General features: G+C 45.8%; 4 protein-coding genes across 5 annotated transcripts in view; 2 read left to right on the forward strand and 2 right to left on the reverse strand.

Annotated features, from left to right (window-relative positions):
- Positions 1-500: 500 nt before the first annotated feature.
- Positions 501-3,007, reverse strand: HCAR2 (hydroxycarboxylic acid receptor 2). Its single transcript, XM_079762232.1, has 2 exons — positions 2,694-3,007; positions 501-2,394 (listed from the first exon to the last, which is right to left on the reverse strand). Exon 2 carries the CDS (start codon positions 2,231-2,233, stop codon positions 1,127-1,129), a length of 1,107 nt encoding a protein of 368 aa, XP_079618358.1. The 5' UTR covers positions 2,234-2,394; positions 2,694-3,007; the 3' UTR covers positions 501-1,126.
- Positions 3,008-11,614: 8,607 nt separating this feature from the next.
- HCAR1 (hydroxycarboxylic acid receptor 1) lies at positions 11,615-13,039 on the reverse strand. The gene has a single exon (XM_079762326.1). The coding sequence runs from the start codon at positions 12,877-12,879 to the stop codon at positions 11,863-11,865; it is 1,017 nt and encodes a 338-aa protein (XP_079618452.1). The 5' UTR covers positions 12,880-13,039; the 3' UTR covers positions 11,615-11,862.
- Positions 13,040-26,921: 13,882 nt separating this feature from the next.
- On the forward strand, positions 26,922-36,332 carry DENR (density regulated re-initiation and release factor). Its single transcript, XM_079763122.1, has 8 exons — positions 26,922-27,050; positions 27,789-27,903; positions 30,056-30,075; positions 30,770-30,854; positions 31,718-31,801; positions 34,505-34,621; positions 35,782-35,921; positions 36,026-36,332. The coding sequence occupies exons 2-8, from the start codon at positions 27,798-27,800 to the stop codon at positions 36,068-36,070; spliced, it is 597 nt and encodes a 198-aa protein (XP_079619248.1). The 5' UTR covers positions 26,922-27,050; positions 27,789-27,797; the 3' UTR covers positions 36,071-36,332.
- A 2,930-nt stretch (positions 36,333-39,262) lies between these two features.
- Positions 39,263-57,676, forward strand: part of CCDC62 (coiled-coil domain containing 62) — a gene marked incomplete at both ends in the record, with an annotated part of 23,005 nt that continues 4,591 nt past the window's right edge. For both annotated transcript variants that reach the window (XM_079763169.1, XM_079763170.1), the window contains 10 exons: positions 39,263-39,298; positions 42,744-42,936; positions 43,520-43,686; positions 46,714-46,815; positions 48,865-49,036; positions 51,231-51,332; positions 52,999-53,087; positions 53,397-53,512; positions 54,076-54,798; positions 57,174-57,321. In XM_079763169.1, coding sequence (XP_079619295.1) covers positions 39,263-39,298; positions 42,744-42,936; positions 43,520-43,686; positions 46,714-46,815; positions 48,865-49,036; positions 51,231-51,332; positions 52,999-53,087; positions 53,397-53,512; positions 54,076-54,798; positions 57,174-57,321 — 1,848 coding nt within the window. The remainder of the gene's footprint in view (positions 39,299-42,743; positions 42,937-43,519; positions 43,687-46,713; positions 46,816-48,864; positions 49,037-51,230; positions 51,333-52,998; positions 53,088-53,396; positions 53,513-54,075; positions 54,799-57,173; positions 57,322-57,676) is intronic.

The following is a 57,676-nucleotide window of genomic DNA, read 5'->3' on the forward strand; positions in this document are numbered from 1 at the left end:
TACTAAGAGCCATATTCACCAAAATCTAAACGCAAGGGCAAACTGCTCTGGCACTCCTGTCTGTAACCATCCGCCCGAATGGAGTGTTTTTCACTTGCGCCCTGGCCTGCCCGTCCTGGCCCCAATGCACATGGAATTTTGACTTCGCTGTCTCAGCGTCCTCGGCCTTCTCACATGACAGGAGACAGTATTTTTCTACCAGGACACAGTTCACAGCCCATAAAGGTCCCCGCTTGAGCAAGCAGTCGGTCCCATTTCTGTGAACTGTCACCCAGACACATGCGAGCCCAGACTGTGTCCCATTTCCAAGTTTATTGACGAGGTGGCTTTCTCACAAGTACAGAGACACAAGCAAATGGGCCGGAGGCGCCTTCCCCTGCCTCGCCGGCCAGCATCTCCCTTCTAATGACAAAAGCAAACAGAGGAGGGAAGCAGCTCTTCCCCGGACGCCTTTTTAATGAGTGCAAACAAGAGGGGAAAGGATTAATTGCAGGCGGCAACACAAATGCCATTTCCTTTCGCTCAGTCACACTGTATCTCTCGGGGCCGACCCCCTTCTTACCACCGTGGGGAACGCGGATGTTGACCAAAGTTCATGAGTCTCTCTGTCCAGTCCGGTTCTGCTAAAGCTTGGCTGAGAGATGACTCGGTCCCCAGGAACCCCAGGCGACCGAGGCCTCGGGAAACGATGCCCGGGCTCCCTGCAGGAGCGGCAACTCCTCTCCAATCACCTCGTTCTCCTTTTCTCAGCCGGAGCCGGGAACAGGCCAGGCACGGCCCCAGGAGCTGAGAACCATCCAAGTGTCCGGCAGGCGAAGGGCAGGCGCCCGGGAATCACAGGTGCCGACGGGCGGGCGTCTCTGTGGCTCCCACTTGGCTCGGCAGGAAACCCGGACGGTTTTGCCGTCTTCGGTTCCGCAGGTGTCCAGGACGGAGCGGAAGTTTCACTCTCCGTTCCTCCGAGATCGCTGCCGTCCCCGCAGCCAAGCGGCCCACTCCACCCACACGGCTCCTCTCAGTCAGGTTCTCCGGGCCGGGCCGGGCCTCAGGGTGTTCCTCTGGGCACCGGCCACACGGTTCCTCCAGAGATCTGGGTTCTTGGTGACAAGTCTCCCTCCTTGGCTATTTAGCGAGAGGCTGCAGTCAGATCAGAGGGGCTCCAGGGCTCCCCAGATTCGGCCATCAGAGCGCCTGGGACACTCCTGGACGCACTCAGGTCCCCCGTGAGCTCGATGCTTGTGCTCCGGTTATTATCCGGCCCCTCCGGCTTCTTCTCGCGGAGGCAGCGGTGGATCAAGGCGGAGAAGAAGTTGGGGAAGGACGGACTGGAGAAGTAGTACACCAGAGGGTCCAGCATGCTGTTCATGTAGGTGAAGCTGAGGGTGATGAAGAAGGCCAGGTCCACCGATTGGTAGATGTCACAGTCCTCGGTCCCCTTCGTGTACAGGAGCCAGAAGATGCGGATGCGCACGGCCACGCTGGGCAGGAAGCAGATGACGAAGACGATGGCCACCACCATGATGAAGGTGATGGCCCTCTTGATCTTGGTGTGCCGGTCCATCTGCCGCTGCCGCAGGCTCCAGATGATGCGGATGGAGCAGAACAGGATGATGCCCAGGGGCAGGAAGAACTCCAGGAGGAACATGGCGTCGTGCCACCGGAAGGTGTAGCAGATGCTGAAGCTGCTGCACAGGTGGGCGTTGCCGTTCTTGATCATCATCTTCTTGTAGAGGAGGTGCACCGTCAGGCCGATGGTGAGGGCCCACAGGAAGCAGGAGACGACGGCCGCCGTCCGGTTGGAGATCTTGTTGAGGGCGTGGTGGGGGTGGACCACCCGGAAGTACCTGTCCACGGCCACCACGGTGAGGAAGATGATGCTCCCCTGGCGGTTCATGGCCAGCATGAAGAGCATCAGCCGGCAGGGGACGTCCCCGAACTTCCAGTCCCACTTCCTCATGTAGTTGTCCATCAGGAAGGGCAGGCAGATGATCAGGAGGAAGTCGGCCACGGCCAGGTTGAACAGGAAGATCCGGCTGGACTTCCAGGACTTGAGGTGGAAGCAGAAGATCCACAGGGCCAGGCCATTGCCCAGGAGCCCAAACACAAACTCCAGCCCCAACACGGGCGGCAGGACGTTGGCGATGAAGTCATCCCGGAACACGCAGCAGTTCTTGCCGTGGATCTGCAGAAAGTGAGCCTGCGGGTGGTGGTGGTGGTGGTGGTGCGGCTGCATGCGGGGCGGCGGCCGGCGGCGCGGGGAGCGCCTCACCTAGGCTGTGCTCGAGGACGGAGGTGTGTGTCTGTGTGGAGGACGTGCGCTTCGCCGCCCGCCTTTATGTCACGTCGGGGTGTTGAAATAGATGACAGAATGGTTACCAGGAAACTACGAAATCGCTAAAAAAAAAAAAAAAAAAAAAAAAAAAAAAAAAAAAAAGCCGGCAAGGCTCTTAGGCAACCTGCTGTTTGCATAAATAAATAAGCAATAAAAATCCCCTGGGCAGACAGGAACCCGCAAAATGTTCTAAATGTAAAGGATAGGTTTGGGCAAGCCACCTGTCGTGGGGAGTGACGGGGCCGCGCAGGGCATCCCTTTGCAAGCCCGGCAGCCGCCTGCTGCGTGTGGGAGAGTGAGTCACGCCGCCGTGGGGTTGGCTCACAGCGCCCGCGCCACGACCCCGGCGATCATGACTTACGGTGCTCAGCAGCCTGGTTTTCCAGAAACAGTCGGCACGGGGAGGAAACCCTCGCAGGCACGGGAGTCAGGGAGCAGCCGGTGTGTGATGTCCTTTGGAGACGCCGAGAAGCCCGGCATCGTCTGTGTCCTGGGGACACGGGTCGTGGGTGTGAGGTCCCCACGCCATCTTCTCGGTCCCGACGTGGGCTGGCTTCTCCAGAACGCTGCGGTGAATTTCTACTTTTGCAAAAGAAAAAAAAAAAGAAGAAGCAACTTGAGAGCAGCATAGAGTTTCCTAAGACGGCGGGAGCCGCGCCAGGCGTGTGTTACAACCAGGCGAGGTTTTTGTTCGTGTCAGATTTTGATACGCTTTCCTGCTCAAGTGATTTATGTCTGAGGACGTGATTTTTTAAAAAACATGCGTGAGCTTTGTTGGTGAGAGCAGTTTGAGCTTCTCAGCCAAATCGAGCAGAAAGTGCAGAGAGTTCCTGTGTCTCCCCCCCCCATGGCCTCCCCCGCTTAGCGCGTGATATTTTAAAAGCCCCCCCCCTTTTTTTTTTGATAATTGAACTCAGAGTGACAGGACCTAAGAGGACTTTGAACTCTTGGTTCGAAGCCGGTCACCGTTTCACGCACCATTTCTTTGCTTTTCGGTATAATTGGGCGTAAGGCCACGGAACACTGCTACCCCGTGACATTTGGGTCTGTCCACGTCTTGCTTGGCTACAAGTTTCTAAATTGCTTCTACTTGGAGTTAGAAATAGGAAAGTTGCCCAGCCGGCGGTGGCTCAGGGGTTAAGCATTGACCTATGAACCAGGAGGGTCACGGTTCGATTTCCAATCAGAACACATGCCCGGGTTGCAGGCTCGATCCCCAGTGTGGGGCGTGCAGGAGGCGGCCGACCAATGATTCTCTCTCATCATTGCTGTTTCTTTCTCTCTCTGAAATAAAAATATATATATTTTTAAAAAAGAAATAGGAAAGTTGTTTCTTCAGTTGCACGCCCAGGTTCAGCAGTAGAGGTTGGTAGACTCTCGGTGGTAGATTAGTCAGGATGATCTAATACTAGACACTCAGGAACCAGACACACTTGATGATGAAGACGGTGATAAAGGTGATATTTGCACCAACGTTACTGGGAGCTTCCAGTGTGTCAGACCCCACGCTCGGTGCCTTAGATACACTCTCTTGTCTTACCTCGCCTGCGGGCCGTAAGGTAGGGACTGTTACTGATTCAGGTTTCAAAATGAGGAAGCAAGGCTCAGAGAGGTGGGTCATATATTCAAGGCTACCCAGCCAATAAGAGCAGAGCGCGGGCCCTGGCTGGTTTGGCTCAGTGGATACAGTGTCGGACTGAGGGGTCCTGAGTTTGATTCCAGTCAAGGGCACATGCTCAGGTTGTGGGCTTGATCCCCAGTGGGGGGCGTGCATGAGGCAGCCGATCAATGATTCTCTCTCATCATGGATGTTTCTATCTCTCTCTCCCTCTCCCTTCCCCTCTGAAATCAATAAAAATACATATTAAAAAAAAAAAAAAAAAGAGCAGAGCCTGGGTGTGGCTCGGCCCTGGCATCGAAGCCCGTGTCGCTGACCATAGCACACGCTGCCTCGTCTGCAAGGCTGCGCTGGATTGAGGTCACGTTCGCTGTGTGGGCGTCTTCGGCTCCCCTGAAATGCGTGGTATTTGTGTCCCGGCCTTGCTGCCTGTGGCCATCCCGGTTCTTCTCGGACAGATGTGGGCTGGTCAGTGACGCTCGGACAGTCATCCTCAGGGTCCTGATTAACCACAAGTCAGAAAAACCGACCAGGGAGTTACCCTCCCTTTCTAAATTTTACAATTTTATAATATTTGTGTAGGTTTTTGCTTTTTATTGATTGATTTGAGAGACGGAGAGAGAGGAAGGGAGAGAGAGAGGGGAAAAACATCAATTCGTTGTCATGGACAAAATTAGACAAGAATAACAAATATTGTTAGGCTTGGAAAAAAGAGAAAGCTGGAGAGGCCGGTTGCTCTGGCTTCATCCTGAGCTGGCTCTGAGCCCCTCAGCTTCCTCACGTGTAAATGGCGGGATCAGCCTCAAGCTTCCTCCCAAGCTCTCACGTCCTACAGGGATTTGTCAACTGGGCGGGCGAGCCACAGGCTGTCAAAGGCGCAGTACCTGCCTCTGCAGTCAGGGGCGCTGACCTCTTCCCTTAGGCCCGTGGTCGGCAAACTCATTAGTAACAGAGCCAAATATCAACAGTACAACGATTGAAATTTCTTTTGAGAGCCGAATTTTTTAAACTTAAACTTCTTCTAACGCCACTTCTTCAAAATAGACTCGCCCAGGCCGTGGTATTTTGTGGAAGAGCCACACTCAAGGGGCCAAAGAGCCGCATGTGGCTCGCGAGCCGCAGTTTGCCGACCACGGCCTTAGGTTGTCAGATTAAACATGGCAACAGCCAACACAACAACAGCTGTCCGGTGTGAACAAAACAAAATGATACCTTTTTTAAAAAAATTTTTGTCAGATCAGCAAAAAACACCCTTTCTGGTTGCCGCAGAGTTTCGGTCATTAGTTGATGTGTGCGCGAGAGGAAAAAGGTTGGAAATCGCTGTTCGAAACCAAAGCCCACGGTACGTGGGCAGGATGTCAACTCGCCCCCCGGATGCGGATTGGGGGCCTGCTGCGGCATTGCTGTCTCCCCTCGCCGCGGGCAGGTTTTGTCTTGCGAGCGTCCTCCGCTTGTGTGTTTATCCTTTTCCTTACCAGCACATGAGCTGTACAGAAACTGGTTCTAATGAATCATGTCGACAGCCGCGGCAGTGACTCCGCCGGGATTTGAGGCAAGTTCGCTTATCACCCGTGACTTGCGCGATGAACTTGAGTCTCCATGCCTAGTGATCGTATTACAGCTTGAATGTGTGCCAACGAACTGGGTGGAACTAATTTTTTTTTAAGTTAAAAATAATAGGGCCCTGGCCGGTGTGCTCAATGATTAGAGCGTCAGCCCGAGGGTTTGATTCCTGGTCAAGGGCACATACCTGGGTTTCTCTCTATCTCTTTCGAATGAATGAATGAATGAATGAATGATGCTGGGACCATCGGATAGCCACATGCAAAAGAATGAAGTGGGGCCCCTTCCCTGCACTGTACCCCGAAATTAACACAAAATGCACCAAGGCCCTTTGGACTGCAGGCCGACACTCTATTAACCAAGCCGCACCGGCCAGGGTGAGACTTTCACTTCTTACTTTATATATTTGTGTCTTTGAACAAAAAACATATATATGCCTTCTGTAATCAAATACATTGAATTATTATTATTATTATTAAAAGAATGAAATCTGGCCCGACTATTGTGGCTCAGTAGTCGAGCATCGACCTATCAACCAGGAGATCGGAATTCGATTCCCAGACAGGGCACATGCCCAGGTGTGAGCTCGATCCCCAGTAGGGGGCGTGCAGGAGGCAGCCGATGAATGATTCTCTCTCATCATTGATGTTTCTCTCTCTCCCTCCCTCTCCCTTCCTCTCTGAAATCAGTAAAAAGATATATTTTTTTAAAAGAATGAAATCTAAAAGACTATTCACGAATCTCCTGTCCCTTCTCTCCTCCATGGCTCTCACGTTGCTGCACCCAGCCTGGGCTTTCTGCTCCTGGCCCACGCTCTGCTTCCCACCTCCCTGCGCTCTAACTGCCTTACCTTTCCCCACGGAGTCATCTGCTGGCCTCCCTCCTCCAGGCCATCCCTCAGGCCTCAGTTCATGAGTCACTTCCTCTGAGAAGCCTACCCCCACCTAAGCCACCCACATTCATCACAGTTACCCTGAAAGGAAATCTTACTTTCCCCCCTTGGTTTCTACAGCAGAACCCATGGGGTCCGGAGCGATGTTTTCCATTGTGTTTCTACTGTGCCTGGTGCTGAGCTGGTGCCTAAAGTGTTCCCTGAAAGAGGGAATGAATGAATGAATGAATGAATGAATGAATGAATCTTCACAAGAAATAAAGCATTGACACCTTCCCACTCCTACTGTCTCTTCACTGGATGCTCAATATGTATTAGGCCCATATGTGAGGCCATCTGTTTATTCCACCTCAACATCTATCTATCTATCTATCTATCTATCTATCTATCTATCTATCTATCATCTATCTATCTATCTATCTCTATCTATCTACCTACCTACCTACCTACCTATCTATCATCTATCTATCTATCTTCTATCTTTCTATCCACCTATCCACCCATCTGAAATTTAGGGTCCCAGTTTCATGGATGAGCTCAGAAGGGTCCTTTGTTTAGTTTAATGCTCTGCTGTCACCACCTTGAAATTCTTAATATTGTTTTGAACAAGGGGCCTTGCATTTTCATTTTTCATGGGGGCCCGCCCGGCACATCATGGAGCTGGTCCCGCAGCCATTGCTGCACTCACTGCCAGGATGGGGTCCTGACTCATTGGAAACCTCCGTGGAATAGAAGGCCTGAAAGGCAAGCAGGCTGAGACCATGCGTGGCCACGTGCCCACCTTGTTCTAGAACCTTTAACAGTTGGCTTTGACCCCTCGTTCTAATCCGCTCTCGTGACTTCAGACCTCATTAATCATTTAAAAATACATTTTTATTTTAAAATTACAGTTGACATACAATATTATATTAGTACAACCTTGTGATTAGACATTTATATAACTTATGAAGTAATCACCCGATAAATGTAGTACCCGTTCTTATATTACTGACTATATTCCTATGCTGTACTTCACATCCCCATGACTATTCTGTAACCACCAATTTGTACTTTTTTTTTTTTTTAATCTGCACCTGAAGCCATTTTCCATTGATTTTTAGAAAGAGTGGAAGGGAGGGAGGAAGGTGAGAGAGAGAGAGAGACATGGATGTGAGAGAGACACATTGATTGGTTGCCTCCTGCATGCACCCTGACCCGGGCCAGGGATCGAGCCTGCAACCGAAGTACGTGCCCTTAACTGGAAATCAAACCGAGACCCTTCAGTCCTCGGGCCGATGCTCTAACTGAGCCACCAGCTAGGGCTCCAATTTGTACTTCTTAATCCCTTCACCTTTTTTTTTTTTTTAATTTCTTTTTTGATTAAGGTGTCACATATTTGTCCTCATCCTCCCATTCCCATCCCACACCCCTCCCCACGGATGCCCCCACCCCCCTGTTGTCCTTAACCATTGGTTAGGCTCGTATGCATGCACACAAGTCCTTTGGTTGATCTCTCCCTTTACCCCCACCCTTCCCTACCCTCCCTCTGAGGCCCGATAGTCCGATCGATGCCTCCTTGTTTCTGGGTCTGTTCTTGTTCATCAGTCTATGTTGTTCATCATTTCCCCTAGATGAGTAAGATCATGTGTTACTAGAGATATACTTATAAGAACCGAATGTGAGACGAGCAATAATAGTTACGCTGACAGGCAAATGAATCAGTCTGTAGTGAGTCTTTCTGGACCAACAGTTCTTTTGAGACCCAATTTCAATGTCCACCAGTTCCTTATGTGTACATGTCGGCACTGACTTTTCAGCTCTGGTGGTGGACAAATGGTGATAATGCAGGTCCGACTCCCTCTGGTTTGGTCTCGCCCGGACCCAGGGGCGCGGCCTCACCCGGACCCAGGTGCCTTCACGTTTTTGACCCATCCCTCCAAACCCCCCTCCCACTTGGCAACCATTAAAATGTTCTCTGTGTCTACGATTCTGTTTCTGTTCTGCGGGTTTGTTTGTTTGGGTTTTTAGACTCCACACGTACGTGAGCTCATCGGGCATTTGTCTTTGTCTGACTTAGTTCACTGAGCACAATGGCCTCCAGGTCCATCCATGTGGTTGCAGATGGCGGGATTTCATTCTTTGTTATGGCTGAGTCATATTCCATTGTATATGTGCCCCACTTCTCTATCCATCCATTCATCTATTGATGGATACTTAGGTTGCTTCCCTATCTTGGCTATTGTCAATAACGCTGGGATGCATATGTCTTTTCAATTTGGTGTTTTAGGTTTCTTTGGATAAAAACCCAGAACGTGGAATTGCTGTGTCCTTTGTCTCTTGTGACAGCCTTTGTTTTAAAGTCTATTTTTTAATCCTTTCGCTTTTACTAAAGGGTAAGGAAGGCCATTCTGAGAATAGACCAGAACTGGAATTTTTTTTACACTATCAGCACCCGTAAAAGGTACCTTTTATTTTTTTTTCATACAATTTCCATAGAATATATGATCTAATATTCATTCTAGCGTTTATGTGACTTCCTGAAAGACTCTAAGAAAGAGGAACAAAGTTTCTTCTAAGTCGATTACATTTCCCTATTCCAGGTAGCTTCAACCATCTGTCAACAAAGTTTCCTCCTCTTCCTTTCAATTTCTGAAGACCTTTTTTATTTTTTAAGGGAGAGAGAGAGAGAGAGAGAGAGAGAGAGAGAGAGAGAGAGAGAGAGAGAAGAAAGGAGAAGAGATTGATAGACTTGTTTTTCCACTTACCCCTGCATTCATTGGTTGATTCATGTATGTGCCCTGACCTGGGATCGAACCCACAACCCTGGGGAATCGGGACAACACTCTAACCAGCTGAGCTCCCCGGCCAGGGCCTGAACAACGTCTCTTGATGAGATTTGGTTTTCGTCACATTCTCTGGACTTTAAAAGGGAAGAAAAATTGGAGTCGAGTCTGCCTTTGGGTTTTGGTTTGATTTTTCTTTTATTTGCTCTTGCTGTTGTGCAGTGAGAACCTCTGCCCACGGTGAGCTTTTGAATTGTTTAGACTTTATTTCCTGTGGAGGGTAAAATCTTATGAGTCACTGAACATAGTGTCAGGCACACGGGACACGAGCTTGCTTTAGGAACCTATTTTTATTGACATGAAGCAATCATGGAGCAGCCCGGGAGAGGATGAGAACTAAGAATAGAATTAAAAGCAGAAGTGTGGGTTTTCACAAATTCCTATCAGGCGGGTATATGGTTCTTTGATGCTGATGAGACTCCTGGCCTTCACTCCTCCCCAGCTGGCTGGGGAGCGGGAGAATTCTGGTGGTGGATTTGCAGCAGCTACTTAGGGGGCCTCTGAACCCTGAAGGAAATGACTTATGTGCCTCCATTTCTTTATGTGTAAAGTATCTATATATATAAAAGCCTAAGCTACCGGCCGACCTTTCAACCGTTTGACCGGTAGCTATGATGCGCAATGATCACCAGGGGGCAGATGCTCAACGCACAGGCATGGAAACATGGAACAGACTGATGAATCTCAGAGGGAATGGGGGAGAGGGGAGGGCAGGAAGAGATTAACCAAAGATCTTATATGCATACTAGAGGCCTGGTGCACAACACCACCACCCCCTTCCACCTGTGGGGTCCCTCGGCCTGGCCTGTGGGGATCAGGCTGAAACCGGCTCTCCAATATCCCCCAAGGGGTCCCGGATTGTGAGAGGGCTCAGGCCAGGCCAAGGGCCTCTAGTGTTAACATAAAAAGCCATAATATTGAATCCTGACGGCCACACACTGTGCTTAATGTTTTCCATGCACTTATTCATTCAGATATTTACTGAACAACTACTATGTGCGGCCACTCATAGTGGCCCTTTGCACTGGGACTCTAACCGTGAGCAAAGGCCCCAGGCCTCAGGGTCTTACATTTGTTGAATCTGCCCAACCACCTTTTGAAGCCAATATCATACCATCGTTACCCCCTCAGGGGAGTGGTGGGTGAGAAAATGAAAGCTGAAAGTGGTTAAGAAAAATCTGCCCCCACATCACACCTCTCGTAAGTGGTTGAGTTGGGATTCATGCTTTGATTCATTCTGACTTCCTGCAGCTCACTAGCCGGGCACGGGCCACAGCTCTGAAAATGCCTGGAAGGGTGTTTGGAGGCCTGAGAGCAAAAAGCTGGTGAGGAAGGTCCCTAAGTGCAGAGAGAACCCTGGGAGTTTGAGAAAGTGGCGATGAAGATGCTGGAGAGCGACTCGCACTGCCGTGCGGCTTGAGAATGGAGCGGAGGTTGGTTTGGGGTCAGTCCAGGGCGGAGCAGCCCGTCACGTCGTAGAATCACCTGGATTTGGGGGCCTCCGCGTGTATAAGGGACACTTAGCCCCGCCCCGCCTTGGTGTTTGTACAGAACCCTCCGTGAGAGGAAGGCACTGCTGTTTACAGGAACCGGCCTACAAACTGTACTGGAAGGCTGAGGGTCATTAACCGCTCTGCCTCCCCCCTGCCCCCCCACAAAAACCTTGCTGTCCTATTGGAGTTGGCTAACGACCTTCCAGGTAAAAGGGACATAGCTCGGCGCCAGGCACAGAATATGAATTCAGTAAATACTGGAGAACAAACGAGTAATTTCAACTCGTACTGACACAACACGCAGGCAGGGGCAGTTACACGGCACTGGGCACCCCCCCCCCCCCCCCCCCCGCCAAAGCCAATGAGCTTTTCTTCAAGCACTCAGCTCCCCCGGAAAAACCAGGGCAGGTACACATACCCCACAGCATGTCCTTTGAAATGCAAAGGCTGCAGAAAACATGGGGGGCTCCCAGAAGGTCAGAGCGTTCTTCTTGGGCTACTGAGAAGTCCAGAAATGAACAGAGGGTCCCTCCCCCCTCCCTCCTCCCTTCCCCCTCCCCCCTCTCCCCTTCCCTCTCCCCTCCCGCTCCTTGCTCCCCCCTCCCGTGAAGATGAACATCATCCGAACCAAGACATTCCAATCTGCAGAGCCTCACTCAGCCCGACAGAAAGGCACTGACTTAGTCCAGTTTCTCTTTTCCAAGACAAGTGAGGATTTTAGGGCAAAGGATAGGAAATACTGATAAGTCATCCAGTTCACTAACTCCCCGCGGGGGAGAGAGAGAACAGGACAGGTTCAAACACTTGTGCCTATTTCCTCGGCCGATTAAAATTACACAGGAGCCAAGCTCTTCCTAACCCCCCCCACACACACACACACACTCACACCCTCCACCTAGCACACACAGGCCCCCTGACAGACACACAATGTCCTGTCACTGGCATCACATGACATGAACACAACCCACTCACTGCTCAGCCAGGACCCTCCAAACACACACGGCAGCCTGCACTGCGTTTCCAGCAGAGCGAGGGGGATACGGCCCTTCCAAAGCCCCCTACCCTTTAGCAGGAATTCGTCCTTTTTTGTCCGTCCGTCTGTCTGTCTGTCTGTCCGTCTGTCCGTCCGTCTGAGTGCCGGCTCAGGGCACGCAGGGCTGGCTCTGCACGTTGTTGGCCACGCCGCCGGTGCAGCTCTTGCGACAGAGATCTGAAATGGGCATCTCCTCCCCCCTCGGCGTCCCCGGGCGCCCCGCACGCTTGGGCCTCAGGCTGCGCACCTTGAGCTTGGAGTAGAACTTGGGGAACGAGGGGCTCGAGAAGTAATACACCAGGGGGTCCAGCATGCTGTTCATGTAGGTGAGGCTGAGGGTCACGTGCAGGGCCAGGTGGACGGAGGGGTCGCAGACGCTGGCGGGCACGGTGCAGAGGAAGTAGAGCCTGGCCGACACGCTGGGCAGGTAGCAGGTGATGAACACGGCGGCCACCACGGCGATGAACCGGGTGGCCTTCCGCATGCGCGCCTGCCTGGCCAGCTGCCGCCGCCGCCGCAGGCTCCAGACGACCCTGAAGGAGCAGAACAGGATGACGCCCAGGGGCAGGAAGAACTCCAGCTGGAACATGATGTCGTGCCAGCCGTTGGCCGACTCCATGATGAAGCTCTCGCAGGACACGGTCCCGCCCTGCGTGCACAGGTGGTTCTCCGTCAGCAGGTACAGCGTCCCCAGGATGACCAGGGCCCAGAGCGCGCAGGCCAGGCCGGCCGCCGTGCGGTTGGAGATGGCGTTGGCCACGTGGTGCGGGTGCACCACCTTGAAGTAGCGGTCCACGGCCACCACGGTGAGGAAGACGATGCTCCCGGCGCGGTTCATGGCCAGCATGAAGAGCACCAGCCGGCAGGGCGCGTCCCCGAAGGCCCAGTGCCGGTCTCGGCGGTAGTAGTCGGTCCGAAAGGGCAGGCAGACCATCAGGAGGAAGTCGGCCACGGCCAGGTTGAACAGGTAGATGGTGCTGGGCTTCCAGGTCTTCATGTAGAAGCAGAAGCCGCACAGGGCCATGCCGTTGCCCAGGGCGCCCAGCACGAAGAACAGGATCAGCAGCGGCGGCATCACCTGCGCCATGGAGTCCCCATGGAGGAGGCAGCACGACCCGTTGTCCATGGCGGACCTCCGGAGGCCCCCGGGGCTCCCGCAGAGACGCAGAGGCCGATCTGAACGCCGCCGCTCCCCCGCGGCTCTTTTTCTAACTTCCTGGCCCCCGGATGCGGGTGCCCACCGACCGCACAGGTGGCGGGTGCAGCCACTGCACGCCCGGACGGAGAACGGCAACTTCAGAGCCTCGGGGATGTGCTGGCTCCGGAGCCCGGGTCACGAGCTGCCCGTGCCCCCCAGAACCCGAGCGTGTGGCCCCGCGAGGCTTGGAGACGTGGCCATTGGTGGGGAGCGGCCGGCAGGTCCAGCTCGGCTCATGCTGCAGAGGAATCGGGGGACGGGTTTTCCCTCCAGCCGCGCTCTGCTCTTGCTCGGCCGGCGCTGTGCTGGAGAGCGCAAAGCTCGCTCGCTGGCCGGGAGTCACCGAAAGAGCTTGTTTGTCCTCCCTCCCTCCCTCCGGAGGAGGAATACAAACATTTCCCGGAGGGAGCCCTCCCGGCCGGCCGGGGCCTCCGCTGTGCTTCCCTCCCTAACCTTTGCCTGACTGCCCCGTCCGCTCCCTCATCCCAGGGGGCCCTCCTCCGGGGCGCTGCCCCAGGCCAGGGAGGCCCAGAGCCATTTCCTGTGCCCACACCCAAAAACGCAGCCCTCAAAACCCAGAAGGGTCTGCGGAGGGAGGAAGCTGTCAAAGCCGCACTTGTGGGCTGTCGAACAGTTTTTCTTTGAAGTGCGGGGGGCCTTTCCTCCCCCCCCCCCCATTCGCCACCTCCTACCCTTGGCCTCCCTCCCTGGACACAAGTGACCCGTTACACAACCAGCAAGGCCGACCGTGACACGAGCCGGAGCCACTTCTCATAGGTCTGTCTCCATGGCGCAGCCTGTGCGGGAGCCCGGGCCCCCCTCTGCTGTTTGCAAAAGAGGATTTGGCTCCGAGCTTCCCGCTGGCTGCTCCACAGAACCGAACTCTGCGATATATATATGTTTTTACTTTATTTTAATTACGTGCTGAGCCCATTGGCGGGGGCGAATGAGGCCTGGGGCAGTTGGTCAAGAGAGGCCTATCTCTAAAATAATCGTGGGTAAAATTAGATTGCGCTGGAGTCGGAGTCTTTGCTGAAATTTCCTTCCCTTTGGTTTTTGAGATAATCTCTCTGCCCTGTGCCTTGGGCTGCCAGCGTAGGGAAGGGGTGAGGAGAGGGAGCCAGCGGGGGAGGGAATGCCTGTGGGGTGCCAGAGGCAGATAGAATTCTTCCCCCTGAATCCCAGACGCCCCAGCAGCACGGCAGCCTTCTCCACACCCGCCCGCCTCCCCTCGCCTGGACCCCTGCCGCCGCCCAGCTGTTGAAAGGGTTGCATTTCCCAACTGGTTTCCTCTCCTCTAGTCCGGTCCCTGTGATTCCTCTCCCACGCGGCAATGGGATTTTTCTAAAGTACAGATGTTACCATATCCCCCCACCACCACCACCGCCGCCACCGCCACCTAAAAGCCAGCATGAGCTCCCTTCCATCTGCTTAGGTGACAGCTACATGGCCTTGTGAGCCACAGCTGGTTCCAAAACCAGTTTGATGTGGCCCACGTGTTTTAAAAACCTGGGCTGTCCCATTAGAACCCGTATTTCCAGCCTCTGTTGGGAAACGGTGAGATCTGGCTACAGTGGGCCAACAATCCCACAGTCACAAGGAGCTGCAGCGGCGAGAGCTGCCCCCTTTCAACAGGCCCTTTGGCCCTGGCCGGTTTGGCTCAGTGGATAGAGCATCGGCCTGCGGACTGAAAGGTCCCAGGTTCGATTCCGGTCAAGGGCATGTGCCTTGGTTGCGGGCACATCCCCAGTAGGGGGTGTGCAGGAGGCAGCTGATCGATGTTTCTCTCTCATCGATGTTTCTAACTCTCTATTCCTCTCTGTAAAAAATCAATAATATATATATTTTTTAAAAAAATAAACAGGCCCTTTTGCCACAATCCCCACCACTCCCTATGACCTGGTCAACTTCATTCATTCTCAGACCTGGTCTCTGTGGGATTTTGCCCTTGGTTAAAGGTCACACCAGGCCCTTCACCGATGGTACCTTTGCAATATCATTCTCCTGCCCCCTTCCTGCTCGCTCTGGTAGTCTTGTCACGTCTAATAAATCAGTGCGTCCATCAAACATGTACAGTTAGCTCCCCAGCTCATCCAAGCGGTGTTGGCGATAAAGCCCATGAGCTTGGCAGGAAGGGCATAGGCTAAGGATCTGGGTGCCTACGCCCTGCTTTTCCTGGGAGCTCCCAGCAGCCACTGTCACTCTGGGGCTTGGTGATTCTGGGAGAAGGTGTTGACTAAGGGGGCGACTGTTACAGGCTGTAACACCCCCAGAGGAGGCCAGGTGGGTAACTCGGAAAGCCTTCATAGGGTCAGCAAATGGAAACTCCTCTTGGTTCTCTGATAGCAAAAGCTGTCAAGATTCTCGGAAACACCCGAGCTTCCCCTTTGCTGTGTAACGCCCCCCTTTCTTTCCCTCCTCCTTTCCTGCTGGCTCGGTCACCTTCCCTTTCTCTTTGCCGGTAGAATTAGCTGGAAGGCAGAGGGTTAAGGAAGAAAAGGTTGGTTTCTGTTTCTCTGAAAGTCCAGAGAAATCTTTTTTTGCTGGGAGCCTGAAACTGCTCTTTAAAAAATAGTCTTAAAAAATTTATACCATGCCCTAGTCGGTTTGGCTCAGTGGATAGAGCGTCGGCCTGCAGACTGAAGGGTCCCAGGTTCGATTCCTGCCAAGGGCACATGCCCAGGGAATCAAGACCACAATCTGTGCATGACCCCTGACCAGGAATCGAACCGGTGGCCTCTTGGATCCTGGGTAGATGCTCAACCACTGAGCTACACCGGCTGGGCAACTCTGAGGTGTTTTTGCTAGGTGCTTCAGGATCCCCCAAACGAGGAGGCTTTTATCTGCTGTCTGGAACTGAGTGTTTAGCAGGGGAAATAAGACAAACACATAAATAACAAAGAAAAGCAAATAAAGCCTGGCCGGCGTGGCTCAGTGGTTGAGCGTTGACCTATGAACCAAGAGGTCACAGTTCCATTCCCTGTCAGGGCACATGCCCGGGTTGTGGGCTCGATCCCCAGTGGGAGGTGTGCAGGAGGCAGCCAATCAATGATTCTCTCTCATCATTGATATTTCTATCTCTCTGTCCCTCTCCCTTCCTCTCTGAAATTTATATATATATAAAAGAATACAAATGGCCGAAACTGGTTTGGCTCAGTCAATAGACAGTTGGCCTTCGGACTCAAGGGTCCCAGGTTCGATTTCGGTCAAGGGCATGTACCTTGGTTGCGGGCACATCCCCAGTAGGGGGTGTGCAAGAGGCAGCTGATCGATGTTTCTCTCTCATCGATGTTTCTAACTCTCTGTCCCTCTCCTTTCCTCTCTGTAAAAAATCAATAAAATATATTAAAAAAAATACAAATGGTCCATTGCTCTACCACTGAGCAACACCAGCCAGGGCTCTTTCATATTTATTTTATTTATTTATTTTTAAATATATTTTTATTGATTTCAGAGAGGAAAGGAAAGGGACAAAGAGATAGAAACATCCATGATGAGAGAGAGGGAGGTAGAGACGTGGCGTGCCCCTGGGAGGGAGAGCCTGCCCCAACAGAACTGCCGGCCATGGTGGGAATGTTCTGGAATATACGTGGAGCTTTTGAGCACTTGCAATGGGGCTGGTGGGAACTGAACTGTCAACATGATTTCATTTTAGTTCATTTAAAATTTAAAAGCCACACATGGTTTGTGGCCAGCGTAAAGGAAGCCCCTGACGCCACCTCCCCTACCCCAAGCTTTCTGGAACCTCCCTCTCCGGTCTGGGTTCGACCCTCCTCTCTGCGCATCCCTGCCACCCAGGGTTGTAATGGCTTCCTCCCGCGTCCTCCTCCAGTCCCCCGCCCCACCCCGTCTCTGGGAAGACCAGCATGGGGTCTGATTTAGCTTTGTGTGCCCAGAGCACAGCCCAGCGCCTGGCATGGAGGGGACGCTGGGTGAGTATGAGTTGCGTAAGTGGATGAACCAGTGAGCAGATGGTTCCAGACCTCAGCAGCTGACTTCTCCTCCTGGCCGAGTGGAGACACGAGCGAACAGGATGGGCGTTTCCAAAAAGCGTGAGCCACACCCGCCAGGCTGATCTGGCCTGATGTTGGGCCCTGCCGTGCCACCTGCTGCGATGCCTTGTGAGATAATATCACTTTCCATGTGCCGGGGGCAGGAAGCGGACATTCCTGCGGGGGCGCCCAGCAGGTGCAGGAGGAGGAGCGGCTGTGTGTGGCGGCGCGTTGGAAAGGCACACCCCTCCCGTGGGTTTCTCCTTCCTTCTCACGCTGCTGCCCCACGCAGAACTCTTCCGATGCCAGATGTGGGGGGTGTTTCCCCCACGCCGAGCGATTCCCTGCGACACCATGCGGGTGTCCTCCAGTTCAATTCCGGCACGAACTGGAGTTAGCCCAGGCCCCGCAGGTGAAGGGCTCAGTCCCACGACACTGCCCCCCACTTCCGATGCCAATCGCGAATCAGTCCCCAGGTCACCCGCAGCTTCTGTCCCACTTGGCTACCCTTCGAGGTCCCCGTGACCTCCCTCCACAGATTCCACCATAAATTAGAACAGCTCACGATCTCGGGGAAACCCTCCCTCATGCTTATCAGTTTATTCTGTAATGAGGGGTGTGATAAAGCATACAGATGAAAGAGGGATGAAGACATGAGTTCTGGAAGGGTCCCAAGCGCAGGACTTCTGTCCCCATGGATTTGGGGGGTGTCACCCTCCCAGCACCTCCATATGTTCACCAACCCAGAACCTCTCTGAACCCCCTACTTTGGGGACTTTTACGGAGGCCTCATCGCATAGGCACGACCCACCACTACCTCCATTTCCAGGCCTTCTCCCCTCTCTGGAGAATGGGGGTTGGGGCTGAAAATCCCAAGCTTCTGATCGTGGCTTGGTCTTTCTGGTGACCAGCCCTCATCCAGGAGCCCACCAAGAATGACCTCATTAGGACAAAAGATGCTCCAGGAGATTCCAAGGGACTTAAGAGCTCTGTATCTGCCCTGGCTGGGGTGGCTCAGTGGGTTGAGAATTGTCCCCTGCACTGAGAGGTCGCTGGTTCAATTCCCGGTCAGGGCACATGCCTGGGTTGTAGGCTCAACTCCCAGTAGGGAGTGTGCAGAAGGCGGCTTCTCATTGGTGTTCCTCATTGATGTTTCTCTCTCTCCCTTCCTTTCTCTCCCTCTCTCTCACACACCCATTAATAAAAACGTCTTTTTTAAAAAAGATCTCTCTAGGGGGGTGGGTGGGAAGGGATCAACCAAATAACTTATATGCATATATACATAACCCATGGACATAGACAATAAGGTGGTGGAGGCCTGGGGTGGGGAATGGAGACGGGATCAATGGGGGGGGGGGGGGGGAAAGGGGGACATATGCAATACGTGCAACAATAAAGATTTTAAAAAAATTAAAACATATATACTAAGGGCAACCAAATGAATCCGTAATAACCAGAAAAAGGCAAAAAAAAAAAAAAGTTCCATATCAGGAATCAGGGAAATACATATATTTCTTGTTATTTCACTGGTAGAATCCCAGGGGCTTTGCTTTCCAAAATGCCCCTGCCAGGGCCCTGAGTATGTGACTGCATTAGCTTCCTGTGGCTGCTGCAGCAAGTTACCACAAGCTCGGTGACTTGAAGCAACAGTTTCTTTTCTGTTTTAGAAACCAGAGATCTGCCCTAACCGGTTTGACTCAGTGGATAGAGCGTCGGCCTGTGGACTCAAGGGTCTCAGGTTCGATTCCCATCAAGGGCATGTACCTTGGTTGCAGGCACATCCCCAGTAGGGAGTGTGCAGGAGGCAGCTGATCGATGTTTCTCTCTCATCGATGTTTCTAACTCTCTATCCCTCTCCCTTCCTCTCTGTAAAAAAATCAATAAAATATATTGAAAAAGAAAAAGAAAAAGAAAAGAAAGAAACCAGAGGTCTGATGTGAAAGTATCAGCAGGGTTGTGCTCCCTCCAGGGGCTCTAAGGAAGAGCTCATTCCTGCCATTTCCACCTTCTGGTGGCTGCCGGCACTCCTTGGCTTGTGGCTGCACCACCCCAATCTTTGCCTCTGTGGTCAGGTGGCCTTCTCTCTGTCTGCCTCTTAAAAGGACACTTTTCATTGACTTTAGGGCCCAGATAATCCAGACTGATCTCATCTCAGGATGATGGATTTAATTACATCTAATTACAAAACTCTTTTTCCAAATAAGTTCATGTTCACAGTTTTGGGAGGATAAGGATGTGGTCATCTCTTTCTGTGCAACAGCAACCATTCAACCCTCTATGGCAACCTTTTCAAGGTCAGTGTTTGAGTCCTACCCAACTATTTAAAAATGCTTTCTCCGGAAGGGAGCAAGAATGACTAACTGGATTTAAGGTCTCAATAATTGGCCATCTCTTTTGCTTGTTTCTGCTCAGTAGAGTTGCAGTCCAGGAAAAAACTGGGGCCCAGAAGTGAAGGGGAGCGACGGGAGTTGCTTCCCAGTGTGATGAGAGATCACCCTGACCTGACACACACTGTGACGAGAAACGTTCTCGCCATTTCAAAATGAGTCTTAAAAATTGCAAACGATGGCTTTTTTTTTTCTCCATATAAAATGGAAGAAAAATTAAAAAGCGGGGGAGGGGGGAACTATAGATTCAAAGAGGTTTAAGAGTTATATTAACCAATTGTTTGTACTCTGACTCAAGCAACTCCATTTGACATTTGGGGAAATCCCAGCACTGGTCGCTAAGTAGGAATATTTCGGAATTGTTGCTAATTATCGTAAGTGTGATAATGACATTTTGGCTGTGCTTAAAGAAAGAGCCCTTATCTTTTATAAATAAATGCTGAAATATGTGTAGATGAAATTGTATGATATTTGGTATGTGATTCAAAGGAGTCCAACAGGAGAGAAGGACAGAAATACAAAAAGAGAGGTTATGAGTTTTTAAAAAATATGTTTTTATTGATTTCAGAGAGAGGAAGGGAGCGGTAGAGAGAGCTAGAAACATCAATAATGAGAGAATCGCTGCCTCCTGCACACCCCTACTGGGGATCGAGCTGGCAACATGGGCATGTGCCCTGACCTTGAATGGAACCAGCAACTTCCTGGTACATGGGATGATGCTCAATCAAAGGAGCCACCCCAGGCGAGAGGTGATGAGGTTTTTTTTAAAATATATTTTATTGATTTTTTACAGAGAGGAAGGGAGAGGGATAGAGAGTTAGAAACATCGATGAGAGAGAAACATCGATCAGCCGCCTCCTGCACACCCCCTACTGGGGATGTGCCCGAAACCAAGGTACATGCCCTTGACTGGGATCGAACCTGGGACCCTTCAGTCCCCAGGCTGACGCTCTATCCACTGAGCCAAACCGGTTAGGTCAATGAGGTGTTTGTGTTTTTATTTTATTGTGATGGCTGGATTATGAGAACAAGGACATTCATTGCTCTACCCTCTTTACTTGTATGAATTGCCCATAATAAAAAATTATTGAAAATTGAAAGTCACTTAAATCTTTACCCGTGGAGAATGAGATCAATAAATTACTATCTGCTTCTTATAAAGAATAACAGCATTCACTTACATAATCCTCCCTGTGGGCCGGGCCCTGTTCTAAGCATCTCACCTATCTATACAGAATGAGGCTGAGTTCCAAGTACTGACCCAGAAAGATGTCTAAGATACCTTGTTAAGTGAAAACACACACACACACACACACACACACAAACGTGCGTGCTCGCTGAAGTGTGTATAATCCCATTTTTGGAAGTTAAAAAGTAACATATGTGTCCTCATGCAGTGCTGGTGGGAATGTAAACTGGTGCAGCTGCTGTGGAAAACAGTTTGGCAGTTCTGTATAGAATTGCCACGTGGCCCAGCAATGCCACTCGTAGGTATATGCCCCAAAGAATTGAAAATAGGACTCAAAACAGTACCTGTACACGAACGCTCATCGCAGCCCTGTTTACAATAGCCGGGAGGTAGGTGGTGTGGTGGTTTATTTTACGTGTCAGCTTGGCTGGGCCACGGTGCCCAGATATTTGGTCCAACGTTACTCTGGCTGTTTCTGTGGAGGGTGTCTCCTGGGTGAGGTTAATATTTAGATCGGTGGGCGTTGGGGAACGTGGATTGCCCTCGACAAGCTGGAGAGGGGGCCTTGGAGTTTGACTGATTCGTCCCCGGGTCTCCAGCGGCCAGCCTCCCCTGAGGATGCGGGACAGGCCCGTCTTCATGATCACATAAGCCAAACCCCTGGACCCTCTTTTGGTTCTGTTTCTTGGAAGAACCCTGACGAATACGAGTGGAAACAACACCTGTGTTTATCAACAGGTGTCTAGGGAAGCAAGCTGCGTTTATACCTGCATCTTGCTTGGTATATTTGGTATACTATCATTCCGCCATGAAGAGGGATGGGGTACTGATTCATGCTACAAAGTCTGGGAACCTCGGGAACATTCTAAGAGAAAGAAGCCAGTCACGACAGGTAACATATCATATGATTCCATTTACATGAAACATCCCAGAATAAAAATCACAGAGACGGAAAGGAGATCAGGGATCGCCAGGGACCGGAGAAAGGGGGCCTGGGGGAGTCTGACTGAGCGAGGACTGGTTTCACTGCAGAAGTGACAAAATGCCTGCCCCCTCGTGATACAATTGGATCATCTTTGTAAATTAATCTCCCTTTCATACTGAATATGTTTGGGCCTCTTGTGGCAGAACTGGTTGTGTCCCTTGCCAGGCCTGCGTGGCAAGAAGAGCAATGACGTTACTAAGCGTCTGCTTGTTGGAGAAGCAGAACAGGTTCGTTTTCATGAGCCTGGGTCACGCCTGCTCCTTCCCTATCGTCTCTGTCCCCTGATCCTTCTCCCTTTGAGCAGGGTTCTGGGATCAAGAGCTCAGATGAAGGGGTAGTTTTATGCTGTTTTTGTTTTCCCAGCATCCATGTGCCCTCCTTTTGGCATCAACACCCTGATTTCCTTTGGTGAAAGGAAAACATCCCTGAGTTTTCACCATGTCTGAGATTTGGGAGACTTTAGCTTCATCCCCTGGCTCAGGAACGGGCATGTGACCTGGCCTGGCAAATCAGAGCCTCCCATCCTAATGGCCACTGTGATTGGCTCAGGAATGGGCATGTGACCTGGCCTGGCAAATCAGAGCCTCCCATCCTAATGGCCACTGTGATTGGCTCAGGGATGGGCATGTAACCTGACATGGCAAATCAGAGCATCCCATCCCAATGGCCACTGTGATTGGCTCAGAATTGGGTACAGGACTGAAAGGCTAATGTTTCACTGTCTTAGTCCATCTTGGCTGTTCTAACAATATACCATAGACTGCATGGCTTCTAAACAACCACAGTTTATTTCTCACAGCCCTGGAGTCCAAGATCAAGGTGGGGGCCAATTCATTTTCCGGTGAGAATGTGTCCTCACAAGACAGAAGGGGAAGGGAGCTCCTGGGGTCTCTTTTATAAGGGCAGTAATCCCACTAATCACCGCCCAAGGCCCCCATCTCCTAATACTATCACATTGGAGATTAGGGTTTCAACCTATGACTTTGGAGGGCGGGGGGGGGGCGGGGGGGGGGGCGGGCACAAACATTCAGTCTATGGCAGATACTAACTCGAGTTGTTTGTTGGAACCATTGGAAAGCTCATCTCTCTTCTGGGATTGCTAACCAAGTAGAAAATAACCTCAATATTTTGTAATATGATGAAACCACAGGGAAGAAGCCAAGAGTTGAAAAAAAGATAGTTTCCTTTCAAAGAAATTTAAAATTTGAAGTAATTTCAAACATACAGAAAAGCTGTGAGCATAGTACAAAGTTAGCCCCATACATTGACCTGGAATTTCCAAGCATAAGCACTTCTCACATTTGCTGAAATGTGAAATTTTCATTAATCCAATTAAATTTCATTAAAATTTTTTGTAAACCAAGTTTGAACATCCAAGACCCAAGAGAAAGGTGTCATCTGGCTCTTGAGAAAGATGTTCTTGAAGGATATCTATCCTTTCAAGAGAGAAAAATGATACAACTCTCTTCTCAGAAAAAGAATACATGTTTTTAATTTAGACCAGAGCTAGCAAATGGATGTATTCATTTTATAGGTAGCTCATATAGCTTAGGATAACTGAGCCCAATTTACTTAGCAGTCCTCATTCATGGGTGTCTCCATCCACGGGTATGTTGATTTCAGTTTTATGTATGGTATGTGTCTGGTACTTTATTGCTAATATGAAAGTACTAGAGTTTGAAATGTTATTTATGCAAATAAATGAGACAGATTGAAGGTTAGCCCTATGACGTTTATCTCCAGGCCAGGCCTTGTTCTAAGAACTCCAAAATCTTGGGTAGGAGAGGAAGGAATGAAATGACAGCCTTTTTTTAAAAAAATTTTTTTTATTGCTTTTTTTTATAGAGGGAAGAAGAGAGAGAGAGAGGGAAACATCCATTGCCTGCCTCCTGCACTCCCCCTGCTGGGAATTGAGCCTGTGACCTCCTAGTGCATGGGTTGGTGCTCAACCAACTGAGCCACACCAGCCAGGGCAAAATGACAGCCCATTTAACCTGCCATAGTCCATAGCAACCTACTTACATATGTATTGCAATTAGTTGTGAAAATGTGAAAATGATACATTATTATGTTATTTTACATCTTTGCAGTCATTTGGTGGTTTTATTAAACTGTAGATTTGTTTCTGATTTTGTGCTCTGTGAGGGCATAATATCCACTGTGTGTGTCATAATGGAGAAAATGGGAAACATTGGGCTAGAATAGGTCTTTTTTTGTTAATCCTCACCCAAAGACATTTTTTTCCCCATTGATTTTTTTTGAGAGAGAGAGAGAGAGAGAGAGAGAGAGAGAGAGAGAGAGAGAGAGAGGAAGGGAAGGGAGAGACAGAGGGAGAAACATCAGTGTGAGAGAGATTAACCAGAATAGGGCTAGAACAGGTCTTAATTAACCTCTGTAAGGGCTGCCCCACCCCTGTGTCCATCAGGACTAATTTGAAAGTGACGTTCCAATTAAAACTGGCTTAAACAAAAGTGGGAATTTGTCAGCTTTTATATCTGACAGATCCAGAGGTAGAACTGAGCTCACATGTGCCGGAATCAAGGGCCAAACACTCTCTCCCAGCTCTTCTCTCCTTGTGGACTTGGTTCTCAGGCCGCATGGTGGCAAGGTGGCTGCCAGCATCCCTGAGGCTCAAATCCAATGGGAAAGGGCCTCTTCTCTGGAAGCTCCTTCAAAGTGTGCGGGGATTGACTCTGATTGGTCTACACTTCAATCAATCAATCAATCAATCAATCAATCAATCACTGTTACCAGCATGACACCACGTGCTGATGGCCTTAGACCTGGGTCCCACGGTTCAGGCCCAATGTGAAGGCCCAGTTGGAACACATGGGTAAAGTCTGGGGGAGAGAGAACTCTTCCAAACCCAAATGGACCTGTTACAGAGAGTGGATGCTAAAAAGCCAACCCACAAATATCCACTCCACCGCAGGTGACCATCTTGAAGGTTCCCAGAAAGAACCAGATGAATGAAAATGTCTGGCTAAGGGCCAACCCATCCCCAAAAGTGGTGGGAAAAACCGCCCTATGATTCTTGAGAAAATAGATGATGTTATAACAAGGTGTCCGTGTGGCAATGAGTCACCTCTAATCCAAGGAGCCAGGGAAACAGGTCTTCTTTGAGAGGGGGCTTCTCAGAAAGCGTCGGAGTGCCGCTTCTTGCCCGCTTCCTCTGAATGGCAGGCCGGTCTTGCAACATCACTTCCCCATCATCCTGCGGCCAGGCCTCCCCGCTGTCCCCTTCCTTCAGGCATGCGTTGCTTGCACATTTCACTCTTGTCTTAAAGGAAATAATCTGACTTTCTGGAAGTGTCATTTAGAAATGTATTCTGTAGTATAATCGAAAACGCTCCTGCGGTTCATTTAACCAGATAGCGCGCGCGCGCGCGCGCGTGTGTGTGTGTGTGTGTGTGTGTGTGTGTGTGTGTTTCACAACAGGAAGCCTCAGAAGCCAGACAGTTAGGAGCTGTCGGGGACACAGGCTATTTATATGTCCCAGTCCATAATCCTTGGAACATGTACCTTTCTTCTCAGGCTAGCCTGTCTTGTTGCAGGATGGCTGTGGTACTCCCTCCCGGCTATATGTTCATGATCCAGTCAGAAAGAAGGGAGACAGGCCAAGGCTTTATTTATTTATTTTTGTAATCCTCACCCAAGAATATGTTTACTGATTTTAGAGAGAGGGGATGGGAGAGGGAGAGAAAGAAACATCGATGTGAGAGAGAAACATCCATCAGTTGCCTTCTGTACACACCCTGACCGGGAATCGAACCCACAATCTTTTGGTGTATGGGGGACGATGCTCCAACCAACTGCGCCACACGGGCCAGGGCATCAAGGGGTTTTTGTAAGGATTAAACCAACTAACACGTCTAAGACCATTTAGTGAGAGTAGAGACTTTGTCCCTTGCTCACTGTATCCCCAGTGCCTAGCACAGTGCCTGGGGCATAGTGGGAGTCTGAGAAAGTTTTGTGGAATGAGTCCCCCTGGACTCTGTATGCCCCAAAGAGCAGGTTCTTGGCACATAGTGGGAAGTGGGTGTCAATAAATGGAAGCTATTATTATTGTTGGGAGCTATTATTATCGGAACCAAACATGCTTGGGAACAAGATCTTCTTTCACTGGTGTCATGTAGAACCAGCTCTTTTTATGAGGGGGAAACTTCTCTTTTATTGAAGAAAGATGTCAGAGTGGAGGCCATGGTCCCTGGTGGAAACTATTATGCCAGATGGCTTCATGGACACACAAAGTTGTTTTGTTTTTAAATAGATATATATATATATTATTGATTTCAGAGAGGAAGGGAGAGGGAGAAAGAGATAGAAACATCGCACTAGCTGGTTTGGCTCAGTGGATAGAGCATCGACCTTCGGACTGAAGGGTCCCGGGTTTGATTCCGATCAAGGGCACATGCCCGGGTTGCAGGCTCAATCCCCAGTAGGGGACGTGCAGGAGGCAGCCAATCAATGATTCTCTCTCATCATTGATGTTTCTATCTGAAATCCATATATTAAAAGACAGAGAGAGAAACATCAATGATGAGAATCACTGATTGGCTGCCTCTTGCACGGCCCCACACTGGGGATCGAGCCCACAACCTGGGCATGTGCCCCCAGGAATCCATAATCGTGACCTTCCTGGTCCATAGGTCAATGCTGAACCACTGAGCCACACCTGCCCGACACAAAGTAAGTTCTGGGCAGAGCATTTAAGGGTGATGATGACCGTGGCTAATGAAGTTGGCAGGGAAGGAGGAGAATGAGTTGGCGGGAAAAGCAAACCAGAAAAGAACCCCCTCCACCCCCTACACAGCACATTTTGGTCCCAATCTTTCCCTTATCTTCATAGCCTTGCAAATGTTGTAGTTGTTATTCCCAGAGAAAGCCCGAGATGAGATTGATTCCAGTTTACGACACACGCAAGGATGGGTCAACAAGAAGAAGGCGATGAAAACAATCGTGAGGGTAGTGAGAATGTGGCCGATGAGGAAAACTTAAACAGCGCTGACATCATCTTTTTTCAAAAATAATTCTGCCAATGTAAGGAACAGGGTTGAAATGTAACAAAAAACGCTTTTTCCAGCTGCAATCTCCTGGCGGAGTATTGACTTATCCAACAGGCGCGAGGTGAGGACTCCAGGATGCATCCCAGGCTGCGGGGCAAAACCTCCTGGCTCCTTCGCCGGGAGTCACTGCGGATTTCCACGCACGTTTCCAATCGGCCTCCCCCCGCGCCCTCAGGCCGCCCGCCACCCGACCCCTCTCGCGGGTCACGAGCACCCCCTACTGGTTGTCAGGCCCTCCGCTGCTTGGCCCCGCCCCCGGACGCAACGCGCATGCTCCACACTTCCTCACCGCCTCTTTGGCTTCTCGCGACAGCCACCCAGCGGCGGCCTGAGTCTCGCGATAAAGGCTCATTGTCTCGCGGGACCGCGCCGGCAGACGGGCTCTCGGGTGGCCCGGGCCAGAGAAGAGGAGTTGCATGTGTCGTTTCAGCCGGCGGTAGTGGCGGGAGCGGAGGCGTCGGCGGCTGTACGACCGCCCGGGTAAACGATCCCTCGTGATTTTTTCCCACTTCGGAGAGTCGCGTGTAGAGAGCGTGGGGGAAAGCTAAGGTGCTGCTGCCCGGCGGAAGGGGCCGGGCCGGGCGTCTCCACATCCCCGCCCACATGGGCCCCTCAGGTGTCCCCGGGATTAGCCCCTTCGCTCCAGGTCACCGCCCTCCCACCCGGTCCGCCTTTGTCACCCCAGTTTCCTTACTTTCTGCCTCTTCTCGGTTCTCTTGCCCCATTTTCTCTCCCAAGACTCCGGGCTCCCCGTCCCCTCCCACTCCCATCCCCGCTCTTGACTCCCTTGGCGTGGAGCTGCCCCCACACCCTGCCCTCTGGGCACCTCCGGGGACCCACCCCTTCTTCGTAGGTTCTTTCCTTCCACCTGCTCTGTGGCCTGTATGGCTGCCGTTTGCATCCCTTCCTAATGACCCCGGACCTTTTGCCCTGTCTCTACCGAAGTTATCCTGCCCATTCTTTCCCCCATTATTTCCTCTTTTACTAGTGCCCTCTGCCCCCCAGTCACTTGCTTCCTTCCCTGTAGACCTGATAAAGATGGTGTGCCCGGAATTGCTCATATTTTGTGAATCCTAATGGCAGCTTGTATATCATTCACTTGACCACAGAGAGATGAAACAGGATTTGGGGTTAGGGTTCTTTCTGGTGGGGGAAGAGGCAGGACTACACCCGGTCTTGGTCCAGTTGTGCAGATGTGTTCTTTTTCCTTGCTTACAGGTTTGTGAGATGGCTGCTGACATTTCTGAATCCGGGGGGCATGATTGCAAAGGAGACTCCAGGAGCAATACCAAGTTAGATGCAGATTACCCGCTCCGGGTCCTTTACTGTGGAGGCAAGTGTGTGGCAGGGTTTGTTTTTTGTGTGTTTTTTTTTTTTTGCTTACTGTGTTTGTATGCCTTGTGATCACCGTTTCCCACGTTTGGTTTCAGACACCCTTTTTCAGTCGGTCTTTGTCATTGGGTGAATCCTTCATTTGAGAGGGGGCACCTGTGGGACTTGTGTCTTGGGCGAAGCTAACAGTCCATTTGGAACAGAGACATGCAAATAGACTGTCTCAGCCTCATGTTACTGGCTAGTCTAGCTGTTAAAAGAGGGCTTCTTGGAATGACAAGGAAGTGGGAAGAAAAAGCTGGGTGCACGCCTGGAGGCATGAACCGCTTTGTGCTATTATAAGGTGTAGTAGAGGGAGGGTGTCAGGGGCCGAAGATGATGAGGTTTCAGTGATGTGTATGGAAGGACAGTCTTGGGACAGTGTTCTTGGTTTGATTAAAAATAGCCCTAGCCAGTTTGGCTCAGTGGATAGAGCATGTCGGCCTGCAGACCAAAGGGTCCCCGGGTTCGATTCCGGTCAAGGGCACGTACCTTGGTAGCAGGCTCCTCCCCGGCCCGGGCCCTTGTCGGGGCTCGTGCAGGGGGCAATCTATTGTGTTTCTCTCACATCGATCGATGTTTCTGTCTTTCCCTCTCTCTTCCACTCTCCCTAAAAATCAATGAAAAAATATCCTCGGGTGAGGATTAACAACAACAACAAAACATATATATATATTCATATGTGTTAGCTTGAATCAGGATTCCCCCCCCCTTTGAATATTTTTCCTCATTTTCAATACAGAAATATTTGTGAATTGGAAATGCTCTAATTTTATTAGCATCTTGGAAAGTTTCAGGACACTTTAAAGGTACAAGACAGTAAAAGGGGAAGTAAATACTAATTTTTTTCAAGTATTTTTGACCAGTTATTATGTGCCTGGCAATGTTTTAGGTGCGGGGACTCCGTAGGGAGTAAGTCAGAAAAGATCCTTGTTTTCGTGGACCTACATTCTATGAGTGGAATAGAGACCTCCTCACCTGGAGTTCAATTACTGTAGGAGGAGAGGCGATGTTACTGAGTTAAAACATTGTATCAACTCATCCTTTATTGAATATCTTTGATAGTGCCTGGCCGGTGTGGCTCAGTGGTTGAGCGTCAACCTATGAACCAGGAGATCATGGTTCGATTCCCAGTCAGGGTTTCGGGCTCGATCCCCGGTGGGGGGCGTGCAGGAGGCAGCCAATCAATGATTCTCTCTCATCATTGATGTTTCTCTGTCTCCCTCTCCCTTCCTCTGTCTGACGTCAATAAAAACATCTTAAAAATACCTTTGATAGTAATTTAAAATTAGTGTAAAATACCTCATTAAGAGAGTAGGCAGGGGAACTTTTTGTAGTGTTGGTTGAGTTTTGTTATATACTCGTCTTATTGGGTTATATTGTTTGACTTTAGAGTCCTGGCCCAGAGTTTGCATCGTGACTCCAGCTACCTGACCTTGGGCAAGTTACCAAACTTCACTGAGGGCTAGAGGCTCCTTTCTTGAGGCCTGTAAAATCAGTCAGATGATTCGTATCAAGCTTCTGGTACAGCAACTAAGACAAGAGTGTATTACAATAACTGCTAACTATTATTATTATTAGAAAAGTATACTGCTGTAGTTCAGAGCTATTCTTTGTATCCTGTTTCATCAAATCTGGGTTTCTATGTTTTATAAGATGTACCATTATTTTAGGTTCCACCAAGAAAGAAAGCATGGTCAGATTGACATAGCATAATTATAAGATCATCCCTATATAATGTCAGGTTGTTCCACTTAGTGATGTGACATTTGAAGGTGACTGTGAGATTTTTGCCTTGAAAAGCTATTTTACAAATAGTAAGTGATTTGTAGAGGGAAATTGACTTTATTTTATTATTTTTAGTAATAGGGAAAGGGAAAAGTATATTGCAAAGAAATGGTAGCAAAGTGCCCCTGAAGTTTATAAGTGTGATATTAACCATGTGCCTTTGCCTCAAAAAAGCAAGCATGATGGTAGCATTTGAAAAGTAGTACAGAAAAAATACAGGGAAAAGTACAAATGAGGCATTTTGCCAAATTTAAAATAAAAGTTATGATGAGTGCTATGTGTGTATGTATTTACATTTTTTAATCTTTTTCTCTCCATTTCCCCAGTGTGTTCATTACCAACAGAGGTAAGTTCTTTTAAAATTCTTTTAACTTCTGCATTTGAGATCATTGATTTTACAGCTATCTTGAGAACTTTTTTCTGATTTTTCGTTTTCTATCGTTTAATAGTAGATTTTCAACCTTTTAATAGACAAATTTGGTTTAAAATAATTTTATGGAATTACAAATTATCTTTAGATTTTGAGTCTCATGTGTACATCTTTTGCAGTTGGCCATACAGTTTGGGTTTTTGCATGGCATTCATGAATAGTCAGTCAGCTAATAAAACAAGAGTTACTTTAAAGCCAAAATTTGACATCCAAGCAGAGGAAAGCATGAATTATGTGTAAGATTTCTGTTAATAAGCTTCTAAGTCAGGCTCTGTGGGCAAGCCATGAAAATAATGAGGCACCCATGTGCCCAGAGCAAGAAGTAGATGTACTTGTTTTTGTCTGTTCCCTGTCTAATGGCCCTTCTGTTTGATGGAGAAGAAATAATTACTACAGTGAGGAAGTGCCTAATTCCTTTTTATTTCTGATTTTTTATTGCTTATGGGGCGTTTCCTGGTTGAATATAGATTTCCTGTGGATAAGACGGCAGGTGGGAGTAGTTAGTTTTATCATTCTTTATGTAGCAAGTACTGGGAATGCTTTTAAATGAAAATATATTGGTTGATTGAAAATGTTTTGTTGTAACTCGGTTTATTCTTTTCCCCCCCAGTACTGTGAATATATGCCTGATGTTGCTAAATGTAGACAGTGGTTAGAGAAGAATTTTCCAAATGAGTTCGCAAAGCTTACAGTAGGTATGAACATTTTTTTTCTTTCATCAAAACTTGTATACCCAAAACAAATGCACATAAGGTATTATTTTAAAGATACGAAAAGTCTTCTTTTAGTAGGATAATTACAGAATTATAACCTATGCCTATGAATTTTAAAACTATCTTAAGTTCTTGTTAAAATTCCTTATGTCAAATCACACACTGCTTCATGTGTCTTCTCTCTCTGAGACAATGTATGTTAAAAATACCACCTTTTTTTATATAAAGAAGAGTAAATGATTTAGGGGCAAATATATTTTCACTCAAGTCATTTAACAAATTATTTCTTGTGAGCAAAGTATATGCTACACCCTGTTTTGAATGCTGAGGATAAAGCAGCAAACAAAAGATGTGTTTGGAAATTATATTCTCGAAGGGGAGACAAATAAGTAAAATGAGACAAATGACATAATTATGCTAAGTAGTGATAAACAGGGAACAGGGAGATAATTATTGGGGAAAGACCCTGGCTGATGTGAGTCAGTGGTTAGAGCATCAAACTGTGCACTGAAGAGTCTCGAGTTTGATCCCTGGTCAAGGGCACGAACCTGGGCTGCAGTCCTGGTCAGGCCATGCGAGAGGTAACCAATCGATGTGTTTCTCTCACATCAATGCCTCTCTCTCTCTTTCTCTCTCTCTTTTGGCTGTTTCTTCCCCCCTTCCCCTTCCCTCCCTTCTACTTTCTCTAAAAATCAATGGAAACAATATCCTCGGGTGAGGATTAACAAAAATAATAGTCACGCTCAATTGTTGGTAAGATGCTTATTTTTGTATGGGGTTGCTCAAAGGTGATTTTTTTACATTAGTAGGAAGTGATGCTTTTGAATTTTCGTTTTTACATCTAGAAAATTCACCCAAACAAGAAGCTGGAATTAGTGAGGGTCAAGGACCAGCAGGAGAAGAAGAAGAGAAGAAAAAACAAAAAAGAGGTGAGACCTAACTCCATGATTTGATGGACACAAACTTACCTTCCCTCTGCCAGTAGAAATCAGTGATGAAAGCATTTCCAACATCAGTAACACCCGGATGCTATTGTAATTCATGAATATCATTCAGAGGGGTACAGAATCATGTTTTCAGGGGGGGTTGGATCTGGTATGATTTGTTGCTTTATCAGCAAATTAGACCTAAGAAAACATGCTTTATTTGCCGTATACATATGTAAAAAGCAACCAGCCAACTTGTTGATGATGTGAAAACTTTGTTGCCTTATTAAACTATCTGTGTATTCTAATTAGAGTGAGGACATTTATATAAATTTTTTCTTATTACTTCTGACAATTCAGTTGAAACTTTTTTTACTGATGTAAGATATTCCTGTCTGTCTCCTCTGGATCCTGTCCCCTCCTGTTTCTTCTTCCTTAAATATTCTCTCCTGTGACTAAAATTAGCCTATAAATATTTTTAGGACTTTGCATCTTTTCAAAAAATTTCCAGAGCCCATGTCTTTCTTTGCCTTATCCCCCTGCTTCCATTCTTAGCCATTCGCTTACTGTTCACTGCCCAGTCTGTCCTAACCTAACTTTCACGCCACTGAAACCTTCTAATAAGGGTCACCAAAGGCTCGGTAGTTGCTAACTAATGATAAGAGCATTTGAGGACTCCCTTCTTGAAGTGCTGTACTTCCTTGGTTTCTGTGACGTGCTCTTTCATCCTGTCACTCTTCCTCGATCTTCTGTGCAGACTTCTCTTCTCCCTTCTGTTCCTCAGAAGTTGGTGTTCCTCTGGATTCTGTCTTCTGCCCTCTGACCTTTCATTCTGCATGTTCTCCTAGGGTGATTCTTTGACGTTCGTAACTTAGACACTTAGAAGTCTCCAGTCTGTATCTCTGGTCCTGGCCCATGTCTCTACACAGGGAATGTGCGTGGTGCCATAGGCGCCTCAGATGCAGCATTTCCAAAGTAAACTTTCTAAGTCCCAAATCTGTGTTTTTTGTTTCCCCTATTTTGGTTAATGACAGCAGTTTATCCAGTCATCTGAGCCAGAAATCCGAGACCCATCTTAGGTTCTCTCGTTTTGTCCCTTTAGTCAGTTCTAAATTTTGTTACTTTTCCCTCTTATTGTCTTTATCCTGTGCCTAGTGGCCATTGCTATTGCCATTGCTTTGGTTTAGATTTTGATTAATTTCCGTGGCCTCTCAATCCACCTAACTCTTCACAGACCCACCCTCCACACTGTAGGGTGATCTTGACAAAACATAAATCTGGTCATCTCACTCCACATTCAGTGGCTTATCTCCTTCTTCAATGTAAAATCAAATTACAAGCTTGATGTACTGTTCCTTTAATGACTGATACAGAATTTTTTGCTTTTCTGGCTTTATCTACTGCATATCCATAAGTGTCCTTCATAAGCAGGTGTAGTTCTCATGTATAATGCCTTTTCTTATCTCTGAACTCGTTCCTTTTCCTGGAATGTCCTTTCTTAAACCTCTCCAGCCTGGACAATTCCTTATTCTGCAAGAGCTTAGATGCCACTTCCACTAGGAAACCTATTCTGTCCTTCAGAAGCAGGGTAAGCCACTCTTCTTCAAAGCTGTGGTAGTGTCGTATTTATGGATCCTATCTATAATAATAAAAGCGTAATATGCTAATTAGACCGGACATCCTCCTGGACGATCTTCTGGACGAAGCTGGTGGCTGGAGGGAAGCCTGGGTCCCGGATGCCAGAGGGAAGCCGGTGCCAGCAGCCGGGGGAAGGAAAGCCTATTCTTGCATTAGTTTCGTGCATCGGGCCTTTAGATATAGTATACTAGAGGCTGGTGCACGAAGTTCATGCATGGGTAGGGTCCCTAGGCCTGGCCAGCGATCAGGGCTGATCAGGCCTTCCTTCCCCCGGCTGCTGGCTGCTGGCTGCTGGCTGCTGGCTGCAGGCTGGGGCCTTTCTTCCCTCATCTGCTGGCCGCTGGCTGGGCCTTCATTCCATGCCGCCCCTGGTGGTCAGCGCATGTCATAGCAAGCGGTCGAACTCCCAGTTGGTCTAACACCTGGTCTGTTGAACTCCTGAGGGGACAATTTGCATATTAGCCTTTTATTATATAGGATAGCAGGTTGCTGTAAAGATTTAACATTTCTTTTTTTTTTTTGACTTAGAGAATTTCTTTATACATTCTAAATATAAGACCATTTGTATTCAAGATTTAACATTTCTTTTTTTTTTTATATATTTTTATTGATTTCTGAGAGGAAGGGAGAGGGAGAGAGAGAAACATCAGTGATTAGAGAGATCATTGATTGGCTGCCTCCTGCATGCCCCACACTGGGGATCGAGCCCAAAACCCAGGCATGTGCCCTGACCTGGAATTGAACTATGACCTCCTGGTTCATAGGTCGACGCTCAACCACTAAGCCATTCTGGCTGGGCAAGATTTAACTTTTCTTGTTGCACTTGACTAGACTGAGAATCCTTGAAGGAGCTGTGTTCTGTTCATTTTGTGTCCTTAGTTCAGTACTTGGCACATATTACTTAAATATCTGTTTAATGAACACGCATGCACGTGTTCATTAATTTTGTATTAGAACAAGCAACTGTAGAAATAAAATTTGGTACCTTTTGAAAGTTAACTTTAAAGACAGTATTCTCTATGTTAAAAGTGAAACAACTAATGCTAAGCTCTTCCTTAATAAATAAAGGTGGAAGGGGTCAAATAAAACAAAAAAAGAAGACCGTACCACAAAAGGTTACGATAGCCAAAATTCCCAGAGCAAAGAAGAAATATGTAACAAGAGTGTGTGGCCTTGCAACTTTTGGTGAGTTTAATCTTAAGTGTGTTTAAAGCATGTGAACTCTCTATATATTTCTCTTTCTAAAAATCTGGAATCAAAAATTTCATGTGTCTGTTTTTGCTAAGAAGATACAGAATAAGATTCTGCATTTGTTACTATAGTTTCAAAATCAAATTTGGAAGACATTTTAATGTCTTCTGCAGAGAGAACTGGTTTAACTTTTTCCTCTCCAGAATTCCTGCATGGGCACATTTTATGTAGAATGAAGAGGGCAAGATAGGGTTCCTTTTGACACCCACCAGTGCGTGCTGCTCCTTTGGCCCTGCAGCTTGGTGGCAGAGGGTTGCAAAATGACTCGTCACCTCTGGGAATGACAGTAGAGGGTGAGGGAAGGTGGTGGTGGCAGAAGGTCCTGCGTGGAGGCCTTGAATGAATAGTGAAACTGGGGTGAAATTGCAAATCAAGGTCCCTTCGTGTGACAACACAGCTTGGAAAACAATCACTGGACCATATTACAAATATTAGGTTTATTTCTCTGCTGTAAATTATTTTTTTTCTTTTTTAAAAAGAGATACAGAAGAATAAAGAAAGGGATAAACAAAAGAACTTCATTGTACTCAGAAGTGTATATGTAATGGAATTCATGTGTTCCTGGATTTATTTATTTGTTTGTTTATTATTATTTTTTAAATCCTCACCCAAGTATATTTTTCCATTGCTTTTTTTAGAGAAGGGGAAAGACAGAGAGAAATATCGATGTGGGAGAAACACATCGATTGGTTGCCTTCTGCACGTGCCCCGACCAGGGCCCTGGCTGGGGAGGAGCCTGCAACCAAGGTACATGCCCTTGACTGGAATTGAACCCGGGACCCTTTGGTCTGCAGGCCTATACTCTATCCACTGAGCCAAACCAGCTAGGGCCCTGGATTTATTTTGATTTTACTATACAAGTCATGAATATTATGGGTGATGGTATTTTTATGTACTGAGGCTGTATGTTTGCCTTGAATTGTTGAATTAAGACCACTGCCTGTGATAGTAATTATTGCTCTGAAAGGAATATGAAACCCATGAATGCAATCTGTTTTATGAATTTAAAATGCAGATTAAATTTCAAAATGGAAAAATGTCCTTGACACACAATTCTGATTATAGTCTTGCTGTTTCTTTTCTTAAAATAACAGAAATTGATCTTAAAGAAGCACAAAGATTTTTTGCTCAAAAATTCTCCTGTGGTGCCTCAGTGACAGGGGAGGATGAGATCATCATTCAGGGAGACTTTACAGACGACATCATTGATGTCATTCAGGAAAAATGGCCAGAGGTGAGTATATGGACCATACACATCTGTAGAAATAGGTTATTAAGGCAGGTTGCTTTCATGTTACTTTCTATCACAACTCATGAGATGTAATTTGTGTTTTATAGGTGGATGATGATAGCATTGAAGATCTTGGAGAAGTGAAGAAGTGATTTTGAAAATTTGTCTGTATTTAATGGTCTGAACTGAGAGTTGATATGGCCAAAGGGGGAGAGGCCTTTTGGGAAAAAAAAATATTTATCCTGCAGTAAAACTGTGGACTGCCCTCGCCCTTGGCATTGTCACTGTTCTGTACAAGGCTGCTTATGTGTTTTTTTTGTTTTGTTTTTTATTGCCAAAGTCTGGTAAGCAGGGGAGACTGTCATGCTTATGCATGAAATAGAATTTAGTCAAATAAAAATTTTTGGTCACTTGGTCCTGACTTTTCTCTTTCTGTCTTTTAAACTTTTTATTTTTGGAAAAACACTGTAGACTTTTTGTGGGAAGTTTATTTTGTGTATCATTTTCCAAATGGTCGTGATTTAATCTGGTTTAAAGCTGAGTGACGTTTTAAAGAATTGTAATTGGGCTTCAGGCATAATTATCTCCTTGCTTCTTCCGTGTGTTAGTTCCGAGATGCCTGAGTATCTAATAGATTTGTGGTTGAATGGGCTTCATTGTTACCAACCAAGTCCACTTTGTGGGCCCGTAAACATACTGTTGGCTGGAGTTGTTCAAGCTATTCTGAATATTATTGATCAAGTATATGACAAGCCTTAAAACCATCTGCACTGTTTGACCCAATAAACCACTTCTTTGCATTATCCTAAAGGTATGTCTTATGTTCATCAAGGTGTTACTCCTACTATCAAAAAAATTGCAAATTATATAAATGAACAATTGGGAGGTGGTTAAAGAAATGGTGCATCATATAGTAGACTATTACACCTATATTTTAAAATATTTTCCAAGAAGAATACTTGGAAACATGTTTAATAATGTTAAGTAGGGGGCAGACCCCAAATCCGTTTTATACACTGTCATCGTTTTGAGGGAAGGCTGTTTATAGAGGCTGGGAGTTCATGTTCTGGCTGTCTGAGTGTAAAATTCTGCTAACCAGTTGCAGATATTAGAAACCCGTGTTCAATATATTGTCTGGGAAATAGCAACTGAAACATGTTTTTCTCACAAGAGAAACTGACCATTATAATGACTGCACTAAACAAATTTAAACTTTTGTTTTTATAAAGGTCTTAAGCCAGGTGCTACAAGTTGAAAAGACTGGTGGTATTTTAATTGCTACAGATTCCTTTAATAAATTTAGAACCTATTGTTTATTGCCATGCAAATTACAATCTTGAATGTTTTTATAAATAATTAAAATCTTAGAATGTGTAGTAAAGATGTAAATTTAAAAAAAAGAAATTCTGCATTAACTGAATTTTACTAAATAAGATTATTATCTGATGGAGCAAATTTATCCATCGAGACTATGTGGTATGTGTTATGTATGCTGTTGGTGCTGGAAGATGTCTATATGCCTATATAACACATGTGACTTCATGTAAAGATTCTTAATGTTCATAGTTCTTGGCAAATGCAGTTTCAATCCATATATAGCCAGCAGTGGATGTTACTGCAGGAAAATGCAGGATTAAAATTGTCCTTGTGTATAACATGTGTGAATTGTGTTTCTTTGACTGAAATTTAAAACAGAGTATAGTTTAATCTCTGATTAAAATGAAATATAACAAGGCATGACTTTAATCCATACATTCTTTTTATGTGTGTTTTATGGAATGTTTTCACAGTCTAGTATTTTTAGCAAAAAGAATACTAACCCTTAAACAGCCTATCTCATAATATGTGTAAGAGATTTGTCATGATTAGCTGGCAACTTCAAATGCAAATACAGTTTTGATATATAATATTTAAAAAAATATGTATGTATTGATTTGAGAGAGAGAGGGTGAGAGAGAGACCTCCATCAGCTGCTTCCTGCTCAATCCCTACTGGGGATTGAGCTGGAAACCCAGGCATGTGCCCTGACTGGGAATTGAACTGGTGACCTTTTGGTGCATGAACGATGCTCAGCCAACTGAGCCACACTGACCAGGGCTGGATAGGCTATTTTTAATAACTTGTCAGAATTTTCTTTCTTGATTTTAAATTCTAAGACATTGTCTTGGTTCTCCTAAACATGAGCCTATCCTATGGAGGCAAGTGTCACCCAGATCAGTGAAGCTTGAAAGCAAACTAGTTTTGTTTTTCCATTTCAGATCTTATAAACACAATGGCATGTTTTGCTAATTCACAATCAAAAAGTAAAGTTACTATAAGACTGTTTGGTGATTTGTCTTGGCAGCAATGCCAGCCTATGGGTTAAGCAGTAGCAGGTGGGTGACCAGGCATTAAATGTATTATTTAATGTGATAGGGGGTAGGGGAGGCTGGGGGAAGGTCTATGGGGGGGGGGTGATATATATACTACTATATGTAATACTTTAAACAATAAAATAAAATTTAAAAAATGTATTATTTATCAGGGATAGGTATTATTTTTTTCAGTTCATTTCCTATATAACATGAAGAGTAAAAGGGGGAAGAAGGGAGGACTATGAAACAACACGTGAAAAAGTTTAGGTTTAACCCAGAATGTGGTAAATTTTGTCATGATAAAGTTGAAAGATTCTCATTGCTATTCAAGAGCTACATCCAGAGTCCAAACAATTTTTTCTTTTTAACTGCGAGTCTTAGTTTAGAGCTGTCTGCTGGGCTGGCCTACAACTATTACCTACCAGGGCTGGTGTCTGCCTCCATCCGTGTATTCGTTTGAATGCTGGATACTGTTAGTGCCAGCTCACACAGCAGCTAAAAAGCTCCCCGTCAGTGGGGCCAGAGGGAACTAGGAGAGCAACTCAAATGTCATAACCCGGGGTGATGCGGACAGAAACGGCCTTTATTTTGCGTCCTTTATTAACCGGTTTTGCGGACCGCGTATTCTCAGATTAACCATTCTTGAGTCCCAGGCCCGGATTTGGAAGCAAGAAACGTCGTGAGAGCGGCGTCCGCACGTGGTCCGGCGGGAGCCAGCTTCCTGCATCCAGTCGCGCGGCTACCGAGGTATCGCGAGAGCCGGGGCGGCCTCCCCCTTGGCGAGACCATAGGCGCGGCGGGCGCGCGAGGTCCTCCTGGCAGGCGGTTTGGGGGCGCGCTTGGGCCGGCTGGGCCGAGGGCGCGGGACTCATGGGCTCTGGGCTTTCCCCCCACCCCACCCCCACCCCCACCGCTCTGGGCAGACGCGCTATGGCGTTTCTAAGGTGACGCTGCGCACAGCGACTTTCTCCGGGGGCGGAGGAAACACCTATGAACCCTACAGTGACCTTCCTCGCCGGGCGCCAGGTGAGCGGCCTGGGTACGACGGGCAAGCAGACCCCGGGCACAGCGTGCATTTGGGCCGAACTCGGGTGGTCTTTAGGGCACGGTTTCCGCTTCACATTTAAAACAGTACCCAGGTCGTCAAGAGAAAACGGAGGGATGGAGTGTCCTGTCCCCTTTCCTTATCTCAAAAGAAACCTGTTGTCCAGCCCAGGTGTTAAGACCAGTGGTGGGACCAGGTGCTCACTTCCTTTTTAAATATATATATATATATATATATATATATATATATATATATATATATATATATATATATAAATAAATTGATTTTTAGAGAGATAATGAGGGAGAGGGAGAGAGCAAAACATCTATGCGAGAGAGAAACACGCCCCCCCCCCCCCCCAACCTGGGATCGAGCCGCAACCCAGTCTGTGCCCTGACGGGGAATCAAACCGGAACCGGAAACCTGTGGGTGCATGGACGATGCCCTACCAACTGAGTCACACTGGCCACCCGGCAGGTGTTCACTTCTTAAGGGTGACAGTGGGCATTTGTAGAGCGGCTTTCTCTGGGCCACCTCCCTTCCTGTCCTTAATTTACCCACAGTAACCTGCCAGTGGGGGAGCACTCTATAACCCCGGTTTACCAAAAAAAAAAAAAAAGCATTGAAAGTGAACTTGCTCTAGGTTTGCATTAATTGGTATGCGATGGGATGAACTTTTTGTATACTTGGCCAGTTGCTTGTTTCCAGTACTAGAATATATATGCTCCTTGCTGTACCCCCAACCACTTGGTGCTCAGTAAATATTGGTTGAACAAATGAATGAACGAATGAATGGCTTACCAAAGACTGGAATTCAGGTCTTGTAATTTGGAATCCTTTGGCTCCAAATTCCATTTTTGTGTGTGTGTGTTTAGTTACTAGTAACTGTAACCCATTCGTTGTTTCTGTTTACTTACAAATCGTATTTTTCAGAAAGCAGGAATGATGTACATGGCCTCCATGAATTTTTCAAGATAGAATTCTTTTTTTTTTTTAAATTGATTTTAGAGAGGAAGGGAGACTGAGAGAGAGATAGAAACATTAATGAGAGAGAATCATTTATCAGCTACCTGGTGAGGACTGAGCCCACATACTGGGCATGTGCCCTTGACCAGAATCGGACCTGGGACCCTTCAGTCTGCAGGCTGACACTCTATCCACTGAGCCAAACTGGCTAGGACAAGGTAGAATTATTTTTTTTAAATACTAGAGGCCCAGTGCATGAAATTTGTGCACTGGGAGGGGGGTCCCTCAGCCCGGCCTGTGTCTCTCACAGTCTGGAAGCCCTCAGGGGATGTCTAACTGATGGCTTAGGCCCGCTGTCTGTGGACGTCCTTAGTGCTGTGCCTCTCCCGCCACTGCAGCTGCGCTTGCCAGCCATGAGCCTGGCTTCTGGCTGAGCGTTGCTCCCCCTGTGGGAGCGCATTGACCAGTTGTCCCGCCGTTCAGTTGATTTGCATATTAGCCTTTTATTATATAGGATATTTTTTATTGATTTCAGAGAAGAAGGGAGAGGGAGAGAGAGATAAACATCAATGATGATAAAGAATCATTGATCTGCTGCCTCCTGCATGCCCCACACTGGGGATCAAACCCACAACCCAGGGATCGAACCATGACCTCCTGATTCATAGGTTGATGCTCAACCACTGAGCCACACCACCTGGGTTCAAGATAGAATTCTTAAAGCAATACATTTAGCTCTTTATTGATGGGAACAGTACCATATTTTGAAATGTAACTTAAAATCTTAATAGCTAATGCTTGTTGAGTGCCTGTGATGTGCCAAGTACTATGCAGTACTTTACAGAGCTTCTCTTGCGTAATCCACACAACTCTAAGAAATCACAGTGCTGTTATTGCCATTTTACAGGGAAGGCTTAAAGTTAAGAAACTAGTCCAAGGTTATAGAGCCACCAAGTGGCTAATTCTGGACCCTCACTTAGATCAGACCAACTTTCCTGCACTAGACTTTAAAATGATGTATGCTTAAAAGGAAATTACTGTACATAATTTTGGTAGGTATGCAAATGGCATTATGGTTATATAAAAATGCTCATTTTTAGAGATGCATACTGAAGTGTATGTATGAGTGAAATGTATTTTTTTCATCAACAACAAAAAGGAAAAAATTGAAACAGATATGGCAAAATCTTGATAATGGCAGGACTTGGGTTCTGAGCATATGGGAGTTTATTGTGCTGTTCTCTGTCTTCTGTGTATGTTTGAAAACTTTCCTTTATAAGATTTGTTTTTTTTAATAGGAATGTTGAGTTTGGATCAGTCCCAATATTAAATTGATAGAGTGAGTTTATATAGATGTGTAACGAGTAGTTATTTCATGTTTCCCTTTACTTGATTGCTCCAGAATTGCTGGAGCAAGGTGAGGGATAATATTGTTGGTTGATACAAGGAAAGGGTTGACAGCAAAGAAAAATGCAGAGATGGGTTCATTTGTAATTTAGCCAATGGAGGTTTCACAAACTGTCCCACTTAAAAAAAATTTTTTTTAAATACGTTTTTATAGGTTTCAGAGAGAAGAAGGGAGAGGGAAAGAGATAGAAACATCATTTGCCGTGGTTCTTGTCCCAGCATTAAGAAGGGTTCAGCAATCTGGAGAAAGGCTGTGTGTAGATGAAGTAGGAGCTCAAAGACGAAAGATAGTTTTGAAAGGCATTGGGGGTCAGAGGAGCTTCAGCTAAAGGAGCTAAAGACTCTCCTTGACTCAGGACCCCTTGGTTTTTATTAACACAATTTGTCCTAAGGCAAGGTGGAGATAATACACTTCAAAGGGTAGGGTACAGAAGCATTGTCAGATTGGGGAATAGCCTACAGCTGTTCAGGTGTTTGGCCAACAGGAGGCAATAACATGTAGATTAAGATGCCCTGAGCTGTCTGGCAGCAAACGATTATCCTATTCAGGTTTGGGGGAAGTGCCCTCTAGCCACTCCAACAAGTAATTACATATGTTGAGCCCCCAAGTTTCATCAACCTTTTGATAAAACTCTTGTAATTATGACATGCTGGAATTGGCTCCCGGCAATCATTGATGAGAGAAAAATCTTCCACCAGCTTCCTCTTGCACACTCCTACTGGGGATCAAGCCTGCAACCTGGGCATGTGCCCCGATCAGGAGTTGAATGGTGTCCTCCACGCTCAACCACTGAGCCCCACCAGCTGGGCCAGTCCCACTTTTTGAGTGGTGTGGGTGGCATTACAAAATGATAGAGGCAGTGAACAGTAGGTGTGATCTTGGTTTAAATATACATAATTTTGATGCCACATTATAAACAGCAGATAAAACTCAGTTAATGTTACTACCTTGAATTGGCAGCATAAGAAGATAAAATTATTTGGAAAATAGGCTTTGGCTGATTTATGCTATTGATTACTTTTATTTTGTGTGAAACCACTTTCTGTGATTAGAACATCGGGTCAGAAGTTGAGATTTCCACTATCGAGAAACAACGGAAAGAGCTGCAGCTGCTCATTGGAGAACTGAAAGATCGAGATAAAGAGCTCAATGACATGGTTGCCGTACATCAGAGACAACTTCTGTCGTGGGAGGAGGATCGGCAGAAGGTGTTGACTTTGGAAGAGCGTTGCAGCAAATTAGAAGGTCAGAAATGCATTCAGCCACGACTGCGAGGCACTTCTGTAGCTCGCACATTAAAAGGGCTCATGGGAATGACTTATCCCAACACAGTGCCCTCTGCCCTGGAGTTTAGTGTCAGTGAAGGTAGGAATACTGAACACCCACAATCAAACAGACAAATACAATATGAATTAAAGCAGGATGAACACAGTGCTTAAATGTGGAGTGCTGAGTAGAGCTCCAGTTAACACAGTGTGTTAGGAGTGAATCTTTAGAGATTGTGTTTTGTTTTTAATTTATTGATTGATTTGAGAGAGAGAGAGAGAAACATTGACTAGTTGCCTCCTGCACATGACCTGACCAGGGATCAAACCCACAACCTGGCTGTGTGCCCTGACTGGGAATTGAACCTGCCACCTTTTGGTGTGTGGGATAACACTCCAGACAACTAAGCCATACGGGCTGGAGCTATCATACAAACTGTTAAAATAAGAATTATCTTTTTAAAAATTTTTAGCACAATTACTTTTTAACCATGTATTGGAAAATAATGCATTTTAAGCTTCAGCTCTGACCACAGATAAGTGACTGGTGAAATTTCCCTCAGGTGAACTACATAAAAGAACTGAAATAATCCGGTCACTCACAAAGAAGGTAAAAACCCTGGAATCTAATCAGATGGAATGCCAGACAGCTCTTCAGAAGACTCAGCTCCAGCTTCAGGAAATGGCTCAGAAGGCAACCCATTCCTCTCTCCTCTCTGAAGACCTTGAGGTGGGTTTGATTTTGTGATCTGCCTCACTAGCCCAAGTTGTGTTTGCGTTTCAGTTACTGAAGATTTACTGGTAGATTTCAATGGTTCCATTAAAAATGCATGTGCGTGTGTATGAAAGTATAGTCGTCATAGTCTTGCACTCATTGTACTGCTCTGTTAGCTGTCTGTCTTGCAGATGAAGCTTCATGACAACGCTTTTCTAACTGTTGAGCCATTTGGTTTAGTAACATCTATCATTTTATCAACAATGGGTTATTTTGGAAAGCCTTTCTCAAAGTCCAAGAGTAGTATCACCAAGTTTTGGGCACTTCAGAGTATGCTTTCTAAAGAACTATGTCTTATCTGATATGATAAACAGATATCTAACCCATGTTAGAGGCATATTAGAAATAAAATCTGTAAGATTGGTGAACTGGGTAGTCATCAGATATTTTTTAAAATATTTTTTATTGATTTCTACAGAGAGAGGAAGGGAGAAAGAGAGAGAAAGATAGATGAAGGGGAAACATCAATCAGCTGTCTTCTGTATGACCCCACTGAGGATTGAGCCTGTAACCTCTTGGTTCATTGGTCGATGCTCAACCACTGAGCCACACTGGCCTGGTATCAGACATTTTTTTTGAGCTCATGCTTTATGAGAGGCACAGAGAGAAAGCCATTTTTTTGTCCCACCCTTCGTATTCTTGTTTCATAGTGATGATATTCAGTATAAATCTTGGTAATACAATGGGGCTTAATATTTCATAATAATAGTATAGCTTTTATTGTATGCCTCTTTTATTTTTTCAGATTATTATAGTAGAGAGTTTGTAATTACAAACTAAGTAAAAACCATTCTAGAATCTATTGATATGCTCAATTTAAAAATGGAAGTATTTCAGCCCTAGCCAGTTTGGCTCAGTGGATAGAGCGTCGGCCTGTGGTTTGAAGGGTTATGGGTTCGATTCCATTCAAGGGCACATGCCCAGGTTGCAGGCTCAATCCCCAGTGTGGGGCATGCAGGAGGCAGCCAATCAATGATTCTCTCTCATCATGGATGTTTCTATCTCTCTCTCCCTCTCCCTTCCTCTCTGAAATCAGTAAAAATATATTTTTTAAAAAAGAAAGTATTTAAGTCAGCTCAGACTGCCGTAACAAAATGCTATAGACTGGGGGATTAACCAACAGAAGTTTCTTTCCTCACAGTTCTGGCAGTGAGAAGTCCCAGATCAGGGTGGCTGCCAGCAGGGTCAGTTTCCTGGGAGGGCTCTCTTTTTGGTCTATAGACAGCCACCTTCTTGCTGTTTTGGGAACAGAGAGAATGAGCAAGCTCTCTGGTATCTTTTCTTATAAGGATACTAATCCCATCATGGGGTCCCACTCTCATGACCTCTAATTCTAATTATCTCTCAAAGGCTTATTTCCAAATATCACCACTTTGCAGGTTAGGGCTAATGCATTATGGGGGCTGCATAAACTGGAAGATATTTCTAAATTAATAAACTAGTTTTAGAGCATTTTTAGGTTCACAGGAAAATAGAGTGGACTGTACAGAGATTTCTCACACACCCCCCACCTCCCACCCCATTATGGACATTTTTACGATGGTGGTGCATTTGTTACAATCAGTATATACATACAGAACATATTATTATCACCAAAAGGGTTTTGACAAATGTATAATGACACATATCCAGCATTGTAACATATGGAAAAGTTTCACTCCCTGAAAGTTCTCTGCTCTATCCCTCCCTCCCAGAGCTCCTCACAACCACTGATCTTTTCACTGCCCCCATAATTTTGCCCTTTCCAGAATGTCATGTGGTTAAAATGTATGGTTAGAATTGTAGTCTTTTCACATGGAGGAAACTTAACTGCACTTGGTAATATGCAGTTAAGTTTCCTCCATGAAGATATCTTTTTTAAAAGCCTGATTATTCTTTTTTCCTAACCAGTAAATACATCATGTACACCAAGCATGTCAAACTCAAAGGCTAATACAGGCCAAATAAATAAGGTTTAAGTTTATGTGGGCCGAAAAAAAACAAAAGCTTCAATTTTCATAGAAGCGTAGGTTTATTTCGATAGAGACATGCTGAATACAAAGGGCTGAAATAAATAAATCATTGTTAACATAAAATAATAGAACATTTTAATACAAATTAATATTTTTTTCTTGGACATTAACTTACCAGACACTGAATAACTACACAAATTAATAAGCGTAACGCAATAAACCTATTTTTCTTGTTCTCCAAAAGTGAAATATTTCCTGTTGCGCACACCAAACAAGTCAGTACAAGACTAATGACATGGCCATCGGCTGCTAAAATATTTGCTGCTAGTATTAGTGGAGAGGTGCGCCTGTGTGTAAGGTGCGTAAGGGAAATGAATGCAACGCGATTATAGTAATCAGTCGTTAGTGAACGTTGTAGTTCGTTATTAATAATTATGTATAACAGGATATTGTAAAAATTCAGTTATGAAATTTTTATTAAAATGTTTTTATATACTGTTATATTGTCTAGGCCGCAAAAATATTCATTGTGGGCCGCATGTGGCCCATGGGCCGCGAGTGTGACATGCTTGATGTATACAATAGTTATATCAGCTATAGTTCTGTGATTTTAAAAAAATCTGGTAAGTGGCAGTACCCCAACACAGAGTAAAAAAAAAAAAAAATGCACAGAAGTTCACTACTACTTTATTTTAGCAAAGGAAATCTGTTTTCATTCATTCATTTTCTTCTTTCTTGCTAACCTAGAATTACACATAAAAGACATTAGGAAGTAGACATGTTTATAAACATAACCAACATAATTCAATAGAGCAAATACTTGTGTTGAGAGGGTGCTAGAGGTAATGGAGAAATAGATGTTTGTATTCCTTTTGATGACTGCTTACTTAAGCCCATTTTATTATGAAAAAAAAGTTAAACAAAGAAAAAACAAACAAAATAGAAGAATGAGTACAGAGTGTGGCTGCTGACAGTAATGAAAGCTTTCTGATGACGCATACATGAGCATTTATGTGTTGTTCCCTTGCAGGCTAGAAACGAAAATCTCAGCAATACGTTAGTGGAACTTTCTGCTCAGGTAGGACAGTTGCAGGCTCGAGAACAGTCTCTCACTACAATGATAAAGCTAAAGGTAACTCAGAATAATATGATCTCCGTCCGCTGGGGTGCTTCGTAGTTTATAAAGTACAGTCACATACACAGTCCTACTTAAACCCATCGCTGTGCAGATTGATAGAGCTACCGTTTTAGAAATGAGAGAAACAAGTTTGAAATGATGTCCTCAGGCATTGGGAGAGGAGGCAAGACTCCACTTTTGGTTTCTGTCTCCAAGTACCATTCCATGGTCTAGCATGCCTGGATTAACTCATTTTCTTCCTCTCCAAGTACCATTCCATGGTCTAGCATGTCCGGATTAACTCATTTTCTTCTGAGGGATCCATTGTTAGGTCTCATGGCAATCAGAATGCTTGTTAAAAAACAATTTTTTTTTTTTTAATTCTCACCCAAGGATATTTTTTCCATTGATTTTCAGAGAAAGTAGAAGGGGGTGGGTAGAGAAAGAGAGAGACACACACATCAATTGGTTGCTTCCCACATGCGCCCCGATCAGGGCCATGGATCAAACCTGCAACCCAGGCAGGTGCCCTTGATCAGGAATTAAACCTGAGACCCTTAGGTCCACAGGCCTTGGCTCTAACCCCTTATCAAACCAGCCAGGGTTTGTTAATTTTATTTTTAATGGAGAGAAAAACTGTTAGCAATCAAGCAGTTTTATATAGAGAGGCCCGATGCACGAAATTCGTGCAAGAGTAGGCCTTCCTTCCCCTGGCTGCTGGCACCAGCCTCCGTCTGGCACCCAGGACCCGGGCTTCCCTCCAGCTGCTGGCACCGAGGACCCTGGCTTCCCTCGCAGCCCTGGTTTTGTCTGGAAGGTTGTCCAGAAGGACATTTGGTCTAATTAGCACATTAAGCTTTTATTATTATAGATAGTGACTAACATGTCATGATCAGTGATTGATAAACAGTCTATTTTGCCATAACACACATGTTTGACAACTGGCAAGTAGGGGAATGATGTTGGTAGAGTGGGACACTCATGCTAATTCATATGTGATTCCCCCCTCCCACAGCACATTAATGTTTTGAAGTGATCAGGGCCAAGTTTTGTTAATATTAAAGAGAAAAATACTAAAAGCTCCAGAATTTCCTTAGTTAAGTAATGACCAGCTTCATGGCTTCAACAACCACTGTGGGTTCCGTCATAGCAAACTCCCTGCAGAGCTGTGAGTGCTAATGACGATGCTGAAAAGGGTTGGCCGACTAATGCATCTGTGTTGGCATTTGCTGAGCTGTGTTCATGTACTTAATAGGGATGCTGGGGTTTGCTAACGTTGGTCTGATCACAAAGTTCCATCAGCTTTTGATTGGTCTGCCCAACCCTCTTCTTCTCCATGAGTCCTCCTAGTCTAGTGTGAGGTGTGCAGACTGTGAGGTTTTTCAGGAACACGCATGGATGCCGCAGCAGAAAGCCGTGTCCTTAGGCAGGAATAAAACCTGCTAATAGTTATTCCATTTGAGCGGGGGAGGGAAAGACTCTGACTATTTTTATACTTTTAGGTATTGTTTGAATTGCTTTTCCACCAGCAGATACCCTTTTTTTGGTAATTAAAAAACTACCTCAACAGTAAGAGGTTCTGATCTGGGTAGGTTTGGGATAAGGTCTTGGAGTCTGTCATTTTAGCAGCTGAAAAGAAGGGAAGGAAGAGTGGGGCCCATGGGATTTATCTGTGATCCAGAGCATAAGCCCCCTCAAGGGCCACCCACCCTCCTGTTCTTGCAGTTTTCCAGGGAGTTGAGTTGTCTGGTCTAAGCTTTCTGAGACAGTAAGCTAGGGCGGGTGGCACTGGGTTCTGGGGCCAGCTGGTGGGTTCAAATGGGCGTTCCATCACTAACTAGTTGTGTAACCGTGGGCAGTTTACTGTTGACTCATGAGTCACCTGGGGATAAATATAACCCCTATCTCAGAGAGTTACCGTGTGGATAAAACGGGTTAACGCATGAAAAGTGCATAGACTGAAACCTGGCACACAATGACGTCTTAATACCAAGTGTAGTCTTTTCATATTGATTAGTTGGAATTTAAAAATCTTCTGTAATAGTTTCCAAATGTGGTTTTTAGGACAAAGATATTATTGAGGCAGTCAATCACATTGCAGACTGTTCGGGGAAATTCAAATTGCTAGAGCAAGCCTTGCGCGATGCCAAGATGGTGGAGACGTGTATCGTGAAAGAAAAGCAAGACTACAAGCAGAAATTGAAGACCTTTAAGATTGAAATCAATAAACTAAAAGGTAAGGAAGAGACATAAGTGTAAGCATTTTATCCTGGGAATATGTTCCTTCATTCAGGTTTATCGAATCTTATGATCAGGAGTAGGTCTGTTGCTGGCTAGGTCCCACCATGAAATGTTCATCTCATATGCCATTTCTGTGTTACAAGATAAATAGCAGAGTTGGGGGAACTGCATAATGCATGATATTTGTTACATAATCCTGCCTTGGCTGCACCAGTCAGTCAGTACTGCTGATACTGCTCTGTAACAAGCAAGGTCAATATCTCAGTGGAGGCAGCAGTGAGTCTTTGTTACACTCGTGAGGCAGGAAGCTGATGAGGCCAAGCTGCTCATCTGGGCTAGTTCCGCTTCATGTACCTCATCTCTTCACCGTAGGCATTTCCTCCCACGGTGAAGGCAGAAGTGTCAGAGAGGAAGCAGAAATGTGAGGACCTGACACACCATCACTTCCCCCTCACTCTACTGAGCAGAGCAAGTCACGTGGCTCAACCCACAGTCAGGTGGTGGAGAAATACCCTCTGCTTCTCATGGGAGGATTTGCAAGAAACTGTGGGAGGCAGGCAGGGAACAGTGAGGAATTGCCGCGAACGACACGATCTGCCAAGAGTGACTTTTGGAGCCTGTTTTATTTTTAAAAATTCCTTTGCATTCTCCTTTTCTATTTTCATTCGCACAGTAGCTCCATGATTCATTTCTTTCTGAGTAACATTACTTGAGGTTTTATAATGACACGAAGGGTAGGTATATGAAATAGGTTAGTGCTACGTACTTGAATATGGACATAGGTGATAGAGTCAAAATTTAAATGTGTCTACAGAGGCTGTGGAGGTAGATCTGCTTTTCTCTGGCCTTTCCCCACTGTGGGCAGAGGCGCTATCATTTTATACATAGTCACCGCCTTAGACACGAAGACCGACTCCCACTGTGGAACAAGCCCCTTAGAGTGACAAAGCCATGGGGTGTGGAGGCCACCCCCGCTCTGTCCTGGTGGAGTGCCCACAGCACCTCGCGAGGCTGCGAGTTGCTGTTGAAATCGTGTGACTGCATTGTGGCTGATTTCACTTAGAAGACTCGGTCTTGTTCCGGTGATGCTCGGACTTGTGGCAGATCATTGTTTTGTCTCTAGTTGTGGCTTCAGCTAGAACCATGACCATAAGGTAAGCCTTGGCAGCAGGGGCGGACTCGGTCTCCCCTTTTTTTTTTTTAAATATATTTTTATTGATTTTTTACAGAGAGAAATTGAGAGGGATAGAGAGTTAGAAACATCGATGAGAGAGAAACATCGATCAGCTGCCTCCTGCACACCTCCCACTGGGGATGTGCCCGCAACCAAGGTACATGCCCTTGACCGGAATCAAACCTGGGACCTTTCAGTCCGCAGGCCGACGCTCTATCCACTGAGCCAAACCGGTTTCGGCTCGGTCTCCCTTTTTTGGATCTGCAGTTAATAGCACAGCCCCTGGGGTACATTGTAGCATTTGATAAGTATTTATTGAATGCTGTGTATACCTAGGTAAAATATTCAAGTAAAAAGCCAGTTTTATTATTAGTATGCCTATTTTATAAATTGAATATTTATTAAAACTTTTTTAAAAGGAAAAACAGGACAATAGTGGACTAGAGAGTGAGGGAAATAGAAACTCAGTTTGGGTGGACTTGGAAGGCATCTTTGAGGAGAACGTTTGAGCTGAAACCTGGATGATAGGAAGAACTGGCATGTGAAGATCTGGGCCAGGAACCTTCCAGGCAGAAGGAACAGCAAGTACAAAAGCCCTAGTGGGTTTTGAGGTTGGAACACCTTCAAGAAACCGAACGAAAGAAGGAGGAGAGTGACAGGCAGGGCCAGGCCAGGCCAGGAGGGCTTATCATTACGAGTTTGGATTTCAGCCTAAGTATGGTAGGAGGGCTTTTAACAGAGGTACGTGAGCAGATTTTTATTTTGAAAAGATTGCCCTGATAGGCACGGTTCTAGCAGGAAGACCAGTCAGGTGAGAGGTCACAAAGCCTTGGCCAGAGTCATTGCCATCGATGCCATGAGCTGCTGCATATGGGACATATTTTGGCTGTAGGTTTAACAGGACTTCCTGTTCATTGGAAGGGGTGCTAAGGACATGAGAGGTAGTCATAAAGTGTGTCTTCTTCTAGGAACTAGTGTTTATTTGAGAACTTTTTTTTTTGTTCTATTTGTGAAGAGGATCTAAATGAAAAGACAACAGAGAATAATGAACAACGAGAAGAGATCATTCGCCTCAAGCAGGAGAAGAGTTGCCTGCACGATGAATTGGTTTTTACTGGTAAAAATATTTTAAGTGACTGAATAGGATACTAAACTTTTTATGATACTACTTTGGCAGGCTAAAGGAATTATAGCTCTCTCAAAGTCATTTTTTCTTTTTTTTAAGCACCCTTGGAGGGGTGGGGAGGGACCAGGCAGGGAATTTTAAAACTGTTACAATACCTCCAGTTAACGCTGTTTCCTCTTTTGTAAAATGGGCTACCCTCCCTTCCAGCTGAAGCCTGTGACTGTACTTCTCGCTAACAATTCATTAAGAAAGAATCTTATGAATTGAAGAAGGAAGATGGTTTATACTTTTGCAAATACTATATAAAAATTAGTAAATCCACATTTTTTTTCAGTTTGCAAATAGATTACCTGTAATTTATTAAGGTTGGAAAAATAGTAATGTGTTTTGTTACATCAGTATGACCCTAAAAATAATAATTCTGGAGATGAATTTTTAATAATTTAAAAGCAAGCTTATCAGTAAGGTTTAACTTCACCCCTTCTGATAAACAAAAATTTCATTCCCTCCTCTCCATACTCTCCCATACTTTATCCCCTCCCTACCTACCCCAGAATCTCATTTTTCAATAGTGAAAATTTCTCCTTTCTCTTCTCCCAGTTGAGAATCACTGGTATATAGATCTTATTCCTATCCCTGCCAGCCAAGAGGATTTTATTAGGCTTTCATTTTGGTAGCATGTATTAGGGAAATCATAGATTTGGAGGTAAAATTCCAACTAGAAATAAAATTAAAAATTTTTTGGTCTACTCACACCTACCCTCAATGCCCTGCCTTCAGGAAGAGAATACATTCCTATAAAGTTAAGAGGGCAAAATGCAGCATTTTATTTAAAAATTTTCAAATAAAATTGAATTCTTAATTTGAATCTCATGTGGAAAATACGTCTTTCTACCAGTAGAGGTCACTATTTCCATTATTAGGATTGCTGTCTCAAAGTAATGTCTTTTAAAATATATATATTTGTGTTGATTTAAGAGAGGAAGGGAGAGGGAGAGAGAGCTTGAAACATCAATGATGAGAGAGAATTTGTATTGATTGGCTGCCTCCTCCACACCCCTAACTAGGGATCGAGTCCGCAACCTGGGCATGTGCCCTTGACTGGAATCAAACCTGGGACCCTTCAGTCCGCAGGCCAACGTTCTATCCACTGAGCCAAACGGGCTAGGGCTCAAAGTAATGTCTTATATTGCTGAAGATACATATATAGCTAAGTAGCTATATTAAAAATCTATTTATAGCTTCGAGCTGAATTCAAACCATCTTTGGATCAGTATTTGTGTGCCAGGCACTCTGCTATTTGCTAAGAAACTCACAGGCCCAGAACATTTAGTACCAAACAAATGCTGTGAATGAAATGCTGTGGGAGATCAGGGGAAGAAAAAAACATTTACAGGATATTCTGACAGTCTCTTTTCTTTTTTATTCACCAATTTTTACCCTTCTATTATGATTTCCTAAGTAAAATATGTGGAATTTGTTAGATAATACTGGAACAAACCCATTTCTTGACATAATTTAAAAAATTATTTGCTAGGCTGATTTCTTAAACATCTTTTCTACTCATACCAATGTTTCAAAGTAATTTTTGGACATGAAGACGTTTGTGTTAATGTGGCTGATGAAAAGTATTTTAATAATACTTTTTCTTCAATAGCAGAGAGAGAGAAAAGGAAAGATGAGTTGCTTGATATTGCCAAGTCAAAGCAAGAACGAACAAATGCAGAACTGCATAATCTGAGACAGGTATGTCTCCAGTTACATTTCTTCTATTAGGTGGGAAATGTTTAAAAACAAACATCAAATTAGGAAATGTGTACGTCTGTTGGCTTTGTTTATGGTGCTTTTGGAATCCCAGCTACATTAGCTGTATATCATATTTATTGTAGCAGATAGGGTCTCAGTGCTAACACGGGAAAAAATATAAAAGCACAAGTTTTTAACATGTATCTCCAGTCACTATCTGATCTGTTTTAACATTTGAAAGTACCCAATTGTTGGTTCAATTTAGTTTTATTGTTACACTTTATATTGACTTATCAATATCTACTGCAGATTTACGTAAAACAACAGAGTGATCTACAGTTTTTGAATTTCAATGTGGAAAATTCTCAGGAGTTAATACACATATATAACTCAAAGATGGAGGAATCAAAGGCCCTGGAGTCCAGGTAACCATAGGAAGAGGCTGTTAATGTAATCTTGTATTTTATTCCATCATTTAGTCATATATTTTAAGTACTTGCTGTGGGCCAGCATCTACTACCATTCCCTATGTAGTAGGGAATAAATTTATGTGAGTTAATAATAAATATTTTAATCCCAGGTTGTGGTGAGACCAGAGCTTAGAATTAATTTAGCCGTTGGAGAAAAGAAATTCATTAAACATTATTTGTGTGTCTGTTGTGTAGAAGGCTTTGAGTTAAATAGAAACTACAAGGATGTCATTTGTTCATTCAGCACTCACAGTACTGTAGGCACGGGGCTAGGAATAAGGGCAAATAAAGATACATAGGACAGGTTACTGGCCCAAAAGAAGTCACGCAAAGAACGCTGGGCATAGCTGCTGTAGGAGCTCGGCGAGCCTGCTCTTACTTCGATTTTCCTGTTTCCTTGTTAATAGATAAATGGGTCTTATTAGAATGTGGCTCAACTAATGAGGTTTGGGTGAACTATTGAAAATGACAGTATTGAGTGTATCTTATAACTTCCGTTTTTTGTGACGCCACCGTAGCAGAGACATGTGTTTATCTGACCTTGAAAATTACCACCCAAAAGTCGATATTAAGAAGGAAAAATATCAGAAGTCACTGGTTAAGGACCAAAAATTTGAGACCATGTTTGTTCAGCAAAATAGGTCAGACAAGAGCTCTTGTGATGTGTGCAAAGAGAAGAAGCTACAGGTTAATACTTCATTTGGGGAAAAAAGTGTAATTGCTGTTTCATCTCTGTTTGCAAAAGACTTAACGGAGAAACAAAAGTCTTGGTCTCTGGGAGGAACACTCCAGTTTGAACCCGAAAACAAAAGTACATTGTGCAAGAGCCACGCAAAATCCCCCAAAGCTAATGGTCTTGGGATTCAGATGGAAGAGAAACAGCCCTCAGAAACATGGGCTTCCTCTGATGAGAAGCCCTGGCATGATGTCAGTGTTTACCTGGGCCTGGCCGACTGCTCTGGTTCCAAACGGCCCGAGAAGCTGGATGCCGAATGCCAAGACCCCCTGGACAGAGCGGGGTTCTCGTGTTGCCAGAAAAGCGAAGCCTGTCTGGGGGAGAACGACACCTGTGAGTTCAGGTGCTGCCACCCGAGTAACTTCGTCGTCGAGGCCCCGGGCCAGATGTCCGACATGGAGTGGATGAACATCTTCAAGCCTTCTAAACTGCAGAGGATTGTCCGCCACAAGTCTGTGTGCACTTGTGCAGAAAGTGCCAGTGGAACAAAATACAACTCCACGAGGTTAGTGAGGTTTCGTGTTCGCAACAGCCAGGGGCCCCGGGCAGTGCAGGCCGTGCAGAGCCACCTCTTGTTTGCAGCTGAGTAGGATGTGAGGCAGCTTGTTTCCTCTGCATTGCAGCGGAGGCTGTTGAGTTTTTGATTGTGTGGAGACTGAACTAGAGTCCAGTGAAAAGCCTGCACCTCGCACAGCCTTTGAGGTAAAGGTTTGGGTTAACCAAGCCGATTGTCGTGAGTTGGGCAGATGTGTTTTTTTTTTAAATATATTTTTATTAATTTCGGAGAGGAAGGGAGATGGAGAGAGAGCTAGAAACATCAATGATGAGAGAGAATCATTGATCGGCTGCCTCCTGCATGCCCCACACTGGGGATCGAACCTGCAACCAGGGCATGTGCCCTGGCCAGAAACGAACTGTGACCTGCTGGTTCATGGGTCGATGCTCAACCCTGAGCCACGCTGGGTGGGTGGGGAGATACATTTTATTTAATAACAAAGAGGTGAATCACTTTATGCTGCTCTGGGGGGGTTTGGCTGGATAAGCTGTGTCTCTGTGTCCAGACCAAATGCATTGCCTGGAGCCCAGGTAACATCCTTCTCTAGAGCTCCCCCCCCCACCCCACACACACACACTTACATACCCAACTGCTCCTGCCTTTGCGCTCACTGTACATTTTTCAAACTTTCTTACTCTTTAAAATCATGCAAGAGAAAGAATACCTATATGTAACAGGCTGGTAAAGTTATGAGAAGAAAATGGGTTAGTTATTAGCATAAGCTGCATATGCATTATTAGCTGATATGCATTACTCAGGCTCATCGTGTTGTCGGGATGGCTGAATTTTTTTGTTAAGTGGCGCTATAATAATGCCAGCTATTTTCAAATAAAACCTACCTGATAAGCCTTCAATTACAGAAAAGACAGAGTTTCTATATCAAGGGCCTTTGACTTTCATGGACTTTATGACTGAATTTTGTTTCTAGAAATTACATTATCTGGGTTGTCCTTCGGCTCTTTTAGAAGCCTGAGTCATTGAAAAATCATGTGCATAGGTATTCCATCAGTTGCAAAATTTTAAAAACTTGGTTGTCATACTAAGTGCTATGTGCTCATACTTGTTTTTTGTTGTTAATCCTCACCCAAGGATATTTTCCCTTTGATTCTTAGAGAGAGTGGAAAGGAGAGGGAGAGACAGAGAGAAACATCTATCTAAGAGAGATACATCGTTTGGGTTGGTTGCCTCCGGTATATGCCCCAACCAGGGCCGGGAATCTAGCCTGCAACCAAGGCACGTGCCCTTGCCCGGAATCGAACCCAGGACCCTTCAGTCTGCAGGCCGATGCTCTATCCACTGAGCCAGACCGGCCAGGGCCATACTTGGTTTTTAAAGGTCTTCTTTAGATAATGGTATCTATGGGTAGGGCACCACTACAGACTTCACTACCCAACAAGAACACCCATATGTTAAGGGAAAAGCAGTGTCAGATGGCTTTAAGAGCAAAGTGGAAATATATTAAGTTTAACGTATGCAGGAAAATTAAAATTTAAATCTGGAGTTTTCTTTAGAGACCATTTTGACCTCCCTGGCATGAAATAATTAGGAGTGACTCCTTGTTTGGCCAGCAGAGGCACATGCCGGGCATCGCATGACAAGTACGAGATGAAGTAGAAAAGATAATTCTATTTGCCTACTTTTCCTTAGATTGTGAGAACTTGTGACCCACTTTATTATCTGAGTGCTCACATCTGTACACCATTCCATTTGGCAGCTAGAGGTTACCTGTGGAGGGAGAAGCCAGCTCTCACCTAGTTACAGGCTACATGGCGGAGGAGCGGCCATTGCCTCCCATCGGAGCCACGGCCGCTTTCGTTATCAACTCTAATAACATACCCAGAAGCTTAGCTGCATGTGTCTGTTCTCTGATTTGGAGAAACTGTAGAATAATGAGCCACAGCAATGCCATTCTACTTTCACAAAAGTACCTTTATATACCATTGACAGAAATCGGTCTCACAAACCAAAAAACTAAAATTTTCAGAAATTATACTCTGTTAATCCACCCCCCCCCCGCCCCCTTTGGTTCATCCTGTCTCAGAGCCTTCTATTTTTGGCTGGAGGAGGAGAGAAATTCTTTATTCTATAGTTACCCTTTAACTAAGAATCTTGTTTTAATTCTTATTGCAAAGGCTATGCATTAATTTATAATATTTTTCTCAAGCAGTCTATTCAGATCTATAGTATTCTACTTACAACTTCATTAAAAAAGAGAAACAACTTTTTCTTTGTTCTGTCGAGATACTTTTAAGCGTAAGAGTGTTGGTGATACATGTTTGCTATCGTTTCAAGGTGTCTGTTTCTGTTCGGTTTCTTATTCGCAGCGAGCTCATTGCCATCCAGCATTCCCACTGTGTGGGTGCTGCCATAAGAGAGGAGGAGAAGTTGCTGGAGACAGAGTCCCCTTCTGAGAAAAGGAATTCACCTAGGATTTTGTTCGGGAGCAAAGATGCAGCGCTGCCCAGTGAAAAGGTTTGTGTTTCACTTAGAAAAGCCCAGCATATTCCTGCAGGCTTATTCTCATCGACTGTAATTCTTCAGCAGCACTGTTGTTAACCTGCTTAACGTTGGCCCTGCCTCAGGTTTACTGACGTTACTGACTTTATGTATGAATATCCTACAGATCAGCTTTAGGCAAGATGTCCCTCAGGCTCTCCAAATTGAGATTGACATATCAATTTTAATGAATCATTATTTTAAACACACACAAAATGAAGACTATGACATGCAAAGAGATGAAATGTTACAGATAAGGTGTAAATCCCACATTCTCCCCTTCTCCACGCCCCCCACCAGCTAACCCCTATTCTGAAGTTGCTTCCATGTT

Source organism: Cnephaeus nilssonii (genome assembly GCF_951640355.1).
Source record: "Cnephaeus nilssonii genome assembly, chromosome: 22".
NCBI lineage: Eukaryota > Metazoa > Chordata > Mammalia > Chiroptera > Vespertilionidae > Cnephaeus > Cnephaeus nilssonii.

Bases quoted from the DNA above. Each gene is read 5' to 3' on its own strand.
- HCAR1 (XM_079762326.1), bottom strand. From the start codon at position 12,879: ATGGACAACGGGTCGTGCTGCCTCCTCCATGGGGACTCCATGGCGCAG.
- DENR (XM_079763122.1), top strand. From the start codon at position 27,798: ATGGCTGCTGACATTTCTGAATCCGGGGGGCATGATTGCAAAGGAGAC. The intron at 27,904-30,055 runs GCAAGTGTGTGG...CCATTTCCCCAG, and splicing joins CCGGGTCCTTTACTGTGGAG to TGTGTTCATTACCAACAGAG. The intron at 30,076-30,769 runs GTAAGTTCTTTT...TTTCCCCCCCAG, and splicing joins TGTGTTCATTACCAACAGAG to TACTGTGAATATATGCCTGA.
- HCAR2 (XM_079762232.1), bottom strand. From the start codon at position 2,233: ATGCAGCCGCACCACCACCACCACCACCACCCGCAGGCTCACTTTCTG.